The sequence below is a fragment of the Chanodichthys erythropterus genome, chromosome 10 (genome assembly GCF_024489055.1).
Source record: "Chanodichthys erythropterus isolate Z2021 chromosome 10, ASM2448905v1, whole genome shotgun sequence".
NCBI classification, from domain to species: Eukaryota; Metazoa; Chordata; class Actinopteri; order Cypriniformes; family Xenocyprididae; genus Chanodichthys; species Chanodichthys erythropterus.
Window position 1 is genome coordinate 45,523,627 of NC_090230.1, and position 71,838 is coordinate 45,595,464.

Genomic DNA, 71,838 nt, shown 5'->3' on the forward strand with positions numbered 1-71,838 from the left:
AAATGACATACAGTGAGTCTCAAACTCCATTGTTTCCTCCTTCTTATATAAATCTCATTTGTTTAAAAGACCTCCGAAGAACAGTCGAATCTCAACATAACACCGACAAGAGCCATCGCTATTTTCATTTTTAAACACTTGCTGTCTGTATAACGCATAAACACAACTTCATTCTTTATAAATCTCTCCAACAGTGTGTAATGTTAGCTTTAGCCACGGAGCACCATCAAACTCATTCAGAATCAAATGTAAACATCCAAATAAATACCATACTTACGCGATTAGACGTTGCATGACTAACACTTTGTAAAGATCCATTTTGAGGGTTATATTAGCTGTGTGAACTTTGTTTATGCTGTTAAAGGCAAGCTCGAGCTCCGGGGGCAGGGAGCGTGAGCATTTAAAGGGGCCGCAGCCTAAATCGGCTCATATTTAATGATGCCCCAAAATAGGCAGTTAAAAAAAAAAATAAAAAAAAATGTATGGGGTATTTTGAGCTCAAACTTCACAGACACATTCAGGGGACACCATAGACTTATATTACATCTTTTAAAAAGACATTCTACGGCACCTTTAATTGTTTTTGGCTGTCATATACCAAAGAAAAAACAAAACAAAACAAAACAAAAAAAACATGAAAACAATTGTGATTCATTGACTCCAAAGCTATAGGAAAACTCATATGCTCATTCAACCACACAGGATCGTCACTTCAAGAATATATAATGTGCCTCAATAAGCTCCTTGGGTGAATCTGGGATGGTTACATCATCACTGCCCAGGCTAAGGCCATCAAGTCCTTAATATTTCATAACCTGAAATGAATTTTGAATGAACTGGGCTTTCATTCCCAATAAACCCCTTGAGATGGATTATTTGCCCCTGGGAAAGGTACTAAAGACTTTGCATTCATTAACATTCTTATAATTAAATTAGCATTACATGTGGTGCAGAGGATGTGACATCACCTGATTGGTAAGCAGATGGTGCCTGAACGAGAAGCACAAGCTGACTGATATGGAAGAGTGATGTGGGACGGATAGTTGTGTAGATACTGAAGAAAGGAAATGAGATGGAGGAGTAAAGTTATGATGGACAGCTCAGTGCTGATCTGCCGCTTTAAAATCTGATTCCGAGAGCAGCACTCAGGAAATTGTGCTCCGTGCTGCACCAGTAAATGAAAATAATGAATGGAGGGAGACCAGACAATCTGGGCTGAATTGCATGTATGGCCAGGCAGCCCTTGCTTTGTGCAGTCATGCATGGTCACTCTAACTCTGCCACGGTCAACCTGGACTCTATAAAGCAAATGTGTGGCTCGGTGAGCACTGGCTTCTCAGAGGAAGTGAATTTTATTGGCTATACTGTGGGAAATATCAAATTCTACCATGACTTCTTACATAACATCGGCAAAACCTGCAGATACTAGAAAGCATAGTTGCAAGTTTGTGTTTATATTTACAGTACAGCAGAGTGCTGGAGCAGGTTTGAGCGTGAAGTTCCCATCTGTTTTGGTGTGAGTGTGCTGTGAGTACTGTCTCGCAGGCTCTGATATTGATGGAGGGCAGAAGAAAGGTGGGGCTAACAGCCTGTATCATCACTGGTTGCCATGGAATCAGGGAGGACTCTTTAAAAAACCCTTATATAAAGTATATATATATATATATATATATATATATATATATATATATATATATATATATATATATATATATACTGTATATATATGTTTCATAAAAGCATTGAGTCAGGCTATCAGAAGAATCTGGAAGCTTAGGGCTTATAAATGGAGAGAGCAGGTTAAAAATGCATGTAAGCTCTGTAAAAAAAATCAAACCTTATGTTGTTTGTGGGTTTGTTTTATGCATCTTTTAAAAGCTTGGTAATGTACAGCTTCTTGTCTCACACTCTTCCTCTCTCTCTCTCACTCTCTCTCTATCCACTGGGATTTATATATATGCACACATAGAATCATGCAAATATACTGGCAGACGCCTCAATGTAGCCTTGCCCCAAAGAGCGTCACAGTCCTAAAGTGATCAAAGGCTTGCAAAATATAGCTACACATAGACTTTCAGTTCAAATATGACAAGAATATTTTGCGACCATAATTTCATATCTAAACAGTCTGGAATACTCTGTCTAGGTCCATACAGGGTTTAAAGTTGACATGAAACAGGCAAAAACATGAAGGGCAGGCAGGACTTGATTTTGTCCATTAGAAATTGATTAGATCATTGGATGGTTGTTGTTTGCTTTTGCAGTGATCTCATGTGAGTGACTTATTGTCTTGCCCTCGCACCAGTAAACATCAGAGAAGAGTATGCAAGTACTTCTAGCATGCCACAATGAACACAGCGTGAGCCATGCTGTCTGATTCATGAACAAACGATTGAACTGGTTCTTCTTAATGAATCAAAATCAGGGGCATCTTGAAACCATTTTTTAGTAGCGGTGGCATGGCATGGCATCATCATGCACAGAAGCCACTGGCACATGCCGCTTTGTTTAGTGGCACATCTGGTTTTCAGTGGCATATGCCACTAAAATTGTGTCATGCATGAGCCTCAGTGAAATACCACTGTGCCCTAGTAAAATACTTGGCCTACTGATTAATGCTTGTCTGACAATGGAGATTATTGAAAAGTGACTTGATAACTTTCCATGATAATATTTTAGCAATCATATCATGCGATGTGGTGAAGCAGCTCTTTATTGCGTGTGCAGCTTGTGAATGAGCAACACATTCTGTACTGCAGGAAAAGAAAATTTGATCACAATTTAGATTAGGGTCCCATTCTCACTATTAACTAACTATTAACTGTAGACTTTTGCCTCATAATTACTGCTTATTAATAGTAAGGTAGTTGTTAAGTTTAGGCAAAGACTATATAGACTGCTTTGAATGGGAGAAAGTGCAACGCACAATATGGCGGAATAAGTCCCACCTTCTAAATAAGAGTCACTGCAGTGGTCGTTAGAAGCTCCAGTTCCGATAGAAACAGTCAGACGCGTGCCTCCGAAATTAGGAAATGCATTTAGGACTGCACATGCGCAATAGCTTGATCCAGTTTGAAAAATACATTTTTTTTTGTCATGATCAAGTGGCGACCTCCCCCAGTCTCACGTGAAGCCAATATGGAAGTGACTTAAACTGTGATTCATCGACTGGCCGCTAGGGACAGGCTCCAAAAGAGAGCAGAATCTCATTGAGTCCCATGTTAAATTGGCCAAGTTTACAGCAGAAAAAAAAACATGTTTACAAGTTGGTTCAAATTGTGGTTTTGGTATATACTGCTATTTTTGCCCTTCATGACAACTTTTGTATTACGCATCCGTTTAAATTATATTGAGCCTTAAAGTTCTGCATAATTAAGGGCGTGGTCACTTGAGTGACAGGTAGATGCCGCTGCTGTCTGTGAGCCGTCATGTTTCCTCAGCTAATTCCAGCCGCTGAATTTGGCATCTCAGCCGTAGTTGTGCTTTTTTCTCAATTATTTTATACAATTATAAAATATGGCTTGCTGCATAATATTCAAGACTTATGTGTGTCTGTGTAGATGTGCATGCATGCAGAAGAAACAGAACACACGTTGTTGCTGGATCGTGGCATTGGCTGAAAGTTTTGGTTGTGAGATTTACTACAATGACAATGGTGGGAGGATATAAAAATCCGACAGCACTGCTTGGATATTATAACTAAAACTGCTGCACTATTTTGAAAAAATATACTTTGGACACAGGCTCTTTTGTTTGTTAGATATGATCGTATACAGTTTTACAACATAAATGCTGCTCAGATTGCATTATTTCTTGAAGAACGATGACAGAGAGCAGATCATTCAGAAGAAATGTGATGCAAACAATGGATAATATTCATAATCAATATTTCATGGACTGTTTTTTTGTTTTGCAATAGACACACTCATATTTTACCCAAGTGCCAGATTGGATTCATCTCGCGATCTCTATTACATTATAAAGGTATGAAGTCCTATTTGATTTTCCATGTTGTTATTGGAGCATCTATATCTTAAAAAAAAAAAAAAAAAACACTGTAGATTGACAGTAAACCTTTAGAACTTTCTGATGATAAAACTTATCTTCATTAATATTTTAGATTTTGTATCTAAGATCACTAGCTCCTTGGCTTTGCCTGCTAACATGGTCACGTCGAGCTAGCAACCAGTCACATCTGCTCAAACCACGTCCCGCCTCTTTGACCATTTTCAGTTATCCGGGAGTGACGTGCAGTGACGCACAGCTAAGATGGCAGCGGCCTTATTTTCGCTTCAAAACTGCTGTTCACCTCTATGGGTGACGTCACGGACACTACGTCCATATTTTTTTTACAGTCTATGGTCATGATTCAAGCATTTAGAAACAAAATTTATGAGACAGTTGTTGTCAGACTTCACTGGTGATTTCAAATATGAAATTCAATCGAAAGCTTGGGAGACAGCTTTGGAGATTCTGATGTTTCCCCATTCAAAGAGAGGCCTGAGAGGCATTTCAAAGATGGCCACACAGTAAAATGACTTGTCCTAAAGGGACTTTGGTTTAGGTATGAGGTTGGATTAAGGGATGTAGAATGATCATGCAGAATAAGGCATTAATCTGTTCTTTATATGTACTAAACAAACATCCAATATCCAAGTTATATGCATGCATAAGCAACTAGTTAATAGTGAGAATTTGACCCTAAAGTAAAGTGTTACTGAATATTTATATCCATATATCCAAAACAGTATATAAAAAAAAGAGTATTAAAATATGGGGACACTTTCTGATGGGCGGCCTACTTATGAAAGACTAGAAATGCTCCTGGTCAAAATGATTAACGAAACGATCTCAAACTCACTCGTTTATGCGGTTATGTTTGAAACAAAGGGTTTAGAGATTCTTGTTTTAAATAGTAAGATTCAATTGTAACGTGTTGGAGCTGTAATCAACACAACATCTGTAGTCTTAAAAGCAAACCAAACACCCATGCAAGCATAATTCACACATACAACACTTTTTACTGCATAGGTTTGTGTAATATCACCGTATCTTCCATAAATAGAATCCCAGTCATACTGGGTAACCAAGGACACATCCATAAGACTGACAGTGATTTATAGATTTCTAGGACTCTGTGCTCGGCTCATGGTTTGAGCACTTATGCGCGTATGCGCTCGGCTTTGGCACTCCTTTCACATGATCGATCAGTAAACAGTCTGAGTTCAAGGATAAGACAGATCTCTAGAGCAAAAATAACAGCTTGATGATGCCATTTAATTTGATGATGTCATTCTAACGAAATGGGAACAGAGTGAACATGAGGGCAAATGGAAAGCAGTTAAACTGAATACAAAGGGGGAGAAGGCAAAAGCCAACACCTTTTAAAGAAATATAGACAGGAACCTCCTATTCATTAAACCACATGATTGCAGCTTGTAATTATAAGAGGTCATGCATCATCTTTCTGCCAATGCCATGTTTACCACTGTGCTGAGATTGAAATATACTGCCATAGATTATCTGACATGACAGGCCAAATTAATGTCTATTGGTAATCATGCATGTGAACCTTTGCCTTGCCCTGTATAATTAACAACAATGAGATTTGTGACAGGATAATGAAGTCCAGAGATGAATACAGAGGATATGATTTGATATAATACACAAATCACTCACATTACAGATTTAATTATGGCAAATACACTGATTGCTTTGTGATGTATTGAAAGTAGATGTTAGGGAAAAACCTAGGACCACTTAATTTTTCTAAATGAATCCAGCATATATAAATTATTAAAAAAGAATAATAATTATACATATATGTATTTATAATAATAATACAATAATTATATATTTATTTAGCGCATACTTAAGAGTTAAGATTATAATTAGATTGTAATTAGAATACTTATAATGTTTGTAACGTGTAGTTCATTTTAGTCCTTTTTTCACTGTTCTGTTCCTGTTTGTGTTTTGCCTGCCTTGGTTCTCTAGTTACTTTCCCTGGTTGTTAATCAGTTCCCATACCTGTTCCGTTTTATCCTTGATTACACTCATGTATTTAGCCCTGTGTTTTGTTCAGTTCTTAGTACGGTATCGTCAATGCTAATGTGGTTGTATGTTTTTCTCCTACGATCTCCTTAGCGTTCTTTGTGGATTTATTAAAAACTATTTTTGTTACTCATCTCCTTTGTCATATTTCATTACAGCTACTTGTCAAGTCAAGTCAAATCACCTTTATTTATATAGCGCTTTTTACAATGCAGATTGTGTCAAAGCAGCTTTACAGTGATAACTGGTATATAATTTGGCTGCACAGCAGACAGAATACCGGACCTAAAACAAATTTTTGTGGTGTTTTTCTTTCTTTCTTTTCCCCTCTACTCCTCACAAACAGATCTGCCTGCTGTCCAACTACTATGCCTGGAGCAGAAGGACTGTTATGGACCACACAAGATTTTTTGGATTTGCGGTCCATACGGTCCAATGCACGCCTCCCAAGCAATGGTCCTCAAGAGGATTTCGGCACTTTTGTGGAGTGGATGCTAGTGAATAATGGATCTTTCACCATCTGCCCAGTGGAGGACATCACCAGCCCCACTCCAGACCCAGAGTCCAGCCAGCCATCACCCCGCTGCAAGGACATGATGCCAGAGCCCACCACAGACAGAGAGCTAGAGCCTGCCAGGGTACACGAGTCGGCGCCACTAACAAGGACTGAGCATACCATAGCCCTGCAGCCTTAGCCTCATGAAATGTCTAACCAGGTGCATGAGCAACATCATGTGCTGCCATGGGAGTATTAGTGGAGTATGGGGGAATGGAGGAAAACCCCGCCCCCACTCCCACCACTGAGGGTGAGCTGAAGCTGACCTCTGTGATATATTATGAGGATTTTGAAGAGGATGTTTGCATGATCCCCACTGGTCCTGTCCAGCTTAAAGTCTCCTATGCCCCCACTGGTTCCGACCAGCTCAAAGTCTCCTGTGCCTCCAGAGTTCCCACCCAGCCTACCTCTCCCACCTGCTCTTCCAATAACAGCCAGTTCTTTCGCGTGTTTCCTTCAGCCCCTTGGCTTCTCCTCTGAAGGAACTCTACGGTGTGGAATTGGCTCTGGTCTTCCGGTCTACAGCTCCGCCTAGTAAAAAGGATCCCCTAGCTCCGGCCCAAGCCACTGATCCCATCACTACACCTCGGCTTGTCCTATGAGCTACTGAGTGTTCTTTGTAGATTTATTAAAGACTATTTTTGTTACTCATCTCCTTCGCTGTGCACTTCATTACAGCTACTCGTGACAATTTTATTCTCACAATGGCAGTAAATTATTCATAATTCATTTATTCTCCCTACTACTTCTTTTTTTATCTTTAAAATTTTCCTAGCCTCCTGCTTATATATGTTCAGAAGTCTTCCAGGTTTGTGGAATTGCGCACACAGACCAGCCTCTAGCCATGTACCTGAAATCACTGAAAACTGTGACCCCCACAGCATTTGATCATTTGTCAGCATTTGTCAGCTGAACCTCTTTGACCTAATATATTTACTTGAAGTACCCCCTGAGATTTTAAGTTAATAAGTTAGGTCTATATTAAAATTAAAAGTCAATAATAATAATAAATAAAACTAAGTTCACGGTTCTCTGATGTTGGTTAATGGTCGCATGACATGCAGGTATAAAATATTTCATCTTTTTTAGTAAGCATTTTATTTTGTTTTTATTTATTTTCATCTAACATTTTTATGATTTAATTAATAGTTTTCATTAAACACAAAAACCTTGATAACAAAGAATGGGATATAATTTCTTTCTCTTTGTATTTTTATATCAATATATCAAGATTATCCCATTCAAATCAATGTGAAAAAGTAATCAAAAAGTAGTCAGATTATATTAAATTATGTTACTAACTCCAATTTTTGTAATGTAATTTGCAATGAGTAACTGACTACAATTTGTAAGTAATATATATATTAAAATTAACATATATTATTTAATTAACATTATATTAATTAATTAATAATAATAATAATGTACTCATCTGCCCTCTATAATGTAATGCATGGGTTTAACTATTATGATTAATTGCAATTAATTTGATAAACTACACAGCATATCATGTAACTAATTTGATTACATTTTGGTTCGATCTTAAACATAACTTCAGCATACCAAACCTTGTCAACTCAGATTTTTTTTTTCGGATCAACTTGCCATTCTCAGAGCTGAAGATCTTTTCTCATCGGCTGGTTTGCTTGCTCATTAGAGAATGTGATATGCAGCTCTATCTCTGTCAGGTACAAGCCAATTTCAGAGCCAGTCATTCTGTGATGAGAACAAGGAGCACTATTAATGAAAGCCTTCCTCACATATTTCCTGTGAACTTAATCAGCCAAGGCTAATCATAGAACCTGCACCATCTATCCTGATGAGCAGTTAAAAAAGTTTGAACCTTTTGAAATAGTCTCGATTTCTGTCAGCAGGCTCTCAGCATGTGATCTGATAGCTTCCATCTAAGTCAATATTAATTAAATTCTGTCTTTTAACAATATTTTACAGTGCCACAAAAGTTTTATGAGAATATTACATATATTTAGTAAATTTTCTAACCCCAATCGCTGTCATTTGTCCTATAGATGACCTGATGCACAGAAGGTATTTTGGTCCATTCCTCTGCACAAGCTGTTCAGAAATATTTTGGGATATCTTGCATATTTTTGAGATGCCAAAAATGGCCTTGAATAGAAATCATGCCACAGCATTTCAATGAGATTGAGGTCAGGACTCTGACCTGACCATTCTAATATATGGAATTTCCTCTGTTTGGACCATAGACTGTAAAAAAAAATAGGTTTGGACGCACTCTGAGGGTGATTTATTCCTTTGTTTAGGAACAGACATGCCACATGACCCACTTTCTTTAAAGTTTCAGATCACAAACGTCCTGGCAATGTGCTATACAACTGGAACAATTATATTCTAATGCCTGCAGAGCCATGGATTTCTCTCTCTAGGGTACATTGTCATTTAAAGGATCCTTTGACATGTCCTTCCACTGACCTTTTAAAGGGCAGCCAATGTACCACTGGTGCTGAATTTCTTCTATTTGTAATCAATCTGCTTCAATTGGGACTGATGGAGCCCCAAGTCTTCAGAAATCCTCTTGTAACCTTTTCCAGACTAATGAGCCTGTACAATTCTTCCTCTGTGGTTCTCTGAAATTTCCTTAGGTCACGCCACATTGCACTTTAACAAAATTCTGTGGTAAAGAACAGGTAACCAAATCTTTCATTGGGCAGGATGAGCATGTGATTGAAACACCTGACTTGACTGATTTAACCTTTTGTTCAATAATAATAACATGGTATTGCAAAATATTTTTGTCTTGTTTGGTACATAAGAAATAAATGCAAATCATTTTAAAATGTTTCATCAACATTTTTCTCATCATTGTTAATTGAGAGAAAAGACAAGTTCATGAGGCAGATATAAATTGAAAAAACTTGACAAAAACAATATACTCAAAAAAGAGAGACAAAAACAATATATTCAGATATAGTATGACCGAAACATCCTAATACTTCTACACAGGACCACAGCTAGGGTATTTGGAGCCCCAGTGCTGTGGGCCTTTCTCGGTTGAAATCGTGGGGGCCTTCTCAAAAGCTGGGGGCCCCAAGAATCATCACCAACTTTTTCCCCTTTAGCGAAGACCCTGCTTCTATTTTTTCATACCTTTGCACACCATAGGCATGACCTTTGGATGTTGCCAAGCCCAAGTTACATTGTTTAACGTTTGAACAAATACTGACACCTGGTGGCAATACTTTTATGCAACATTTACAACAAATTTAAACAAATTAAATAACATCTACATTGCACTTTGATCCAAAATACTTATATATAGTATCTTTCTTATAAAACACACACTGAGTTAAGTATATGGCAGTAAAAATACGCACAATGTTGTTTCCTGTCTATTCATACATGGTTTTGCATGGATAGTACTTCCATATCCAGGGCTTTCAAGGAGTACAGTGCACCACAAGAACCAATGTCTTATTACCTCTCTGTAGTGAAGCCCTTTGGGTCATTGTGGGGGTCCCAAACTTGTCTGGGCTGTCAGGTGGAGAAGTAGCACCATATGACCCCATAGGGATGCAGTCCTGTTGAGCACCACCTTCTTCTGTGTGCAGAGTGAGATGGGCTGGAGGTTCTGGACTGCATCTTACTAAAGCTATAAAGCACCTGTAGAACTGGCAATAAATTCAGAATTGACAGTAATACAAGTCTATAAGGATAATAAGGAAACAAACACACCTGTAAGAAGCACATACCTGATTATTGAACAGAACATAGATGATGGGATTCAAAACAGTGCTGCTCTTTGCTAGTATGGAGGACACAACGCTGGCTGTGGGGCTGACAATGCCTACGCTGAATGTGCCAAGCAATGCCATGACCCCGTATGGCATCCAACAGAGCAGGTAACAGGACACCATGGAAACCACCATCAGCAGCACGTGCGTCTCTCTCCTCTGTGCAGCTGTCTGATTGATCTTAGCAACCTGTGGGATGAGGAGACACGCTTTGAGGTTTGCTTTGTAAGACAAACAGCATCAAGCCTTACATTCGTGTCTGGTTTAATACGCTACATGTCGTCTATGCAACAGAATGTTTCACTGTATTTTCATTGATGAATTAGGAGAAAATTTAAAGCATTATTTATTTAGTTCTTACATTTTTAGTTTTAATTTACAAAGATTTTTTTGCATTTGTTAAGGTCTACAAAGAATTTGCACATTTACATACTAAAATGCTCAATCTGTTCCAGCTGTGCATGTCATTCACCATAGTCATTTAATGGGATAGTTCACCCAAAAATAAAATTCTGAGATCATTTACTAACCCTCATGTCATATCAAACCGTAAGCCTTTGGTTAATCCTCAAAACACAAATTAAGATTTTTTAATGAAACCTGAGAACAACACAACACAAAAATGCGTTTTCCTGCGACACGACCAGAGCTGAAGTTTTGGTGCAGGTGATTGTTTTGCAACAGCACAAATGTAAATTATGTTCGGATGAGATCGCATTACAGCGGCGAATTCAAATGTCTCAAAAGTGCTGTTCATTCACCTCTGCTTTCGGACACATGAACCGTGTGTATGTTTCCCTCAGCACAGCAGCACATGAGTGTTGTTTGTATTTTGCACGCGATGCGGTCAGAACTGAAGTTTGAATACGAACATATGAAAAATACAATTGTTACACGCGGAGCGCGCATATCATCGGTTTCAGCGATGAGTTTAACAACACTATCCATGTGGCTCATAGCTCATATACAGAATAAAGTATGTGTGTTTAAAGTTTTTATAGACATATTTCACACATTCTCCTGCACCAAACATGAACCAGCATGGTGTATGCACTATGCACACATATTTCATCAAGTCTTCTTCAAATGAAATGTGCAGACACTGTGACAGTGGTGTGAACATGATGACATGATTATTCTAATAGACTAGACTGATTTAGATCAATAAAATGGAGAAAAACTAAACTATGTATCCTTTCTGTGTTAAACTATGTTATTGGTTGTTCTCTCCCCTCTTCCCCTCCTCTACACTCCCACTTTTCCAGAGCTTTACACACCCATTTTCACAGAGTTTTTAAGCTTTGAGGTGTGAACGACCAGGCGAAAACAGCATGGCATGGGCTGTTGTACAGTACACACACTGTCCATGCCATCACAAAAATTGGGCTGCAAGTGGACAGGGAGTGCAGACGTCTGTGAACCCTCCTGATGACCAAAATTTCGCAATGCAGATGGCGTGTTCGGGCGGTGCGGACGGTGTGTGGACACCCGAAGTATACTTTGGTCCCCCCAATCCACCCGGGTCCATATGCACATGCATACCTTGAAGGCCCAGATGCTACGCCACTGAATTTAAGGGTGAACCACTGCAGTCACGTGGACTATATTAACAATGTCTTTAGTACCTTTCTGGACCTTGAAAGTGGTGATTATATTGCTGTCTATGGACGAGTCATATACCTCTCGGATTTCATCAAAAATCTTAATTTGTGTTCTGAAGATGAACGAAGGTCTTACGGGTGTGGAACGACATGAGGGTGAGTAATTAATGACAGAAATTTCTTTTTTTTGGTGAACTAACCCTTTAACTTTTGGTTGCATAGACTTTCATTTGAGGGAGAGAAACCTCTCAGGTTTCATTTAAAAAGTCTTTTGGGTTTGGAATTACATGAGGGTGAGTAAATGATGAAAGAATTTTCATTTTTGGATTAATTAACCCTTTAATAATAATGTCGATGCATGTGAGAAGGACTTTGGCTCTGGACAGCTGCATGAAAAATGCTTAATTTATGGCGAACAAACATTTGGCTAGAAAGATCGATGAGTCTTACTCGAAGAGAGCTCTTTATCAAAATCACTGCTTCCATTCCCACTCTCTCTCTTTCAACCTTTTCCTCTTTCACTCTTCCCTCACCCCATGAATAGCAATGAGGATCTTCCCGTAGCAGAAGACCATGAGAAGAAGAGGCAGCAGCAGGCAGAAGACAAAGAGGCAGATGACGTAAGAACTCGTTTCTGGGGAGTGATGGTTCCACTGGACTGAACAGGTGGTGCCAGGACCTTCAGGACCGTAGCTGCTCCAGCCGAAGAGTGGTGGCACTGTCCACGCGAGAGAGTACAGCCAGCAGCCTGTGATGAAGAGCCAGGCCTTCCTATAGTCGGAAACATCCGCTTTTGAACAGCAGAGGATGGTGCTGTAACGCTCGTATGACAGTACAGCAAGAGATACCAGTGAAACAATACCTGTTGATATTGGATAAAGAGACAAAATCACTTAAGCCAATATGATTATCAACTAAATGTTTTTCTTTATTGTAATAGCAACTTATTTTATTTTATAGCTATTTAAAGGGTTAGTTCACCCAAAAATGAAAATTCTGTCATTTATTACTTACCCTCATGTCGTTCCACACCTTCGTTAATCTTCGGAACACAAATTAAAATATTTTAGTTGAAATCCGATGGCTCCGTGAGGCCTCCATAGGGAGCAATGAAACTTCTTCTGTGAAGATCCATAAAGGTACTAAAACATATTTAAATCGGTTCATGTGAGTACAGTGGTTCAATATTAATATTATAAAGCGACGAGGATATTTTTGTAGCGCCAAAAAAACTAAATAACGACTTATTTAGTGATGGCCGATTTCAAAACAATGCTTCAGGAAGCATCGGAGCACAGATGAATCAGTGTGTCGAATCTGCTGTTCGGAGCGCCAAAGTCACGTGATTTCAGCCGTTGGCAGTTTGACACGCGACCTGAATAATGATTTGACACACTGATTCATTTATGCTCCGATGCTTCCTGAAGCAGTGTTTTGAAATCGGCCATCACTAAATAAGTTGTTATTTTGTTTTTTTGGCGATCCAAAAATATTCTCGTCGCTTTATAATATTAATATTGAACCACTGTACTCACATGAACCGATTTAAATGTGTTTTTAGTACCTTTATGGATCTTGAGAGAGGAAGTGTCATTGCTCCCTATGGAGGCCTCACAGAGCCATCGGATTTCAACTAAAATATCTTAATTTGTGTTCTGAAGATTAACGAAGGTCTTACGGGTGTAAGTGAGGGTATGAGGGTATGAGGGTAAGTAATAAATTACAGAATTTTCATTTTTGGGTGAACTAACCTTTTAACAGGTGGGTGAATTTCACTGAAAGTTCAAAAAGTAACGTTATCTGTACACTAAACTTACACTTAACTGCATTTTAGAATCTAGAAAAACACTGTTTCCTAACAAAACTTTACCTTGATAACCATAGTCTCTGCCTAATTCTCTTTTTGTACATTTATTAAACCATGCACAAATACAAATCTATACATCGCAAAACAAAAAAACGTTTTTGCCAAATTCGGTAGTGATTCAAAATACAGCGCGATCATTGTCAAAATCCCTTTAAGAGTTATTCTATTTCAATTTTCCTCTGTAAATTACGTTTTGTCTGGTCCCAGGACATCGGTACTGAGATTACCGAGGAGACATGGAGGGCAGTCCTAAACAGGGTTTACTCCTCATCTCTCTGCGCACGTCACAGGCTCATACAGTGCAAGGTGGTTCATAGAGCCCACTGGTCTAAGACCAGGTTAGCACGCATTAACCCGTCTATTGACTCGGAATGTGACAGGTGTCATTCTGGTTCAGCCACACTGTAAAACTCAATAAGTTCAGAATACTCAAAACATTTGAGGAAACTTATTACCTCAAAACATTTAAGTTAACTAACTTATTTTTTTTAAGTTAGTAGAACTTAATTTTTTTGTGACAAGTGGGGCGGGGCCGAGAGCCATGGAAGTGGAGCAATGCTAGTGTGGTGCACAGGTGTCTCTCATTAACAATCACATCACTGGCATTCCTTCGCTCCCACAGTTCTCAACCTCGCCCTACTCAAGTACATATAGTTAATTTACATAAACATCACATTCAAATCTTGGTTAAATGTTAGTTAGCAAAAAACACATGCTATTATAATTATCAAAGAGACTGTCAATATATACTTGCATGTATATAATCAAACAACATACAGTATATGTGGTCTTAAAAGTTTTGCTCAACCTAACCACACGGTCTACTCTTCACCAGAATGGTAACCCTACAAAACTAACATAACAGAACCCCCTGTCAATCCCAACATTAAACACTAACTTATGTCTCCCTATGTTAATCTTATGCAAAAACACACAAAATAACACTTTATTTCAACATTTAGACAGTCTGATGCAAAGCATGCTGGGAATTAGAAATCTGCTGCAACTAAAACAGTTTAGTTTACTTGAAATATGTCAGTGCTGTGAACTCAAAAGTAAAAGAAAGTTTTAAATACTCATAACTGTTAATTTAACTGAACTAATTTGTTTAATTTAAGTTTGTCCTACTCAAACGAATTAAGTATTTTGAGCATTAGGGTTTACAGTGCACTTTAATTCACATGTTCTGGTCTTGCCCTGCCCTGTCTTCTTTTTGGACGCAAATTTTTGTCTCATTGTCAGCCATTACATCTGCGGATATTCCACTCTGTCCAGTCACAGCTTTATTTGGGGTTATCCTGTCTGGCCATTATTTGCCTTCTCACTTTTCAGATTTTGTAGCCTTTCTGACTCTTTTAGCTAGGCGTTTAATTCTATTAAATTGGAAAAGCCCTCACCCTCCATCTTACACTCGCTGGATAAGAGATGTTCTTTATTTTATGAAACTAGAGAAAATTAGGTATTCTCTTCACCAACCTAGCACCATTTTCATTAAGCTTTGGCAGCCCCTTCGTGAACATATTAAAACTCTCCAGCTTGACCCTGCACTTTGTGTGTGATCCCCTTTTCTCCCCCCGCATCTATTACCAATCTAGATGTTGATACTAATCTTATATTGCCTGGCCATTACACTGCTGTACTTACTGTATGCATGACTGTACGTTTTATTTTTTTGTTTGTTTGTTTGTTTGTTTTTTCGAGGGGAAAAGAATCCTTGGTGTATGTTCTTACTGTAATGTTTTATTGTGTATTATCCCCTGTTTCTGTTATTTTTCATTATTATTATTATTTTTTGTAAGTTTCTGTAATGCTTAAAATTTATAAATAAATCATAAAAAAAAGAGTTATTCTATTGTCTTTGTCAGTGTACAGAAATCTGATTCCAGAATGAATGACTCAGAGCCGATTCTTTTCAGTGAATCACAATCATATGCAGCGCGAGATGGTCCGCGTCTCAATGTGCATACTATGCATCCTAAATGTAGGCTATGTGACATTAGTAATATTCAATACTATTTAGGGAGGATAGGGTGCATAGTATGCACAGTGGGCATTGTCTGATTCCTGAACAAATGACTCTTATGTAGCCTAGTGATTCTTATTAGTGAATTAAAAACATCCCAATGAAGTTAAGACACCTTAATACAGCTTTATATAATAATACAGTTTCAAAACAATTTCAAAGTAGGCTAATAAACAGGAAAATAAGAATCAATGATGCAAACTTCATCAGTCGAAGCTGGTAATGAACTAATTTGACTTCTGTAGCCTACTGAACCGCATACTTTGAAATGTACCGAAACTAGTAGATGTTGCACATTTTATGATAACGTGCATTTAAAGATAGTCATTATATATATATATATATATATATATATATATATATATATATATATATATATATATATATATATATATATATATATATATTTTTTTTTTTTTTTTTTTTGTAATTACTAGAATATATTAGTTTTTAAATCTTAGGCTTACCAAACAGTGCGTTGGCAAAACCATACCACCTGCAGCCGTGAACTCCCGTCAGCCACCGGCCGTATACAGACGCGGCGAAACTTAAAGGTGTGCCAAAGATACAAACAAGCATGTCGCTTACACTGATGTTCAGCAGTATTAAATTGATCGGAGTCCTCAGGACATGAAAGCGGGCGAAGACCAAAAGAACAAGAAAGTTATTTAGGAAACCGAAAAGAAAGATTATTCCCAAAAACACTGCCACTACAGTGTATCCCGTGCGGCTGAATCCGGGCTGATCTGGAGTCAGTGTGTCCAGCTGGCTGCCGTTCTCTAAGGACTCTCTGAGGAACATTAAATAGCGGACAGTAACCATAGTAGACTGAAAAGAGCACACCTGTATGCTGGAATGGAGAAGCTTGAGATGAGAAAGTTAGTTGCACTCTCAGTCTGTTTAAATACCCTGTAGACCCACAGATGATAGATCCCATTCATTATGCCCCACGAGTGCCCCCCTCCTCAGCAGAACTCGATACCCTTCTTTAATCAGCTCTATCAGCGTAAACGCCACTCAAGCACGTTTATCCTCATAGTATGGCAAGCCATTTAGTCCTTAAAGGGCACCTATTATGCAAAATTCACTTTTACATGATGTTTGACCATAAATGTGTGTTGGCAGTGTGTGAGCAAAACCACCCTAGAATGAGAAAAATCCACCCAGTGTTTTTTTTACAATCTCAATAATTCATAAGCACTGTCTCAGAACGCCCTGTTCTAAGATTGCTCTCACTGTGACGTAGAATTGCGCTAAGCCCCACCCACGTGGTTTGATTGACAATCTGGTTTTGGCATAGACCCCGCCGTCGGTGATCTGTCAACCATCCTCCATTGTTTCAACGACAGCCGGTAATGTCTCCTAAGAAACATAAGTGTTCTGTTGTGGGATGTAATAATGAACATAGTAGTTTTCACTTACTTCTGACATCAGAGCCACTCAAAATTCCAAAATACGTTAATGTTTGCGCAAATCATTTTTTGACTGACTGTTTTGAGAACGAGGGTCAATTCAAAGCAGGTCTTGCTTCAAAGTTAATCCTCAAGTGTGGATCGTTGCCTACTGTTCGCGATCCAACGTCACCTCCAGAAGAAGTAAGTGTATTTAATGTTTTTTGAGCAAATAGTCATTTCAGTCGATGTCAGCCAATTCAATAACAAATGCGTCTAAAGTTGTTGTCGTCGTCGTAGAATGTCTGTGTATATAATTTAAACCTTGTTTGTATAGTGTGTATCTAACGTACTTAGCAAACGTTATCACAGTATTTGTGTTTGTAGTTTCAAAAAATTGTGCGAACATTATCACAGTGTGTGTGTGTGTGTGTGTGTGTGTGTTGCACATCCATAATTGCAAAGGGGACGCGATTAAAACTCTATAAGTACATAAATGTATCAAATAACCTTTCAGAGACGTCCTGCTCCGTTCTCAATTGTGTTTCTTCTGCCGGAGTCTCTTCATCATCTGGGTCTGATTCCGGTTCAAACATGTACGGCTGAATGCCATACAAAACAGCAGGTCTCTCATTCTCAGCCATTCTGCTTCTACCGACTGTTTATTGCCATAGGTATGCAAGTTACGCCCTCATCCAAAGGCAGGGCGGGGATATGCAGCTCATTTATATTTAAGGTGGTACACACCAAAACAGCTCTTTTTAAAACAGGCCCCCAAAATGACATTTTCAAATGGTTATAATAAATTAACTGTGGGGTATTTTGTGCTGAAACTTCACAAATACATTCTGGGGACACCCAAGACCAATATTACATCTTGTAAAAAGGGGCATAATAGGAATAAAAACGAATAAATATTTTTGTCAATAGTATATTTTTTTAGAAAGAAATCTGGAAGTGACCAGGCTTTTTATTGTTGAATTTCAATTTTAAATGTCCATCAACCCTAAAACACAACACAACACAATGCATAATTCAAAATACAGATAAAACTCTTGAAAAAAATACAGAATATTTATACAGTACATGCCCTATTTTTACAATTTTTACAGTGTAGTAAGATGTGCAGTTGAATAATAGGTAGTCATTCTATCAATACATATAACAAGTAAAAAGGCAAATGTAATTAGTGAGATAAGAAATGTTACTACAAATGGGATAGATATTAGCGACATAAATACTTATAGGTAGTTCAATTGATAGCCTAGGCTACTAGTCACCTATAGACTAAACACGTAAATGAACGTCAAGAATGCATTAAAAGTCTTCTGTTTTCAGCTAAAAATGTGTCATTTAAGCGGCCCCTAAGTTAATAATTAGTGAATTTTACAACGGAAGGGATTCAATCAAAAATGTACTTTAACTCGATAATAACTTTTTCCTAGAGCTGCTGTGAAGCCAAAACAATCTCTATCCATTAATTTTCCTACTATCACTGTGAAGCTGCTTCGAAATAATCTGTTTTGTAAAAAGTGCTATATAAATAAAGATGACTCGACTTGACTTGACTTGACTAGTTAAGTTCGAATAGATACTGGTGAGATAGTAACTTTTGGAATTTAGTTTTATAGTGAAACTGAAAAAGACACTATATACTACTGCATTTTATAAAATCATTTAAAAAGTAAATACTAGTAATGTAAAAATATACTAGTTAGTTTAAAGGAATAAAGGTAAAAAAATGGCTTGCCACAATACCCGTATGCATGACCTACACCTATATAGGTCGAGGGTCTTTTGATATCTGTCTAAAAAGGGAACTATTAATAAGGACTGACATATGAGAATGTCTCACATCTCCAAAGGTTTCAGACTTTGTCTAGTCATTGGGATATGTGGTTTCATAGTCCATTAATTAGATTTAAAAAAAAAATGCATATATATTTTAACTGCACTGGACATTTGCTAAATGAAACAAATGCTGATGTTTCCTTCTTGTGTGCCTTTAGTGACAGTCTGTAATTTAGTCAACTGCAACAAAATTAGTCTGCAGTTTTTCTCTTGGTTGTTCCTCAAATGTGTTGAATGTCACATGATAGATTTAGATTTAATATGCCCATGTTGTCCTCTTGGTTGGGCATCAGCCTGATTTATTTACTTCATAAGAGAGCAGGAAAATAGGGCAGATGGGAGAGAACTTAAAATGTGCCAAGGCATCAATAATCGAATAGTGAGCATGCTGAAATTAAAAGTTCCACCATCTGGTCCACTTTAATGTATCCCTTTTTGCTGTGAGATGAGCATTGCATTCCATATTGTTCTGTCAAAATGAAACTCTTTTACTTTCTAAGGGTGTTTTCACAATTGGTCCTTTTCAGGGGTCTGGTTTGGTTCTTTTAAAGAGGACCCAAGTGTGAAAACACTAAATCTAAGTTCCATTGCTCATAATTGCATTCTGGCCTGCACATTGAATTATGTTTAACTTATGGGATAATGTGTTTCTTAGGGATTTTGTTTCATGCTTACTAAAAAAACTGAGCTCAAACAACGGCTTCCTCTAGCATGGTTGAGATTACTACTAACAGTTTAATCAAATGAAAAGATATTTTAATTTGGTGTTCATTTAAATCTTTATTGAACTAGGGTAAATGCTCTTAGAACATCTCAAATTGCATTTTCTCATTCATTAACACTCTAGGGATCTGAGAGGAAGATGGGAAAGAGACATGAAGCAAGAACAGTGCATACACTGTAAAAAAATATTTCCTTGTTTGGTGTGGGGTTATGATCCACTGATTGAACCCAAGAGAGTTAAAAAACGTCTCGGTTACAAAGGTAACCCTCATTCCCTGAAGGAGGGAACGGAGACGTATGTTGGACAGACCTACTGAATGGGAACCTTCAGTTTTAATAACAATTCTCATTCTCAAGCCATATGTTACAGTAGCGAATATTTCTTAATGATTTAATTTCTGTATAGTCACATATCATAAAGTCTTGGTTACAAAATAAGCTATTGAACATTCCCACCATTATTGCCCTGAAAACATTAGGCCTATAAAACTCATTGAACATTATGTGGGGTAAGTTGTCACAACAGAACCTGCCATTAAAAAACCTATTTATTGATTTAATAATTTTTTTTTTTTAAATTAAAGATTTAAAAAATATCAAACTATTATTTTGTCAAACAAATATTGTAAATATTTTATTTATATTGCAAATAATTATAACTATAAATAAAAAGTATATTAAATGTATATGCATTAATAATCATTATTTTTTTTAAATGTATAATATTTATTAATTTCATATTCATTTATAATATATAATATGGAACGCATGTGACAATTTGCCTCTATAGTATCTAGTATTTTCACTAGTATGGGGTAACTTGAGTTACATAATCAGATTACTTTTTCGAGTAACCAGTAAAGTAACACATTACTTTTTCAATTTCTGACAAAATATCTAAGTTACTTTTTCAACTAAGTAACGCAAGTTAATTTTTCACATTTATTGACTGACAGCTCTCCTGTCCTCATGTTGAGGTGTTGTGTGCACTGTGTGAACATGATGGTTATTGTAGATCATGCTAATCTCACTTACACAAAAACATTCAGTATTCCTCAAAATGAATAAAAACAATGATTTACAATCTCAGAATTGTATGCAAACCTGTAATAATTAACTATCTTAAATTACACATATACTTTATGTACACTCTAAAAAATGCTGGGTTAAAAACAACCCAAGTTGGGTTGAAAATGGACAAACCCAGCGGTTGGGTTAAATGTTTGCCCAGCCTGCTGGGTTGTTTTATTTAACCCAAATATTGTTTAAAATTACTGTATTGCTCACTTAAAATGAACCCAAATTATGTTGGAAATTATTAATGTTTAATAAATGAACATTTATTAATAAGTTTATTGAATAATAATTAAACAATAAACATTTATTAAATTGCTTATCAATAAATGTTCACCTTTTGATTATTATTGTTGCCTCTAGTAGCCTAATTATGTGTCTGATTTTTACTAGAGGCAACAATAATAATCAAAAGGTGAACATTTATTGATAAGCAATTTAATAAATGTTTATTGTTTAATTATTATTCAATAAACTTATTAATAAATGTTCATTTATTAAACATTAATAATTTCCAACATAATTTGGGTTCATTTTAAGTCAGCCATATAGTCTTTTTTAAACAATAGTCGAGTTAAATAAAACTACCCAGCACGTTGGGCAAACATTTAACCCAACTGCTGGGTTTGTCCATTTTCAACCCAACATGGGTTGTTTTTAACCCAGCATTTTAATCTCACTGTATTAACAAAAGTCTTTGCTGCTGACTAATGTAATTAGTTACTTTTTAGGGAGTAATGCCTAAAAATGCCTGACTTGCGATAAATTATTGATCATTTTGCTTTAATTTTGGGGAAATTAGCAAAAGTTGCATTTAGTGACTCTCTATGTGTAGTTATGGCCCTTTAAGGTTTGTGGACAGTGAAATGAATGACCCTGTTCTCCTAGAGAGTCTCCCAAGGTGTTATTTGCAGTAATTGCTGTTTTGCTGGGATGTGGGAGTAAGTGAGCGTGAAAAGCCATTCTCACGTGTATGTTCATACCCCACATCCCCTGAATGCATGCAGAGTAGAGAGCACTGCAGCCCTCTTCTGTTGAAGCTGAAAGCATGTAGGAGGACACCTGTGGTGTGGGGGTTTCATATATTTATGAAAAAGCGGGAGACGAATCCCCCATTGGCACCCTTGCTCTGCAGACATTGTCTCCCACTTCAGAACCTTATGAAACAGCAGCACGTGAGTTCATGAAGATGTGTGGGTGGCCTAGACGTAGTTGAGTGAGTCTTTATCCTCAAAGAAATGTATCCTTAAACTGCAAATCAATGCTTTAAACAAGAGAGAATGCAGCTGACTTTGAAAACCAGTAAATTGCCTATAAAAAAGGAAATATAAAGTAAAAGTCTAAATCTGATTTACTCATAAACAACATAATGTCAAAGTGACTAAAAAATTAAATAAAAAACTCTGACCTGCAAAAAGGATGTAAATGTGTAAAGTAAGTACAAAGGACAATATTTATGAGGGATTTATTAAACAATGGGTCACATGTTTAATCTGAAAATAGACTGCATATACAATTCTTGGAAATAATTGAGAAAATTCATCATAAATGTGTAAAGCCTTTAGCTGTTTTGTCATACTCATATATCAAAAGTGAGGGACTGTGACAGAGAAATGCTTCATTGCTTGAGGGAAAAAAAGTGTGAAGCAGGTTTTAAGAAAACAGGTTTGTAAAGATGAAATTCATTTGAACAATTTCGAGGAAATTTATTGTTGGTTTGCTCATGTCAGTTTATTTTTGGAATTGGATGAACTATGCTTTGCCTTCTGTGTAACCTGATCTAAAGAGTCGACACACTGGTAAATGAGGTTTTGAACGGTCCCCCAAGGTATGAGGAACTTTTCAGAAAGAAAGTTTCCTTTAAAAAGTAGCTATATTAAATATATATATATATATTTTTTTTTTTTTTTTTTTTTTTCAAATGACAATATAGTTTTTGCATTGTGGAAATTACAGTCTACAGTTAAAATAAGAACTTTCAAAACAGCATACAATACAAAAAGAAAGTTTAGAACAACAACGATTGTATTACAAATAATATAAATAGACTTTACTTCCTCAATCACCAATTAAACAGCTAAGAGAAGCAAACCGTTTCCAATCAGGTTTTCTCACTTATGTCCTATTATAAGATAGCTTATATACATGTTCACGGCTAAAAGAAGCAATTCATTTCTGAGGAATGTCTGACGCCATGAATATGATGGTTTGAGTTTAAGCTTACATAATAATGTAAACACAGGCAGTCTTGTGCTGAAAATGTATTTTCGTCATACAGTAAAGCCAGAAATCTCTTCTTCAATACCAGTACAAATCCTTATTGATTTCTGAGACAGGCACACCTGAAAAACACAAAATGATCACAAATAAACAATCTATCACCACATAATCAGAGTGAACAAATGCACTGCATGTTAAGCTGCATCCGAATATGCATATTTCCCTACTATATAGTTGTGGTGAAAAAAACAGTATGTGAAAAGAGTAGAATGTCCAAATTCACTGTACGTATACATAAAATAGATGACTTTATGCTATAACAGTCGTGAAGTAATTACTTATTCAAAGAAGCTCCTACTCAGAGGCCACATACACAATGTAAAGTTTCAGAAGTGACAATCGTATTTAAAGCAACTGTACATTTTTTTTACGTTGATAAATCAGTTTCAAAATCATTCTCACATAGCTGACACTGACAAAATTCAGTGAAAAGGGTGGATTGATTTACAGCAGTACCTTATAAAATATGTCACACCAACATATCAATACAGACATCACGGCAGAGGCTAAGGGTATGTTTACGCGACAAAATTTTTTGCGTACAGACGACAACACTGTCAAAAAGACTTTTCACACAGATCCGCGAAAACGACTAAAATTGCTGTATTATGCATGCCAGGCCAGTAGTTGGCGATGACACTTTGTAAAGAAACACTAGACGTAATACGCATGCGCATGACATCACCGTTTTCACAAATTTGCTTTTTTGTAGTTTACATGGAGATGATAACTGCATAGTTTTTGAAAACTTGCACTTTGAAACCCATTTTGAGACGTTTTGGCGCTGTTTACGTGACATTTTTTGTTCATTTTGGCAGTTTATTCACATGACAACAGGGTTTTGGGTCCTGAAAATGCAAACTTTTGAAAATGGGTTTCAAAGTGCATGTTTTTGAAAATGATAGGGTTATTGTCTCCGTGTAAACTTCAAAAATAAGTGAGAGGAAGTTAATTTGATTAAAGGTTATAAGGACAAAAAAAATTATGTGCACAGATAAATAATTTATAATACTGCAAAAATCCATTAAAAAAAATAAGAAAGTTCAATCATTTCGTGGTGACTTTAATATCACTCTACTGTTGCAGTGTTTTTAAGCTCAAACTGAATGAATTTATTTATTTTTGGTGAGTAGCCATTTAATACTAAATAATGTACAATAATGTATTAATACACATTAATCACAAAAATGATAAAGGCTGACCTAATCCCCTGTCTTTGTTTATTTTGCGATAAAGACCGGCTGACTGTTCATTATCCCTTACTTAAAAATGAATAGCCTACTTGCATTAGATGCATCTGTGAATGAACAGTTAGCAATGGCATAAGTTACAGTACCTGAATCTAGGCCGATCCTGCTTCCAGATACATCTTTAAAGGCCATCCCAGAATTCCACTCTGGTCTGGTATCTGATTTTGAGAAGGGAGAGATCATGATGCCCCCTGTTGGGCGATCCATTTGTAACAGATTTAGGTAAGAGTTGGCACTGCTCTCAGCAGCCACGGGCTGTTGGTAGAGTATTTGAGGCAGTTCAAAGGCTGTGCCTTGTCTGGGTGGACAGGGCCAGAAGGAGGATGATGATGATGATGATAGTCCTGAGGGATTCACGATAACTCCCTGGGATGGAGCTGAGGCTTCCATGGATGTCAGTTGGGTCAACTTTGAGGAGCCAGAAGAGTGTGTGGACTTAGACCATGTTAGACCCCATGGTGATGATGATGGAGGGACATCTGGGATAAGAAAAACAAATATTTAGAAAGAAAGAAAGAAAGAAATAGATTTACTGCATCAATAGATTTACTGGCATTAACACACCAGATTTTGGAGTCCTGTTGCTGTCCTTGGCTTTGGTGCTGAGGTCTTTTGGTATGGTGGCTTTGTTCAGGGCACGGAAGAAGTGCTCATCCACGGCAGTGTTGATGTCACCTTGATAGTATGTAAACAGCTGAGGAGGATCTTTACACTCCTCTGAGCGCTCTAACAGTCTGCCCTCCATCATCCTGACTTAGGGATACAACATATATTATGTTACAAAACAGGTTTCATTTGTGTCCCCCATTTAAATATGTCTAAACAGTACTTAACATTGAAATAAATCTAGTATTTTCTCTTATATATTTAGATTTATTTATCAGAACATTTTATTAAAAACAATGAAGTTGTGCATCAATTTTATGACTGCTGCAGATTCATTTCAGTGCTGTTGATGCTGTTGACATGGAAACACATAGGCCAAGTCTGAGGGCGTGAACAGCTCCGGTTAGAACGTCACGGGTTGCCCTCTCTTAAAGGGTTAGTTCACCCAAAAATAATGTCATTAATTACTCACCCTCATGTCGTTCCACACCCGTAAGACTTTTGTTAATCTTCGGAATGCAAATTAAGATATTTTTGTTGAAATCCGATGGCTGAGTGAGGCCTGCATAGCCAGCAATGATATTTCCTCTGTCAAGATCCATTAATGTACTAAAACATATTTAAATCAGTTCATGTGAGTACAGTGGCTCAATATTAATATTATAAAGTGACGAGAATATTTTTGTTGTGCCAAAAAAACAAAATAACAACTTATATAGTGATGGCCGATTTCAAAACACTGCTTCATGAAGCTTCGGAGCATTATGAATCAGCAGTTTGGAGCACCAAAGTCACGTGATTTCAGAAGTTTGGTGGTTTGACACGCAATCCGAATCATGATTTGACAGAGTAGAATCATAACGCTCTGAAGCTTCGTGAAGCAGTGTTTTGAAATCGGCCATCACTATATACATTAATGGATCTTGAGAGAGGAAATGTCATTGCTGGCTATGCAGGCCACACAGAGCCATTGGATTTCAACAAAAATATCTTAATTTGTGTTCCAAAGAAGAACGAAGGTCCTACGGGTGTGGAACGACATGAGGGTGAGTAATAAATTACATTATTTTCATTTTTTGGTGAACCCTTTAACTACGCTGGTAGTTATGGTGAACACAGCATAAGCTCGTTGTTTTGATTCGGTAGGAAATGTAAAAGGTGGCTGCTGTTTGTTTGTGCTGCTGACCGACAGAATGAAAATGCATGAAATGCACTGATAACATGTGTGATGTCTACGTGAACGGGGTGCGCGAGGGTAAAAACTTATGTTGACAGGCAGGTAGGACCAATTATTTAATTCGGACCAAATATTATGATATATGGATGAACATTTTATGGTCCTACGCCTTTCACAGATGATATATATTTATAAAAATACATTTAGACTGTTTAACATAGTAGGATATGAGGAGAATTTCTGCCAGTATAACAAAAAATATTTCTGTAGAGAATCACCTATGACACCTTTAATGGATATTATATTAAGATTTAACTTTTTTTCACTACCTTGAGCACAAGGCTTGCACTGTTAAATTCAATTGTAAAATGGTACCTTTATAAAGGCACATGATTTTGTTCTGTCAGTTTACAGTCAGTAAGATTTTATTTTAATCATCAAAAGTTTTAATCATCCTGAAAAAATGTATCATAGTTTTGCACAAAAAAATATTAAGCAGCACAATAGTTTTAAATTTTGATAAGAAATGTTAATGTTAATAACAAAATCAGCATATTAGAATGATTTCAGGAGGATCATGTGACTGAAAACTGGAGTAATGCCATGGCCAGAATAAATTACATTTATGTTAATGTTAATAAACAATACTTTCAAATAAAAAACAAAAAGATTCACACTCACTTTTCTTCTTAATGAATTATTAATTATTTATTATGCAACAAAGCACATATAGATCAAGATTAATCAAACGTTTCGGCAATCAGCATTCTTCAGTGAATTAGTTTGATTCACTGAAAAAGGCTGATTGCAATTTCCACTGCTCTAGGCAACCCTAATATGCTGATTTAGCTTTTTTTTTTTTTTTTTTTTTAATAAAAAGCAAATCAGCATACTAGAATGATTGCTGAAGGATCATGTGACATTGAAGACTGGAGTAATGGGTGTTGAAAATTCAACATTGCCGGAATAAATTACATTTTAAAATATAAAAATCAAAGTTATTTTAAATTGGAACATTTCACAATATTACCATTTTTACTGTACATTTAATCAAATAAATGCAGTCTTGGTGAGCATAAGAAACATTGAAAATTCTTACCAACCCCAAACTTCTGAAAAGTAGCCTACTATATATTAAAATGTATGAATGCAGCTTGAGATGGAAAACTACAGTTTATTAATATTTAAACATTACTTATTTGATAGAAAACTGGATAGTGCAATAAAATTACCTATTTCATATAAATAAGCTCTTATTTAGTCTAACAATAAATTGTTAAAAGTAAAAAAAGACAAAACCACATTTCTAAATGGGAACAGGCTGTGCATTTACTATTTATCCTCTAAAGAACTCCTTCCTCAGACTGAAACAGGACTTCAACTGCATTTCCAAAAAAAAAAAAAAAAATCCAAACAATTTAACATTTAACACGCTGCTTACCGAAGTGAATCCAGCACACATCCAGCCACCTATCGCGCTAAAACAAAATGAATGTGATACTTTGTGCGGGAGGTTGTGCACTGAGAAATGTACCCGAGCGAGTTGAACAAGGTCATCTCAAACAGATAACATAACAGCTGTCATTAAGCTTACACGGAATTACACTTCTTAAGGAAACAGCTTTTTTGTTCACATATAAACCAAAGATCTTGTTTGTGAGGCTAAGTTTCTAAGAAATGTTTTTTCATGAAAGCAAGAAACAAAGATGAGGTCACAAAATTTTTTACTATAAAACTATTAACAGAAGTTGAAACAGATTTGCACAGTGACACACATTAGCATAAGGGAAAGTAATAATCACACAAATGATTTTTTGCAGTTAAATTTCCATCATTGTTCCCTGAATTTTGAAATGCGGGGAAATGCACTGGCATGTCATGGGAATAATAAAAAGGAAATCACTGTATATTGGTGTGGAGATGTTTGAGCAAGAGACATTAAACAAGTTCTGTTTTCTCTCCACATTTACGCATCCTCCTCATCACTTCCCGCTAAACTACTATCGGTCGACTGCATTCCTCCTTCTCCTTCCTCCTCGTCCTCCTCTTCATCTTTTCCCTCCTGTGGTTTTGTGGTGCTTTCGCTTTTACCCTCCTCCTGTCGAGTCGGTTCTGCTGCTTCTTGTGTGCTGTTATTCTGTTGCTCTGCTGCTTTTGAAGGGTCCGCTTTAGAAGGGTCCTCTTTAGTTCCGTCAACCAGGAAAGTGGACCAGGCTTTCAGTCGCTCTTCTCGTTCTCGTGAGGTTTCCTCAACCTGCGTGACCACAACCAAAAAGTGAGGCAAAGAAAAATCAGCAGAAGAAAACAAAAAATGATTTAACCCAATTGTTGTTCTTTTGCAACCATTTAGCACATTATTTGTACATCTTAAAGACAATATGAAATCAAACTGACCAGATAATGTTGTTTTATTAACGTTTTGAAGGTTTTTTTTTTTTAATTTTATTGCTTTTAGTTTTCATTTTAAATTTTAGTAGTTTTGTGTTTTTCATTTTTATTATTTTTTTTTTTAATTACTTAATAGTTTATAATTATTTTTATTTCAATTTTAGTTTTAGTAATTTTAGTACATACTGTTTATTACGAACAAACTAAATATTAGTACAAACTAAATGACAATTAAATTTCATTTAATGTTTATTTTATCTCAAGTAACTTTTTTATTGTTCTAGTTTTCATTTTTATTAATTCATATTTTGACAGTTTCATTTTACTAAAGTTTTAGTAATTTATTATCTTTATAGCTTTTTTAGTAATTTTAGCACATTTAAAATGAATGACAATTAAAAATGTTGCATTGGCAACTAGCTGAAATAAAATAAGTGTATGATTTTTATTTTAGTTTAATATTTATCTTATTTCAAGTAACTTTTTTATGGTTTTAGTTTTCATTATTATTATTACTATTATTATTGTTATTATTTATTATTATTATTAGTTTTTATTTTAATTTTAGTTGAAGTTTTAGTCATTTTGTTGTGCGTTTTTTATTTGTATTCTTTTTTTTTAAGTTTTTAATAACTTATTTCAGTTTTAGTTATTCTAATGCATGCAGTTAAAATGTCAATTAAAAATGTATATATGTATGAATAAATATATTATATTATAATATAATATTAATTTATTTTATGGTTTTAGTCAACTATCCTAACCCTGAAATTGACCCTATTAACTTAATACACATTTCTGGTCTAATTGTGCATGTGATTCTAAAGGAATTAAAAAAAAAAAAAAGAAAAAAAAAGTTTGTGCTGGTTTAGTCAATGTAATTCCTTTTCCGATGACATCATTTAGGCTGTTCAGACGTTTGGATAATGTTAATCAACAGCCAAATAGCTATTTAGAGACTGTTTTAGCAAACCCACATTCAGTTTGTATGTAACACCCACTTTTCATGATTCAGCAAATTCCTGATGGATAAACTAATGTCCCTCCCTAAATTTCTCTCTCTTCAAAAATCATGTTTCATTCAGAAAAAACATCAGATCAAGGAAGTAAACTCAGATGCAAATTACAATTTAGAATGACTTCAAAAAGTATTTTACCTGGTAATCAGTTACACCATCCCACAGCTGTGCTGATAGTTTCCTCCCACCAAACCAGCGTCCATCCAGAGCCGCCTGACACGTGTCTGCCTCCTCAGGTTCCTTAAAAGCCACAGATGCCACTCCATCGGGGTGCCTCTGTTTCCAATGGAAGAAAGTTGAGTGTAGAAAAAAACAACAACAACAAAAATTTAACACTGACTTGTATAAACACAATTAAGTTATCATAATAATTGTGGACAGAAGTAAAAGAGGACTTACATCAAAGATGATGACCTTCTTCACTTGCCCGAATTTCTCACATTCTGTCCGCAGATCATCTCTGTACTCATTCAGAACCAAAGGATCCTCCTGCATGAGACATATGGTGCAGCTCTTCAACACATTATCAGTTAAAAGTTTGGACACATATGATTAAATTTATATCCTTCATTATCTTAAACAGACCTTTTGATCTAAAGGCTTATGGTTAAAAGATTGAAATGGGCTTTGTAAAAAAATTTATTAATTAAAAATATCCTCAAATGGATGAGATTTGACCGAATAATGAAGGCAAAGCAGCTAAACAAGTGTCTAGAATACATGTGAACACTTTTTAAATGTTTAAGGATGCCCTTCATGATGTTTGTTGAAGATTTTTATGTCCAGAGTGCGAAGAGCTGAAATCTAGTACACTTTAGAAGAAGCTACAATATAACGTGGTTTTGGTTTAACAAGTTTTGTTGTCGATTCCCATTACTTCCATTAGTGTTACTTTAAAGGTTTTGATAATTTGCTCTTATTCTAAAAATGCAGAATAATAGCAACAATAAAGAGTGTCTAAATATTTTAATTTGCAGTATACACTACTGTTCAAAAGGGTTCCGTTCAGGGTTGGTAAGATTTTAAAGGACACCTATAATGCCCCCTTTACAAGATGTAATATAAGTCTCTGGTGTCCCTAGAAGGTTTCTGTGAAGTTTCAGCTCAAACCCACAGATCATTTATTATAGCTTGTCAATTTTACCCCTATTTGGGTGTGAGCAAAAACATGCCATTTTTGTGTGTGTCCCTTTAAATGCAAATGAGCTGCTGCACCTAGAATGCTTTCCAAAAGCGACTGGAGCTTTAACAGCTTGTGCTTTGGTTGCTCAACAACAACAAAGCTGGAGAATCTCACGCAGCCAAAATGACGATTGACAGTAACGGTGTTCAGACTAACATTGTTCAAACCGGAGTCGTACACTGATGGAGAGACTCAGGAAGAAGTTACAACTTTTAGAATGCAACTGGACGTTTCTGAATGGTTAGTGGAAAAATGTATGTAGTTGCTGTGGAGTTGATTCAATTCATCGACTATCATGTGCCATCATGTTTATCTTTTGTGCAAATCCAGCATTGAATTGACCCTTGTTTGTGAAGCAGTATGGCATAAAATGATTGATGGCATGGCAACAACACTCTACTACTACAACTTTTCCTCTTCTCTAAAGCAGCCTAAAGCCGGGCACACATTTAACGACTAGCTAAAACATTGTAAGACTGAGCTCAACATACAGCGATTGTTTCCTGCGACTGAAACAGATTTCAAAACTTACACGTGGAATTTGAACACCGACTGTAATCGCAGACTGAATGCAATTGACTCTGACTGGACGCGTTTGAGCGAAGTATCAATTTACATTCATAATCGTCCTTACAATCGTTAAGTGTGTGCGCAGCTTAACATGGCCTCGCCCCCTTTGTTGCGTGTTCCCGGTGGCAGGGTTTATATAAATTTTAGGGTTAGTGATGTCACTAAAACGGGAAAACGGTTAGTCCCGACCAGCCATTTGTTGTATTCATTAAACAGCGAATTCTTTAAAAGAAAATATCTCTTGTTTGCATTGAACTTTGAGCGTTGTAACATTGCAGATGTTGTTTGTGTTCAAACAGCAACATTACACACTAACTAAAGTTCAAAAAGTGAAATCATAACCTCACCTTTAATGTTTTTTAAGGAAGTATATTGCTCTTGCTTACTAGGGCTGCATGTTTTTGATAAAATACAGTAGTAGTGAAATAATATTTCAATTTAAAATAATTATTAATTTAAATTAAATTCATATAAAATGTCATTTATTCATGTGATGGCAAATAATTAGTCTTCATTCTCACATGATACTTCAGAAATCATTCTTATATGCTGTTTTGGTGCTCAAGAAACATTTATTATTATCAATGCTGAGTCTTTGATGAACAGAAATGGCATTTATTTGAAATACAAATCTTTTGTAACAATGTACAAGTATTTACTGACACTTTTGATCAGTTTAATTGCTGAATAAAACTACTAATTTCTTTAATAATTAAACTTACTCATCCCAAACTGAATGGTAGTTAGTTAAATTAGCCATATATAGTATTTATAATTAGGCCTATATTATTTATAGTTTATGACAAACAGCTTTAGTTTGATCTTAGTATCAATTTCATTCATTAAACACAATTACAAGATGTAGAAAGCATGAGGACTTTTGAAGTGCAGATCCACCCCTGCATTCCTGCTCTCCTCTGAGCCTTTAAGCTGCACCTACTTCAGGAATGCAGACAGACCTGCCTTGAGCTCTGACGCAGAGAGGTTTATCGCGGTCACAGAGAAACTCAACAATGCCATAGCTCTAAACTGTTACTAATCAAAACTATTTCTGTAATTAACTTTACACATCTTGAATACCAGTGCAGGGCTGTACTTATTCTGAGCTGTAAAAAGAAATTCTGTACATCAGCTGAAGAAAAGAGCTCTGTCAGAAAACAGGATGTACTTTTTCATGCAGATGGCATGTTCTTCTATTCAATAACATCTACAGTATGTTCAAGTGTTTCTTCTGGGTGTGTCAGTGTGTCCTGAGATTGACCCTTACCTCAAAGTCACTGGGATGAAACATGTTTTGGATGATGAGAACTTTTTCATGCCTTTTGCGAGCTTCCCCGGCCTTCTCCGGCCTCCAGTCCAGCTGCCTGAAGTCATAAATGACAAAAGTGTCAGTCATATTTACAGCAACACACAACATATATTGATTAAGCAGAGCATTGTTGCACCATGTGTCAGAATTGACTAAATAGAGCAGCAGGATTCAACTTGAAAATGTTCTTACTTTTGTTGCTGCTGGAGCTTTTTGCGGTACTCTTTGTTCTTTTTCTTCTTCTTGCTGGCGTCATACTGTCCTTTGAGCTCGAATCGTGCTTCCTCCACGTGCAGTCGGTAGCCCCGAATCTCAGAATCATCCAAAAGCCGCTCGGCAAGAGCTACAGACTCTTTCTGCAGGGAATAATCAAACAAAAATTATTTATAAAAACTTAAAAATTAGAAATGTTGCCTTGGCAACTAACTAAAAAAATATAAGTTGACGTTGACGAAGTTAAATTATTACAACTACAAATATATAAAATATATAATTAAATATTATAATTAAAAATATATATAATTAAAGCTAAATCAAAATAAACTAATAAAAATAACAAAAGCTCATAACAGAATTATTAAAACTTCAATTAAAATAAAACTGAAAATATAATAAAGGCTAATTCAAAATATTATATATATATATATATATATATATATATATATATATATATATATATATATATATATATATATATTATATATATAAAAAAATGTCCTACATTATTTTCCTTAATTTTTTTTTTTAAAGATAAGGCAGGTATTTATTTAGTAGGTTATTCATTTGTGTTCCGATTTCAGAAAAGTGAATGCAATGCTTGCCGGTTTCACTTCCAAGCTTTATGCATGCGTGCGGTTGAGCACTTAATTTATATTTTAAATGCTCATTATGGTTTGGTATTTCTACCAACTAACTGACTAATGGCTTAAATGAACAAGTAGGAAATTTTTTTAAGGAAGCCCTAGAAATATACAGTACTGTGCAAAAGTCTTAGACCACCACCAGCTTTGTTGTTTTAGCAATGTTTTAATGACCGTCAATATTTATTTTTTTGTCTTTTTATGAAGATACAAACAGAAAATAAAGGAAATTTGTATGCAAAATGTAATAAAAAAAATAAAAATAAAAAATCTGTATTTTTAAGAAACTATGAGAAACTTCACATCATATTTTGAAAGTCTTGGCCTACCAGTCCTTTTTCATTCCATTTAGGTTTAAGAGAGCCAGGTTCCTGCTATTCCTTAAGTGTAAGGGGAGGTCACTAAATACTTCACTTTAGCCTATAAAAGCTGTTTTGTTCTGTTTTTTTTTTTAATACTGCATACAAATTTCCTGTATTTTCTGGTTATAATCTAATAAAGAGACTGAGAAATAATGATATAAAGTCATTATACCATTGGTGGCCTTAGACTTTTGCACAGTACTGAATATAGAATATTTACATAATACATGATCATAATAGTATAATGACCAACCTTCAAGTAGCAGCAAAGTCCATCTCCTTTTTGGTTCCCATCCTTGTCCTTGTAGAGCTTGATTTTATATTCTTCTGTGATAGGATCACGCATGATAATTCCACATTTGGACATGATCTCCACAAACTCATCAGGAGTTATATCTGGAGGAAGACCTAGCAGAAAGACGCATGTGAATTAGGGCTGGACAATAATTCAATATCAATATATATCGCGATATAATTTTTTTTCGATAACGGTGATATGATTTTTAAACACATTTCCGGTATTTCGATATATACATTACAACATTTCTCACTGACTTGAGGCGCAGCCGTTAGAAAGAGCAGAACGCGATTGGCCATTGGCGTGATGACGTACACCACAGAGACACGCAGCCATCAGCCAGTGCTCAGCGTTAATATGGTTTGTTTAAAATAGCAACATGGAAAACAGACAGACAGAGTTCAGACAAAACAGTCACTCTTTGTAAACTGTTAACAGCGAGTGCCGTGTGCTCTAATGTCCAGTCATTTACGCCGTCATCACCCGGGTGTTGATAGCGCGCGAGCGCAGGTGAGACCTGAACAGCACACGATGCTATCTGTTTAAACTAAACTCATTTAAGCTTTGCTGATTTAAACCTTCAAGAACAAGACGCGAAAGAGAACTTGCACGCGCTGTGAGAAGATTTGTGTGCGCTCATCCCACGCGCGCACACGCTTATTTCAGACAGCGCAAATACTGACTTCTCTTTCAAGTCTTGCGCTTTGGCGGACAAATTCATGCAAAAATTAAGTCAACATGCCCGTCTTGGCGAGTATCCTAGCAAACATAGTCGGTTATGTCTTAAGTGAACGTATATTAGTCGAGAAAGACATCGCATGTGTAACAGTATATGTAGCTACTGGATCGTGCATGTCTTAAAGGGGAAAAAAAAACTATTCCTGCTGCCTGTTTTTAATGTTAAATCAAATAACAAAGAAATCACTCACTGCTCTTGACTGAATAGTTTTTGTAACTTCAATAATGATTCATCTTTATTCATTTTATACAGTAAAAATAATATGCAGTGTTATTTTATATTTGATTACTTTATCCATTCTGTACCTGAAAACTGCAGTTAGATACCTGAAAAGCACTGTTTATTCTATTTGAATATTTGCTTTATTGTACTTATTTGTGATGTACTTATTTGCTCATTCTTATTTTCTTTATTTTTATTTGACAGTAGTCTTATTTTTAGGGTCACGGTTTCGGTACGGTTCGGTATGTGCTAATAGCACGTACCGAAACCGTGACCCTAAAACCATGATACGAACCGAACCATGAGCAATTTGAACCATTGCACCCCTAGTGTCATCAACACTCAACAATGTTCCTGCCCCAGCAATGTGTTTTTGTTGTTTCTCACTGTTTTTTTCAGTTTTTACTGTTCACAATCTTTATCTTGGCTGAAGCACTTTTGATTTAATCTATATTAAGGATAATAAAATTAGCCTACATTATAGTTTAATGTTAAAGATATTAATATTACAAAAGTGAGTGAGTCTTATGTTTATTTTTTATGTTTGTATGAAGGCTAAATACAAATAAAAGCTGAACATACATTTATTTGTACTGTTTTTATTTCTTAAATATTATATAGTTTTATAGGAAGAAATTTCATAGATTTGGCAAATTCATTTTTCAGACGTTGTGGCCGTTCTTGGCAGTTTTTCTGAGGCTATTATATAGTTCATATCGATATCGGAATTATATTGTATCGACCGAAATTAAGAATTATATTGTGATATAAATTTTGGCCATATCGTCCAGCCCTAATGTGAATTGTTGATGATCAGTTCTTATTTAAACCTGCCAACTGATTTAAACAGCAGATCTGGCCACTAGAGGGAGTCAAACCAGTAATTACAACATGATACTAACTTGATATCAATATTAAAGACATAAACCCCTGGTTTTAAGTCTAGTCCCAGACTAAAATGCATGTTTGAGCTGTTGAAACTGCAAGTAACATGCACTGACATGTCTTAAAATAAGCCAGTGCCATTGTTTTGTCTTAAGATGCATGTTTATAAAAGCTACTTAAATGTCGTAATTAAACTATGGCCTAATCCTGGCTTAATCTAAACCCTGTCTGTGAATCCAGGACATAGTAATCTAATAATGGGGAAATTATTTACCTGTCACATAAACATTTGTGTTTTTTTCATTTTCAATTTCAAACCAGCCTGTAAAACACAAGACACAATATTTTCTTTGTTAATATAATTAGAATACTTATTCATAATTATTTAGCTTATAATTTTTGTATATCTTCTAACCTGGATCTGCTTTCCGTTTCTCTCCTTTCTGAGCGCCCTCCTTAGTTTTGCCCTCATCTGAGTTCTCCTCTGTCTTCTTGGGTTCTTCTGGTTTCTTGGGCTCCTCTGGTTGGGCCGGGAGAGAGTCAGCAGGAGGGGCCGCAACAAATGGGTCAGGAGCCCCTTCCTCATTGAATCCATAGTTTGCTTGATATGCTGCGATGAAATCATCATTTATCTATACAAAAACAAAACAAATAACATGACCTTTAATGCAAAATTTATAGCGCATCAGCTCTGATGGGGTTATTAAAACAGATATTGTGCAAATGTAGTATTTCGTTTGGTAATGGAAGACCTTTGGAAACCATGCTCTCTTTTCATGGTCCCAGTCATACGCAGTGCCATCTTCTGGGTCGACGTATGTGAATGGATCATCTCCACCCTCTTTCTTCTGTTCATACAGCTGCTGCAAACGGAGCTGCTCGTGAAACTCTTTATTACCGTCTGAGTCCCGGCTCATCTATAGAAACAAAGATAAGACAGAGATAGCCTACTTCAAGCAAATCAAGAGCTCTGCAGACACAAACATATTAAACAGATGTAGTATTAGGTCAGATATCTGGAATCTGACAACAAAAACTTGTAAATTCTATGAACTATAAAAATTCACTAACATGTAGAGAGCAAATTTAGATAGAAGATATAAGATTGAGAAAAAAAGAAAAAAAAAAAAACTAATAAGAAACTGATAGATCACACTGGAAGTAAAAGACTTTTGATAATTCAGTATGAATTGCCACTTCATTTGGGGCCAGGATTACCACTAGGGTTGCAAAGGGGCAGAAAGTTTCCGGTAAATTTCTGAAAACTTTCCACGGGAACTTGACCTGGGTAATTTTGGAAATATTCCAGTTTGGAAACTTAACAGGAATTTATGGGAATTAATTGGAAATTTTTGGAAATGTATACAGATTTATAATATTTATATAAAATGTATCATATAAAACAAATATAAACATTTTGTTTGGTCATAACTTGAAATAACAGTCATTTATTTTTCGCATTCAATTAATTCTAATTTAGTAAATATGTAAATTCAGTCTAATTTTGCTGATTTGACATTTCAAATGTATTATTTGTTTTTATCATTGTTGGAAACAGTTGTGTTAACATATTAGAATGATTTCTGAAGGATCATGTGACATTGAAGACTGGAGAAATGATGCTGAAAATTCAGCTTTGATCACAGGAGTAAATTATATTTTTTATGTATATCAATTATTATACCATTATTTTAAATTGTAGTTATGTTTCACAATATTAGTTTTTTTTCTGTTTTTTTTTTTATTAAATGTACATGTTATGGACTGGGGGAATGCACAGTGCATGCAGGGGGTGTGTCCTCCATTGCCCTGCAGTAAGTAGTGTGCTGTGTGAGGAATGTGAAAAATTAAACTAAAATCGCATTAGATATGGTTGTTTTAACCAAAATTATGTTTTTTTTTTTTTTAACTACATTTAAGTACCCTGTTACAGGCTAACCTGCAATTTTGCAAATTCCCGTTTATTCCCATGGAAAGTTTCCAGCTTTGAAAATTCCCGGAATTTTGCAACCCTAGTTACTACACATCTAAATCACATTATGAATAAATATTAAAATATTTATATAATGTAGCCAACACATCTCATAGGTTATGAGTTCAAGAGTTTTCAGCAACATGATAAGAGTGAGGCAGACTGATGTGAACTAACCCACATAAATTAGCTTTTGCCGATCTGACAGGTGACTATCTTTTTAGAAAACTCTGTAACTTACAAGTAATTATGAATCATATTTTTGTTGTCTGCCCTAGCTCCCTCCTTGCCTATACTATAATTCGATGCGAATATCTCTCTGTTAAATTACTAATAACGTGTGACTATAGTAATGGAGTGCTACTGTTAACTTTTGCTAGTAGTTTAATACTTAACGCTAGCCATGTTAAGGAAGACAAAACAACAGAAGCCCATTTACAGATAAAAAAAAACAGGGCAGCAGGCCAAATCAGTCGCGGGAATTCTCCCGGTGCCCCCGGTGGCCAGTCCGGGCCTGGATAAGACAGACTGATGCGAACTAAACCACATAAATCCGCTTATGCCGATCTGACTGGTGAACACACCTGCTCATCAGATTATTCAGAGAAACCGCAAGGTCCACATTTAATATAATAAAGAGGCGAACAGCAAAAATTACACTGCTTTAATATTTTAAATAAAGAAAATATAAAAGACAACCTACCTTTTCCAATGCTGAGCCTCCAAAACGTATAAATGTTGCACTTCCGAGGGCAACGCGCAAGTCCCGCGCTGTGTGTCTCCCGGAGTGCAACTGTCGCGCTTACATAGTTCCGCCCTAATGTTTCTTCAATACTAGGAAGCCTATGATTTTCATTAAAATCCACTTTTAGACTTTATTGCAGATTTATTACGGAAACATATAGGTAATTTCACATTTTTACAGATAAATCATACTGTTACATCATTGTTGTATAGGGTACAACATACTTTTTCTTGATATAATCTAATTGACATTTTAATTTACATACATTTTTATTTGTATATTTATTTTTCTGAGGAGGCAAATGTCATTCTAAAACTGAAAGTTTCCAGAAGAACATGTGCTTTAGTACAGAGCAACAAATAGTCACATTTATTTGGGATAAATATCTGTGTCGAATCCATTCTTCCATGGCTTTGAAGGAAACTCAATCCCACTTGCTGTGGCAGGAGATGCATCACGAGGAAGAAAGGACAGTCCTGTCCTGGCTCTTGGTATTACCAAACTGTTTTCATATAGAAATCCTACCACAGCAAAAGTTCAAACAAGAAATTGTAAAAGATTTGAACATTGTAGCATTAACAATATATCATATCAGTAACGTCTTACCCAGGTCCGGTCTTGTGATAGTCACTTGACGTTGGCTGGATTCTGAGGAAACAGTTGAGCTCTGAGTTGAATTCGATTTGATGGATCTCACAGATGCCATGAAGGGTAATGTATTTGGTGGATTGGGTTTGTGTTTGGGAACCACAGTTGCAGTTTGGCTCCATTCTGCAAACAATCAGGAAGTAAGTGCATGTGTTTTTCAACACTATTAATATTGCGAGGAAGAAATTTGTGCTTTACCAGAGAATTCCTGCAGCTTGAAAGCTCCACAACATAAATGTATTCTCCATTGCTTACGTACGTTTTCCTTCATGAGACAGTGAAACACAAAAATGAAGAATCCTGGAACAAATCACAACATAGAATATTAATAGATTGGCTTGTAAAGCTAAATCTTACTTCGTTTTATGTGCTCTTTTTCACCTTGAAGGCTGTTAAGTATGGAGAACAAGTAGAGGAGGAACACTTTGACAGGACCCCAAGTGAGAAAAGCCACAGACCAGGTGAGACCCAGTAAGAAGGTAAGGCTCGCCACAGCCCGCAGGTCTTTCAAGATCCCACTTCGGGTGCCAGCAGGTTGATTGACTTGCATGTTTCTGATCTGGATCAGAACCACTAAGAAGATGGAGCCATTGCACAGTAGTATAAAGGCTATGTAGCTCACCACAGTCACATAGAATACCACATAATTTTGTACCCAGCAGCTGAAAAAGAAAGGCATGAAAATTCTTCACTTGCATTTGACACCACAGTAATGTGAGGTTTGTTATTTGTAATGCTGTTCTTATACGGTTTTCATGCTAAAAATCATTCAGCTTCACTAACAACATTTCAGAATCATCCAGGGTCATTTGGGAATCACTCATGATGTTCATGCCATACGCATCCATGTTTATAGCCAGCACCAAGCCACATATAACAAGTGGAATCCCTGTGCAAAGACATAATGGATGTTAAAGGATTAGTCCACTTTCAGATAAAATTTTCCTGATAATTTACTCATCCCCATGTCATCCAAGATGTCCTTTTTTCTTCAGTCGAAAAGAAATTAAGGTTTTTGATGAAAACATTCCAGGATTATTCTCCTCATAGTGGACTTCAAAGGCCTCCAGATGGTTGAAGTTCAAAATTACAGTTTCGTTGCAGCTTCAGAGGGCTTTAAACGATACCAGACGAGGATCAAAAACAAATGATAAACAAATGATCACCAGCGGCAGTTCCATTTTTTTCCGTAAGTACAGTAGGGAAGGCGTAGGACATACAGCGTAAGCTTTTAGAAGAATACAAAAATGTGGTTTTAGCAGAAGCACTTGGAAGGCCATCATTTATTTATATAAAGCATATACATTTACATTTTTTTTTCCGAAAATGACTGATCGTTTCACTAGATAAGGCCATTATTCCTCGTCTGGTATTGTTTAAAGCCCTTTGAAGCTCACTGAAACTGTAATTTTGACCTTTTTGAACTTCAAACTGTTTGGAGGCCATTGAAGTCCACTATAAGGAGAATAATCCTGGAATTATTTAATCAAAAACCTTAATTTCTTTTCGACTGAAGAAAGAAAGACATGAACATCTTGGATGACATGGGGGTGAGTAAATTATCAGGAAATTTTTATTTAAAAGTGAACTAATCCTTTAAAAAGAGGTAAATTAATGAATTAAAGACATAAATCTGTTACTGAATGTTTTAATGAGCTTAAATCTCTCACCCCAGCCAAGCAGGCAGAATTTCAAGATGTATGAGGGCACATACACATTGAAAACTTTGACCAAAGCAAAGTACATATTCACAGCCCCCAAGCCCATCCAGGTAAAGGAAGTCAGTAAGAAATAGTGTAAGGTCACAGCCACAGCAATGCATAGGCCATAGATGTCAAAAGAAGAAATCCAGGAGTTCAGTAGAAACACCAGGTTCAGTCCCAGTAATGCGATGGACAGGTTCAACAGAATTTTGGAGGGGTAGTCTCTTCGTAACTTCCTGTATTAAGATGCAATACATTCAAAGTTAAGGACAAAGCAATGCATCGTGAAAAAATGACTTTTAAAATATAAATTGTATTGTAAAACTGTTTGAATAGACATGAAAGTATTGCATATACATTGTGGCAAGTACCATAGCAATGCAAGTATGCTGCATTGTCATCAAATATAAAAGCATCTTACTCTAAGAGGGTGTATGTTAGCACTGTGATCCCAAGAAAGCATGAAGACACACCACAGCCCATGTATGTAATAAGAGTAAGGATTCTCTCATTCTTTTCATCAATGGGAGTTCTAGACACATCCTTAAATAATAATATAAACAATATAACATATTTTTTTTATAAAATAATATAAATATAACACTATACAACAAATATAATATAAAATTATATAGTATTGTATTACTATTATTGTATTTATATACTATATTTTAAATTAATAAAGTTATTGTAATTGTGTCATACCAGCAGCACTCCAAAGTGGGTCATGTGGTCACACAGACAGGTTGTGTAATCTTTGCTGATGTTATACGTCCAGCACCCCTTTGGACTCCATCCTCCATATCCATCTAAAACAGTACATGCATAAACACTTATGAGACACAGCACTTAATGTGAGAAGAATTATAATGTATTCATTTAGTCCAAGTGACTTGCCATTCTTATTGAAATCCCAGTAGACACACTGGACATTCTGGTCCTTCTGTCGAAAGTAAAGATAATTTAATTATTTCTGCCAGTGTTTTTTAATTGCTGGACATTTTTAAGAACTCCACTTACTCTCTTAGCTTTTAGATGGTGCAGAGTGACTGCAACATATTCATTTAGGTTTTCAATGTTTCCTGTGGCATTAGTCACACTTGCAGACACCACGTAAGTGTTCAGTTTTTTCATATCTGGGTTATTCTGAGGCAAGTTTACAAAAGTAGTGTGTCAAAATAGTCACCAAAAAGACAAACAAACTGTAAAATGAACATCTGCCTTAGTAACTTGAACTCACGTTTGTTTGAAAAAGAGTTGGAACACCATAAAACTGAAACTGAATACGGGGTCTGGTGTTGTTTACAATTGGGAATCTGTCTTGTATTTCAGAGGGAAGAGAAATAAAGGCCACTGTACCATCAAAAGGCTCCTGGTTGATATAAATCTATAGAAGAAAAGCATAAGATTTGATCATTGTGTGACTTTTAAAGGGTTAGTTTACCACAAAATGAAAATTCTGTCATAAATGACTCACCCTCATGTCATTCCAAACCCATAAGTTCATCTTCGGAACACAAATCAAGATCTTTTTGATGAAATCTGAGAGCTTTCTGTCGCTCCATAGACAGCTACGCATCTGAAACTTGGACTCTTCCAGAAAGTTCATAAAGAGATCGTAAAACGAATTCATATGAATTGAGTATTTTAGTCCAAATTTTCTGAAGAGACACAATCGCTTTATATGATGAACAGATTGAATTTAGTGAACATCAGCGAACATAAACAGAAGCTCAACCGAACCTGCATAACGTGCAAGAACAAACCTCTTCCTGAAGCTCAAACATGCTGCGTAACACATGAGAACGAACCTCATTGGTTGTCACACGTCAAGCAAACATGCTTTACCACAACTGCTATGTGATTTGAATGTTTATATGTGAATATAAGCTTAAATTCAATCTGTTCATCATATAAAGTGATCGAGTCTCTTCAGAAAATTTGGACTAAACTGCTCAGTTCATATGGATTAGTTTTACAATCTCTTCATGAATTTTTTGAAAGAGTCCAAGTTTTAGTTGTGTAGCTGTAGACAGAAAGCTCTCAGATTTCATCAAAAATATCAAAAAAAGTCTTAAGGATTTGGAACGACATGAGGGCGAGTAAATGATGACAAAATTTTTGGGTGAACTAACCCAACTAAATTTAAGATGGGTTAAGTATATGATTCATTATATTTTAATAGTACAAAATAGAAACATTCAAAGCTTGTGATGATTATATTATATTATATTATATTATAACTTAAATTTGTTTTATATTTTAATATATTTTACAATGTAATTTATTCCTGTGATGGCAAAGCTGAATTTTCAGCACTCATTATTCTTAGTCTTCAGTGTCACATGATCCTTCAGAAATCATTCTAATATGATGATTTGGTACTCGTGTTAAAAACAGTTGTGCTGCTTAATAATTTGGGGGAGATTTCAAAAGATTTATTTAAAATAGAAATCTTTTGTAACATTATAAATGTCTTTACTGTCACTTTTGATCAATTTACTACACCCTTGTTAAATAAAAGTATTAATATCTTAATACTATATATATATATATATATATATATATATATATAGTAAAAAAGTAAAAAAAAAAAAAAATATATATATATATATATATTTTTTTTTTTTTTTTTTTTTTTTTTTTACTGACCCAAAACTTTTAAACAGTAGCAAAATAAAAGCAAAGTTCATCTAGTTTCATGAAAGTGCTGTGCAGGTGTGCTCACCTCAGGGTTAAAGCCTTTGTTAGTGGATGAGACTCCAAAGGTGAGGTTATGAAAATTGTCTTGGTCAATATTGACTACTGATATTGCCATGGCAGAAGCTGTTAAACTGACTAAGTCTCCAGTGAACCCTAACATCTGGTCTCCAACAGCCTCTGTGATGTTCAGAATACTACACAAATACAAGAAGGACTTTTTGTTTACATGGAAAGTATAAAATCTGCCTGTAAAACCCTCACTTACAACATCAGACATAATTTATTATATAGTTACACATTGTATTACACTATAAACCACGTCAATTAAATAATTTACTATATTTGTTTTATTACTTTTATTGTTTAATAAAAATCCAGCAAATATATTAATTGAATGTCACAAACACACACCTGTTGGTGAAAGGCTGCAGGTTGCTTTTAGACTCCAGGATGTCAGACGTGATGCTGATGATGACCTCTCCCAGTGGAGGTGTGATCACGCTAACGTTAATCACATCGGATAGTTTATTCAGTACAGTTAAGAGCTCATTCTCACCCAGATCTTTGTTCTCATGCATCAAATCCTTAATCATCATCAGAATATCTTCTGCATTGTCTAATAGGGAAAAGCATAAGGAAGTGTTTTGAAGATATGTTTGGATGATATAAAGGCTAATGTGTTAAAAAAGATTTCCACACTCTCAAAAAAAGTCTTTAAATTTATTAAAATATACTTCACACTAAGAAAAATTTGTTCTTTTAAAAACTGGGGAACCCAAAATGGCATAACTGGAAAAAAACTTTTGGAAATTTTATTTGTGTTTTATATGTGTTTTCTGTAAATAACATCATGATGCTTTTTTTGTTTAATTCAGTTCACTTCTGTTTACTTTAAAAGGGAAGCTTGTGTATCTAATGCAAATTCTAAGAAGGGTTTACCAGTAGTGACTATAATGCCCTCCAGATCTGACAATTTGTTGACCACAACCTGGCAATCGCCCAAGTCTGAAGACTTCCAAAGAGCAGCGTTAGAGTTTGCATCCAGAAAACTGGAGAGAAGGGTGAGACAGTCACAATCAATAAACATATCAAATCATAAATTATTTGGATTAAATACTTCTATTAATTAGTTCTTGACTCCAAGATACACATTATATACTGCTCTTCAGGTTCAGGGATAGAACCTTTTTATGGCTGCACTAAACCAGAAACGACTGGAACATTGTTGAAACGCAAGAGATTGTTTAACCTCTGCAATGAAATCGATCATACAAACAGTTCTGACATTAATGATACCACCATATGGAACATGCATGTGATTAATTGGTTTACAGCAGCCCCTTCAAATATTAAATCAAATGGCTTCCTCTTTTTAGAGTTGGTGATGAGGAGCAACAAACCTGACAGTGGAGTGGTGAAAGATTTATAATATTCTATTACCAAGGTATTAAGCAGAACAAAAGGCATCTTTGAACTGGAAATGTTCAAATGATCTAATGCAATTATTGCAACATGATCAAAAATCAAGTATGCGATTTGCTCAAATGAAACTGCATTCGGTTGTTTGAAACGTTGGCTCGACCGTTCCTGGAAGAACATTGTCAGAAAATATAATGTTCTATTAAAGTTTTTTTTAAACTTAATTGGAATGTTGGGAAAACATTATTAGAATATTAATTAGCTGGGAATGGAGTTAATCATTTGTGCAATTAAATTACAAACTTTGCAATTAAGCTTCAGAGAGGCTCTTACCATTCCCTAAATGCTGTCTTTTCAGGGTTTCCTTCACAGGAAAGCGAGGCGATGCGCTGAACATCAGTTTGGGGCCATTTGAAAAGCCCCTGTCTGGTGTGATGGTTGTGTTCAGGACATGGCTCTGTTTTTGGAGTTGAAAAGAAATGCATTCAGAAACTCTATAGAACTATAGAATTAAATGTAATTCATCCAATTGATTATACTCCTCAGTTTCTGTCGATATTACAATGAGAGAATAGCATGCAATACTGAGAATGTATTATGATCTTATTCCCCCATCATCTTCAGATGTAGCCCGTACCAATATAAGAAATTAAAATGTCGTCAGGCTGAGCATCCAAGCATACTGATCCACTGGTGTATGTTTTCTCCAGAAGAAAATGAATTTGTTTTTGTGTCTCTGCGATGTTTGAGGAAGTTGTTACCCGAGCATGAAAGACACAGCTATGGCTGGGAACAAGCCATATCAGATTAAATCATGTTGTACATTCATAACAATTATTATTCACTATTGTTTACTTTTCTACAGTTGCTGTATCTTGTAATGAAGAACTCACCTTGTTACTGAGAGCAGGGAATGCTGCAAAACAAATGAACAAAGTAATAGGAAATATTACCTATTTTGATTGTCTAAGAGAAACATTTTGAATTTCATTTTCCATTTATATATATATATATATATATATATATATATATATATATATATATATATATATATATATATATATATATATATATATATATATATATATATATATATATATATATATATATATATATATATATATATATATATATATATATATATATATATATATATATATATATATATATAATCTCATGTACCTTTCTAACCACTTTGGATGATTTTGTTTCCACACTGCAAACACAAATCAGACATGCATGTTTAAAACAAATTCTATAGTGTCTTGGGGTTTGGTCTGTTCTCTGCAATATAACAGCAAGACTGACTAACCTTCGTTTTCGTGCATGTGTTGAGGAGGTCAAGAGTTTAAAGTGGAACACAGATATTCCTTTACTAGAAAGAGTTTCATTAAGCTGTAATAATGATAAAACACAACTGAGATGTGATACTTGTTTCCAGTTTGACATGCAACACATAATTTAAGGATTTCTTTGTTGAGATCTTACCCAGGTTTTAATTATATTCTTAGGGTCACCAGAGCCGTTTATAGTCACATTGACGTTGACATTGAAATAGCTATCTATTTTCAGGACAAAGACATTATTAAATACACCACACTTCACAAGAGCAGTAATTGTGCATGGATTTTTTTTTTTTTTTTTTTGTCACAGTAAAAATGCAATTCTTTACCTGATATTATTCCTTCAGGTGGATGCATGTAGCTTGTAGTTGTATTTAATGTAAGACATGTTGTGGAGGATAAAACTGTTGTGTGTTTAATTGTCGAGGAACTTTCTGCCAGGGTTGTTGTCATGAATGGTGTGGAGATAGTGACTGTTGAAGACACAAAGAGAAAAAAAGTCAGAGTATCGCATACATGCATATTACTGTTCATAAGAGGTAAACCGATACATATAGTTTCTGTACAGACTTGTTGTTTCAGTAGAGGATGAGACAACTGCTGTTGTTGTTTCCATTTGTATATGTGTTGTGCCTATTTTTTTTGCAGTAGTCATGATTTCAGTAGTCGGCTGAGAAGTTGTGGTTGTTAGTGTTTCAGTTGTACGAGGCAAAGACGTTGTCGCTGTTATTGGTGGGGTTGTGTCTGGGTCTGGTAAGAGGTCCTCTAAAGAGTGTAAGGTGAAAAAAAAGGACAATCAGATCATTGAAAACATGCATACCTGCACTGGTACTTAATAGCTACACCAGAAACATGCTTGACTATGGACAATTGTTGATTTGCATGGAGATAATGCTTTATTGTCTGTAAGTACTATCTGATTTACCAAGAGGGTATATGAAGATGAAATCAGGATCTGTATTTATTTTGTAGTGGTCTATTTTGTGTCCCTTGGCGAGGATCTCAGAGAGTTCTACCTGCATTTTCCCTACATCAGCACTAGGAATCGCATTCAGGTGAGCCAAGCAGTCAAACCTATAAAGAAACACAAGGATGACATTATCAGTAGTCAGTCTGCTTGTGCACATTTTGCACATTTTTCAAAATATCTTATTAAAAAATGCATGTTATACTTAAAAATTGTATTTAAAAAGCTCTTGCAGATTGTGAAAAATCATTTAGAGATGAAAAAGATATGAAATTTAGAAAAGATCCTCACTGGCTGACTCCAGGAATTGTTGCCCGCAATTTCATGGTTCCCTCCTGAAGAGAGAAATCTTGTTAATTTGATGAGCATGTGGATGTGGATATTTATTTTGTACAGATAGTCTTAATGCGACTGACGCACCTCTGCATTACTGCTGGAAAGTGTATGTAAGCTGTAGAAAGACAACAAGGGTAAATTTGGATTCTGGCCTGAGAACATTTGTACTGTGTTTAGAGAGATATTACAAGATCTTACCCTGCTAAAGGATACACTCTGACTTTGTGCAAATGTATGTCTGCCGGCCCCAATTTTAACTCTCCTGTTGCTTGAGTCAACTTGGAGAGAAAGAGAGGATAATATACAAATATTATTGACATTCTGTCTTGTACTAATAGCAGTAAAAATTCAATATGCATTTTTTTTTTGTATCTCACCCACTGATGTACAACTTCTCGAGCGTCATAAATGTTTGTTTTGTATCCGTCTTCACGAAAGATGATGATCACTAATTTTACTTCATAATAAGGCCAGTCTGGAACAAGAGGAAATTGTGTGAGGTATAAAAAGACCAATAAAGGGGGCATGGTATATATGCTGTACTTACTGAATTGGACACAATTTAGCAAACATAATTTAATTTTGTTTAAATAGTCATAATGTAAATAGACATAATTTAATTACTAAAGCCAATACACACTATCACTTTTCGTGAACATGTAACTCTGTTGTACTCCATTACTTTTGAAAACATTTGAAGCAAAAATCCTGTTATATTTCGATAATCTATTGCCGAACATAAAACGAACCTATAATGAGAAGTAGGCTAGTGGAGAGACAATTAAATAATATTAATCCATTTTCTCATTTTACACAAAACTGGACTGTCAATTTCGTAAAACACGAGCATTCAACCTGTTATACTGTAAAACAAACAAACAAAAAAACAATAACCAAATGCTCCACATCAGCGACCTCATTAGCCTGCCATTATACTCACTCAAACAATTAAATAATTAAATATACATGGACATTAAAAAACTATGTAACCGTTGGCCCTCTAGCGGCAAAAGAATAAAACTGCATGAGTCTTGCGGAAGAACATTGTTTTGGTGCTTAAAGGCTGATTTATACTTCTGCGTCGAGTGTACTGTACGCCGTAGCAACAGCGTAGGCTGTGCGTAGTGTTAACCGTTCCTGCTATGTCCCTGATCGTGGTCGGGGATGACAGGGGAGACTTTCACTGCTCCAGGGCCGAAGTAGCTTTCCTATTTAAACTTCGGGGTTAACTCCCTTTCCCTTTGTTCAGCGGCTATAGTGAGTAAACAAATTACAACTTGATTTGGTCCGAAGATTTTATTGTTTTCAAAGTTGAACGGCGATCAACAATACAGCCTCAACATGACAGCGCTCCGGTCGCAACAACACGTTCTTTTTTCCCCTTTCCCTCTTCTCTCCAAAACAAAACCGAAAACTGCTATTAAAGGGCCCGCACCATTTTACAACACTACCCCCACTCTGGATGGCAATTGTTTAACTTAATGCCACTCCAGCATTTGTTTTAACATGCACATTTTACATTAAAAGTCCATGCATGGGGTTAAGGCAGTCCCTCTTGTACAGTCCAAGTCTCTAGTCAGTCATTTACACCACCTAGGCGACCGGAGCCTATAAGAACAATTCAAAACAAAATATCCATGTTTACAGAAACTTTTTTTTTCTATGAAATAACTCTTTAACTTCAATCACTAACATAAACAGTGTACTATAAGCATTTCTGACAACCTTTATCTCTGGAACGGTCTATAAACCTGATCAACTCAGTGAGCTACCCATTCACCAAACCTGTCAGGAGGTCTCAGTCTGCGTTTCGGCCTATGATGCCGTTGGGGAAGTGGTTCTGTTGTACCACCCCCACTGTCCTGAGCATCCTCGGTGGAAGAAGAGTCCATGTCGAGAGAAAATTCGTTGGCAGTAGCGCTCCCTGCTGGATCTAGAGTGTTGCTGGATGATCTTTCCTCTTCTGCGTTGGAAAATAGGCCAGACAGCTCCAGGTCTGCAGTATCCATGTCAATGACTGGGGGTGGCACCTCCACCGGTGCCCAGGTCCCGGCCAGCTCCATCGCCCAAGTGTTGTCCAGTGGTTCGCGACTATGATAGGGTTTCAATTGATCATGATGAACTACCTTTGCTTTAGTGTTTGGCCCCTTTTGTATGCGATACACCAGATCATCCAGCTGACCCAGGATGAAGAATGGCCCCTCGTATGATGGAAGGAATTTTCTGACTTTGTTCTTGGCCCTCCGTGTGCCCTTAATGAGGTACCACACAGCATCTCCGACTTCAAACCGTGTGCGGCAGCAACTCTTGTCATACTGTCTCTTTGCACGTTCCACTGACTCACCAAGCACATCTCTGGCAACCTGATGTGCCAGCTCAAGGCGTTGTCGGAGGTGTAGGACATACTCAGGGGCAGTAGAAACTACGTCAGAGTGAGGGGGTAAACCGGCTACCAGGTCCACTGGTTCACTCACCTCCCGTCCGAAAATCATATAATTAGGGGTGAGGTGAGTAGCACTGTGCTTTGTTGCTCTGTAGGCCATAACTGCATAAGGAATCATAAGGTCCCAATCCCAGTGGCAGCGTTCAGCTGTTGTTGCCAAGATCTGTTTTAGAGTGGAATTGAATCGTTCCACCTGGCCATCTGACTGTGGCCGAAATGGTGCGGTGTGTGTCTTTTCAATGCCAAACAGCGAGCACATTTTCTGGAACACTTCAGACTCAAAATTTCGCCCTTGGTCGCTGTGCAATACCTGTGGCGCCCCATAACGACACACCCACTCTGAAGCAAGAACTTCAGCCACGGTTTCAGCTTTATCATTAGCCAGGGGAAAGGCTTCCACCCATTTCGTGAAGTAGTCCTGTATCACTAGTACATAAGACTTCTGTCGCTCCGTCTCATTCAGTGGCCCCATAATGTCCAGTGCAACACGTTCCATAGGGGCTCCTACTCTGACGCTTCCCATAGGAGCCTGTGGTGTCTTACGGGGCCTAGCCATGGACGAACAACTTAAACAGGTTTGACACCAGAGGGCGACATCCTCTCTCATCCGATACCAGCAGTATCGAGTCTGGAGCCGTGCCACTGTGCGCTCGACTCCAAAATGTCCGCCAATCGGTCCGTCATGCATCTGCTTCATGACTGCAGGCTGGTAAACACGGGGTAACACTATTTGTGGGTAAAACTGGACATCATCCAAGCAATAGAACCGCCTGACCAAAACGCCATCTCGGATGTAGAGCCGCCTCCACTGGCTCCAATATGTTTTTGTGGCTGGACTGTAAGGCGCGATAGTAGCCCATGTTGGCCGCTCTCCACTAGTCTCTATCCATGCCCTGATAGGCGCAATGTCTGGATCAGTCTTTTGAGCCTCCTGTAACTCCTCTGGGGACCAGCCACAAAAGAATATGTCCTCATTAGTCTTAGTCACACAGATTTTTTCACAGGTTACCCCCACTGGACTCTTCATTATTGGGGCTAGTTGCCCCTCTACCTCCACTGGACTCTGCAGCTCCTTGCTGACAACAGAGTCCAAACTGCACTGCACAGCGTGGTGACAAAAGCGCTTGGGTTGAGAAGCGAGGCCTGGAAACTTACAAGGGCAGAACTGACGGCACGACTGTCTAGAGAGGCTATCTGCATTACTGTGGAACCGACCAGGGCGGTGAATGATCTCAAAATCATACTCCCCAAGCCTTTCCAACCACCTGGCAAGCTGACCTTCAGGTTCCCTCATCTTGGTGAGCCAACGAAGACTGCTGTGATCAGAACGTACAGTAAAATGACGTCCCAGGAGGTACTGTCGGAAATGTGAGACGAATTCCACCACAGCCAGTAGCTCCCGTCGTGTAGTACAATAATTCTGTTCGGTTTTGGACAACTTACGGCTTCCGTATGCCAATACACACTCCCTCCCTTGCTGTACTTGTGATAGGACGGCGCCAATGCCGACATTGCTGGCATCAGTGTCCAGCATCATTTCTCCCTCATCCAATGGGTAACTCAGGACTGGTGTGGTAGTTAGTAGTTGTTTAAGCTTATCAAAAGCCTTTTGACATTCTTCAGTCCACTGGAAACGGGCATATTTCCTGGTCAGGGCATGGAGTGGCTCCGCTATCGTGGCGAAATCTTTCACAAATCTTCGATAATAGGACGCTAGACCAAGGAATTGACGAACCTCCTGGACAGATGTGGGTGTAGGCCACTCCTGTACTTTTTGTATTTTAGCAGGGTCTGTAGTTACTCCCTGTTCAGAGACAATGTGACCCAGGTAAGCTACCTGGCGGCGAAAGAGACAGCATTTTGCAGGCTTCAGTTTTAAATTAGCATACTGCAACCTATCAAAAACTTGACCCAGACGATGCAGCATCTCCGGCACATCACGACCCAGCACAATTATGTCATCCAAGTACACGAGGCATGTCTCCCACTGAAGGCCAGCTAACACCCGGTCCATTAGCCTCTGGAAGGTTGCAGGAGCGTTACACAATCCAAAAGGCATGACGTTCCATTCAAACAGCCCATTCCTGGTACAGAAGGCTGCAGCTCGACGGGCGCGTGGTGTCAGCTCAACCTGCCAATAACCTGAGGCGAGATCTAATGTACTAAACCATTTAGCAGTGGAGAGGGTGTCAAGTGTGTCCTGGATCCGGGGCAATGGGTACGCATCCTTGATGGTACAGTCATTTAAAGCACGATAATCCACACAGAGACGGTAAGTGCCATCCTTTTTACGTACCATCACTATGGGTGAGGCCCAGCTGCTATGGCTGCGACGGGCCAAACCAACCTCCAGGCTCTGCTTTACTTGTTTGTCAGCATCCTGCTGCTTTTATCGTGCCATCCGACGTGGAGGTTGCTTGACAGCAGCTCCTGACTGAGTCATGATATCATGTTGCACCAGGCTTGTTCGGCCCAAATCACCGGGTCCAGTCGAAAATAGACTGCCATAGGAGCGCAACAATTGGGACAGCTGGAGCTGTTCTCCTGGGTTAAGTTCAATTGCACTCTGTTCATACAGCTCTTGCAAATGCTGGGGAATGGTAGGTTGGCCCGACATTTGGGCACTGGCTGTGGTATTGGCAGGTTCCAAGGCCTCAGCCGGTTGGAGGAAACCCACGATAGCTCCCCTCCTAATAGTTACAGCTGTATTTCCAGGATTAAAAATGCGAAGAGGAACACCTTTGAAGGGCTGGGCTTCCACCAGCACACGAGCAACCAGTACCTTATATTTTTCCACGAAGCCCCTAGTAGGGCTCAACATCACTTCTCCTCTTATGTGGTCCTTAAGATGGGTGTTGCCTCTGACTACATATTCCAATCCAGCCTCAACCACTACCGTCCTGGCCACTCTCACTGCCCGTGTCTTTGATGTGCCCATAACTTGGAAGTAGGGTACTTCCTCTCCAAAGAGTGTGATACAGTTATTTCCGAAATCAAGACGAGCTTGAGCTTGAACGAGAAACGGATGACCCAAGAGTGCCTCTTCACTCGCAACGTCAGCCACCAAAAAGTGTACATTTACTTGCCGGTTGTTTATCTGGACTGGAACATAAACTTCACCGATTACTGGAATATCACCAGGTCCAACACCTAGTAGTGTCTTCACTACTGATGGCTGAAGTGGGGTCCTTGCGTCGGGGTGGATGGCATCGTAAAGTTGTAAGGGCAACACACTTTTTCGTGCTCCGCTGTCTAAAACGGCACAGATATCTAGTCCATGGATGGTCAGATGAATACTCATTTCCTGACTGTGAGTTTTAAAATGAATCGCAGTGGGCTCTGAGCTGTTGTGGGCAACAGCCGAAGATTGACCCCTGGTTGCTTTCCTAGGTGAAGGGCAATTTCTCTTCATATGGCCGATCCCTGTACAGTTATGACAACGAATTTCTTCCCACCTAATGTCCTTATAGCCTCTCCGTGAGGCTAACATGCGCTGGCGTTCAGGTACAGTTGGTTTAAAACCCACTGCTGGGGTGGTCCCTACAACCTCTGCTTCCCCTCTTTCAACTCCTTCTCTCACCACAGCAGTACGGGGCTTCCGTTCAGACAGGCCATGTACACCTGCATGCGTGAGGCTGGTGACGTGTGACGCTGCTCGCTTGGTGGTTTCATAACGGCGGGCAATGTCATAGGCTTGGGCTAGTGTGAGTGGTCGCTTCTCTAATAACTTCTGTACGATCTCCGTATCCCCAATAGCATGAGTGAAAACTTCTACACCTATGCCGTCTTGCTCTCTTTCAGTCCTATCACTATAGGCCACTGACACCTTCTCATATATGTCATCCCTTAATAAATGGAGAGATTCCCCTGGTTTACGAACACGTTGTCTCAACTCAATGGCTACTGCAGCAGCATGCTCTGAAGAGGGACCATAGGCAATTTCGACTTCCTCTACCAAACGGCTGTAGTTCCACTGAGCCGACCGTGGATTCCTATGGACTATTGCCCCAGGTGCACCCATCAAGCAGAACTTTAACTGAATGGCCTTGGTCTCTTCAGTCCAATGGTTCGCCTTGGCACAGCTCTCAAACCGGTGAAGGAACTCCCTCCACGGGGTGGTACCATCGTATTGGCCAGGGCGCAGAGTGGGGACTCTCTCTCTAGAGTCATAGTCATCCTCACTCTCAGAGGAAGCCTGATAGTATATGGAACGTGGTCGCCGCACGTGTGATTTATGTGGCTCATAAATGGGGAGAGAATGTTCTACTGGCTTGGTGGCACTATCACATCGCTGCAATGGATGAGCATATTTAATATGCTTAAGTGAATTACAGCACGGGGTGTGCAACTGTGAGCTGGGCATAGGAGTGCTATGAATGAAATCCCCTACATAAGCAGAAGTAAAGGGGTTTGTACTTGGAGTTGACACAGTGGCAGTAAATGGCTTTGCCAACGTGCAGCTGCCAGGATGATATATGTGGGAGCATGGTTCTTTACATCGCACATCTGCCCAACAGCCTCTTTCAACATCAACTTTAAATGGATTAGTGTCTGATAATTTCAATGGCTGAATGGGTATGTAACAGGTTTCACTTGCATTTGCATCCATCTGTCCATCACACGAAAAAGGGTTATAATGCCCCTCATTTTCGTTTCTTATTTGCAAACAGTCAGTTTTTATTTCAGTTTCATTTACTGCAGTGAATGACATTGGATGGATAGAACGGCTGGTAACTTTTTCGAGCAAATTTTCTTTACATTCAGTGACGAGATGCGAACGGGAGGCCGCCATTTTGGCTAGCTCTTTAGCGCTGTATAGTACAGCGCTGCTATGGTTACTGCTCACGCTCCGTCTTAATCCACCGGTTATTCCGCTGTGCGTTCACCACTGCCGCTGCTACCGTTGTATCTGCGTCAGGGTCCCTTCGTGGTCGCCAGTGTTAACCGTTCCTGCTATGTCCCTGATCGTGGTCGGGGATGACAGGGGAGACTTTCACTGCTCCAGGGCCGAAGTAGCTTTCCTATTTAAACTTCGGGGTTAACTCCCTTTCCCTTTGTTCAGCGGCTATAGTGAGTAAACAAATTACAACTTGATTTGGTCCGAAGATTTTATTGTTTTCAAAGTTGAACGGCGATCAACAATACAGCCTCAACATGACAGCGCTCCGGTCGCAACAACACGTTCTTTTTTCCCCTTTCCCTCTTCTCTCCAAAACAAAACCGAAAACTGCTATTAAAGGGCCCGCACCATTTTACAACAGTAGCATACGACGTAGCCTGACCTATGAGCCTGACGTGCACCTCTTCAAAACTGTAACAACGCGTCAATTCTACGCGGACCGCAAGCGCTGTGATTGGTCTGCTAGAACCCCTCCCTCAGGTCAAAAAACTGGCGCACTCGGAGAAGAGCGAGCACTTTCAGCTTCACTATGAATGAAAAAACACTGTTTCAGGGGACACATACAGTCAAACTGCAAGAAAAGTCATTACCTATTTGCCGTTTCTATTTGTAAGCTTCTCTGACAACGTACATGACGAGTTGCTTCTTCGGCTTTTGTGTTGATACTCAACATGAACGCGGACACTACCCCCTAGTGGTCTGCATGCACGTCGAAGCGGACAACGACGCAGAAGTATAAATGAAAACAGACGGCGCAGAGGCTCCGGCGTAGGTCCGACGTAGAAGTATAAGGTTCTGCGTGGATGAATGTGGCTCAAGGCACCAACGTACACAGATACTGGAGATCTTATCAGAGCAAATGGATAAATAAATTACGTTTTCTTTGTTAAACATTTTAACAAAAAATCATTTTGTTAAACATTGTCACGCTACTGCCATGCTGCAGTGACTACTTTTCTTTGTGTACGGATATAACGTGACACGCACGGGCACGTCGTAGGCTACGCGTGATACAAACAGCCTACGTCGTAGCTACGGCGTACACTAGACACAGAAGTGTAAATCAGCCTTAAATGACGCATGTATGCAATTTTCCCCCGCGAAATCCGGCCCGACCAGTTTAAAATATAAATCACTATTTTAGGTTTTAATAATAATAATAATAATAATAATAATAATAATAATAGGCTATATAGGTTAAATTAAAACAATTTTGGGAAGATGGTTTTTGCACAAGGAAAAATAGTACTCTGGAAAATGTTCGTTCACCCCATATCGCAATACGTAATTACGAGATTTAAATTTGTAAAAAGCATTCATGTCACCTGAGAGTTCAGTTTTCAAAGCGCTCCGTCTTGTACCATGTTACCGCTGCAGTAACAGTAGCGCCGTTTCAGAAAAGAGCAGTCATTGAATTTTCTTTTTTTTATATACTTATCTTTACTTTTGGTGTTGTTTCATTGCCAAGTGAAACCCTTTCATACATTAATTATTGAAAACATTATCTGTTTTTAAAGATTATTTTTATTACTTTAATATGATGCCAAAATTGAAATCCATTTTAATTTTTACAAAATTCAGTTTTATTTAAAAATTAGTTAACTGTCCACATATGTGGACGCCATGTAACAAAGGCATAAAATGGGACATAAAGCCATCAGCTGACCATATGGAATATTGTGTTTTTTATGGCATGTTATGCTATGTATATCAGCTTAGTTATTAAAAACAATAACATTTCAATATAATAACAATAAAATCTCTCGAATCACGCTCTGCTTCACTGTCTGTCTCAGAGCAGCGCTTTGCTGGCACATACTCCTCACCACTGCTGTCACTTCCACTGTCCTCTGGGCTATTCTCAATTATTCTGTCCTCAAAAATATAGCCTACAGAAATGAATAATTAATAATTATTTGTTTTATAAAAGAGATTTTAAGGACTTTTTGTACACTGTAAAACATAAAAAATGGTAATTTTCTGCCGTGACATTATCCAGTAATTTTACAGAAATTTCCATTAACCCTAAAATACAACACAAAGCAATGCATAATTCAAAATACAGGTAAAACACCTGTAAAAAAAAACAAAACAAAACCAAAATATATATTTTATATTTACACCTTATGCCTTATTTTTATGGATTTTTTTTTTTTTTTTACAGTGTACCCTATTTGTGAAAAGCTACAGTCATATCAATAACAAATTTTTGCCCCTTACCACACTGTTGCGTATTGTCATCTATAGGCTGACAGTCTTTGATTTCTTTCCAGATTCTTTCATCCCAATGCAGAACATCCCCATCAGTACAGGTCTTCCCTGAAATGTCCTCAGCGCTACGTACATGTTTCCACACCCTGAACTGACTTAAACTGCCCTTTAGTTCGGTTCCTGTTTCAATGTTAATCTTGTCCTTTACAAAATTGTGGGCCACAGCTAAAGTCAAAGTGCCACCACCGGCCACAATATGGTAGTGAGGGTGCAGAGCCATTCCTTCAAACTGTGCTTTTAAGACCACCTTGGATCCATTAACATAGACTTTTGGCTCAGTCATAGACTTGGACCACGTCATGCAAACTGAATGCCAGTTTTCCAAGGATACCACAGAAGAAATGGTCCAAACTCTCCCAAACATTATGATATAGAGGTCTTTTCCGTGACCCTTCATCCCTAGCTCTATGTGTGTCTTATCAGGGTGCAGGTACGTGAACACGGTCCAGTGCGAATTGCTGATCTTCCTCTTTATGTTGACGCACACACTGAGCTCTTCCAGGTCAGGGATTTCCTGACCATCTTCCAGCAGCCAGAATTGACAGTCCTTCTGCATGAAATTCACCTCCTTCCCCCACAGACTGACATCATTTACTGAACCTCAGGTATAAAGTGAAATTATGTAAAACATAACAAAACAACAAAACATAACAAATTGTGAATGTTAAAATATTTTGCACAACAATACCTCCATTCTTCGATGTTATTATACATAGAACGAGGATGATGAAAGCCTTAACCTGTTTGTGTTTTTCCATTCTTCACCTGACAAAAGGCAAGAAATGAAATTACTCGTAAAGATAAAAAAAAAAAAAAGAGGCAGAATATTGATTTTGGTTTATTTTATATATTCTGCAGTATCAAGCTCCACAGCAAACATAGGGCTAAAAGATGTTTCTCAGCATTTTCTGTACAAAACCATTTATCATTTATTGAGCATATTATAGATAGATAGATAGTAGATAGATAGATAACTGCATTGTAAGTAATTTTGGTAAATATGTCAGTTAAAAATAAAAGCTCATATCAATTATCATTTTTTGTTATTTTTTGAAGGTAAACAAAATTTAGATGTAACATGAATGCAAGCGAAATGAAACAATAGTTACTCACCGCATTCAGCATGTGCTAGTGACAAATTTCCATGTCATTTCTTCATTCAAGAGAGTAACTGTCAACATATATGTTGATAGATGTGAAAGGTATGACCATGAGAGATCTTATGTTCATCTTTACAAGTTCCCCTGTTGTCGTGTTGAGTTATTCATTAAGCTCATCAATCATTGACTTATTCAGATTAGCCATGACATATTGTCTACCAGTGATTCTGTACATGCACTGTACACCATCTTCATAAAGCCAAGTGCAGCTATCAGTCAGTATAGGTGTTATGATTAGCAAACAACAGCTTTGAGGTTACAAACCTAATTTTACAATTTCTCTCTCATTGCACAGCATCACATGGAGACATCCCAGGTGGAAAAAAAGTACACTTCTATAATGTACTTAAAGTGCTCTATTTTCTCGCACTAATTTAGTACTTAATATACTAACAATTCTTCTTTAGTACTTCTTAAGATAATCTTAAGAACATCTAAGTGTACTCAACTGTGCTATTTTGAGACACCATGAAATATGAATGAAAATGTGCTTTTAATATACTATCTCTGTATTTAAAAAACGTATTCAGATACCCCTGATAGTACATTTGAACCCATAGTGTACTAAAAGTGGTAACTAAATGTATTTTTTTTAATACAGAGACTTTAAAAGCACATTTTAGTTCATATTTCATGGTGTCTCAAAATAGCACAGTTGAGTACACTTAGATGTTCTTAAGATTATCTTATGAAGTACTAAAGAAGAATTTTTAGTATATTAAATATAAAATTAGTGCGTGAAAATAGAGCACTTTAAGTACATTATAGAAGTGTACTTTTTTTCACCTGGGATATGCAATAAACCTAGAGGCACTTGTTTTTGCTGGCCAGCAAAATTCAGACAACTTTATTTACGGTGCTGAAATGTCTTTACTACTTATTTAAATCACCTTTCATATTGATCAAATCTATTAGCATGGTAATACCAATGCTCTTAATCTCACCACTGTATACATTGGTGAGTTTGGACATTTATGGTGTAAAGTGTAAATGTCATTAGTTACTTAAGTATTTGTTTGAAGATACATAAAATATACTTAAGTAACTAATGACATTAAAGATATAAAGATATTAGCAACTTTTACTCTCTACTTGAGTCTATTTTTGAATAAGAATATGTACTCTTTACTCCATTACATTTGTGATGATGAGTAATGCAAAAGAACACAAAATAAGCGATATCGCCATCTACAGGACATTGAAGGTACTATATCTTGTGCATTTTGCCCTTACTCGGCTACTCTGCTCGAAAGTGAGTGCAATAGCAGATATACAGGTGCTGGTCATATAATTAGAATATCATCAAAAAGTTGATTTATTTAACTAATTCCATTCAAAAAGTGAACTTGTACACTCATTGAATTACATTCATTCATTACACACAGACTGATATATTTCAAATGTTTCTTTTAATTTTGATGAATCCTGACAACTAAGGAAAATCCCAAATTCAGTATCTCAGAAAATTAGAATATTACTTAAGACCAATACAAAGAAAGGATTTTTAGAAATTTTGGCCAACTGAAAAGTATGAACATGAAAAGTATGAACATGTGCAGCACTCAATACCTAGTTGGGGCTCCTTTTGCCTGAATTACTGCAGCAATGCGGCGTGGCATGGAGTTGATCAGTCTGTGGCACTGCTCAGGTGTTATGAGAGTCCAGGTTGCTCTGATAGTGGCCTTCAGCTCTTCTGCATTGTTGGGTCTGGCATATCACATCTTCCTCTTCACAATACCCCATAGATTTTCTATGGGGTTAAGGTCAGGCGAGTTTGCTGGCCAATTAAGAACAGGGATACCATGGTCCTTAAACCAGGTACTGGTAGCTTTGGCACTGTGTACAGGTGCAAGTCCTGTTGGAAAATGAAATCTGCATCTCCATAAAGTTGGTCAGCAGCAGGAAGCATGACCTGCATTGACCTTGGACCACAGTGGACCAACACCAGCAGATGACATGGCACCCCAAACCATCACTGACTGTGGAAACTTTACACTGGACCTCAAGCAACGTGGATTGTGTGCCTTTCCTCTCTTCCTCCAGACTCTGGGACCCTGATTTCCAAAAGAAATGCAAAATTTACTTTCATCAGAGAACATAATTTTGGACCACTCAGCAGCAGTCCAGTCCTTTTTGTCTTTAGACACTTCTGACGCTGTCTGTTGTTCAAGAGTGGCTTGACACAAGCAATGCGACAGCTGAAACCCATGTCTTGCATACGTCTGTGCGTAGTGGTTCTTGAAGCACTGACTCCAGCTGCAGTCCACTCTGTTAATCTCCCCCACATTTTTGAATGGGTTTTGTTTCAAAATCCTCTCCAGGGTGCGGTTATCCCTATTGCTTGTACACTTTTTTTTCTACCACATCTTTTCCTTCCTTTCGCCTCTTTATTAATGTGCTTGGACATAGAGCTCTGTGAACAGCCAGCCTCTTTTGCAATGACCTTTTGTGTCTTGCCCTCCTTGTGCAAGGTGTCAATGGTCGTCTTTTGGACAACTGTCAAGTCAGCAGTCTTCCCCATGATTGTGTAGCCTACAGAACTAGACTGAGAGACCATTTAAGGCCTTTGCAGATGTTTTAAGTTTTAAATGAGCTGATTAGAGTGTGGCACCAGGTGTCTTCAATATTGAACTTTTTCACAATATTCTAATTTTCTGAGATACTGAATTTAGGATTTTCCTTAGTTGTCAGTTATAAACATCAAAATTAAAAGAAATAAACATTTGAAATATATCAGTCTGTGTGTAATGAATGAATATAATAAACAAGTTTCACTTTTTGAATGGAATTAGTGAAATAAATCAACTTTTTGATGATATTCTAATTATATGACCAGCACCTGTAGCTAGTTGCTGAATCGCAGGTGCTTCACATATTAGATGAGGACATGCGCTGCAGCCGACGATGAGGCTGAAACCAGCACGTCGTCCAGTGCAAGTAGGCTTTGACTATTTAATTTGATTTATTGAAGAGACTTTTGAATGATATTGGTTTACTTATGCACTTTTTGAGCAGTTGAGCTTAACTGAGACTTGACTCTAGACATTTAAGAGGCTGTTGTGTTGACCTTGATTTATGACAATTTTGAGGTGTTCAGTTTTATTTCGACATCAGAAACAAACAAAACAAAAAACGTGATTGCTTTCCTCAAAAATCAACTGTTTCTTGTTTTTCACTGGCATGTTTCTTTGGTATTGAGTACTAGTGCATCTACTAGGCTTAAATTATCCCATAATTTACTCACCCTCAAACCATCCTAGATTTATGACTTTCTTCTACCAGCCAATCTATCAATGGTGCTGAAACCATCATGTTATATTTGACAGAGTTATGCTTACCAAACACTTTGAAATTTTGACACCATTAATATAACATAATTAATTTTGCTAAGCTGGTAACATATTTGTGTTCTATTGTAATACAAAATATTTAATACACATTTTATTTTATAGAATGTTTAAAAAGCACAATTAAATTAACAAGAGATTGTCATTTAAAAATAAAGGATTTTTTTTTAGAGTTTTAAAAGGTTAGTTCAAAAATTAAATTTCTGTCATTAAGTACTCACCCTCATGTCATCCCAAACCCATAAGACCAGTGCTTACATCCGAATACCGGCTCATATTGGCCGACACTGTTCACATGGGCAGCACGCCGCATGCGTGTGAAGCTGATGCAGGAGCTGGCCAATAATGAGTCGACGTTCTGACGTAGAACACAGAAGCCTGCACTGCGTTCACTACGTCAACTGCGTAGGAAACTGACAGGGGAGAGAAGTTGTTTAATAAAGTCGTTATTTTTTATCTTTCATTATGGTTGAACCACTGTAGTCACATGGACTATTTTAAGAATGTCTTTAATACCTTTCTGGACCTCAAAATGTGCAATGATGTTGCTGCCTATGTGTGGTTAAAAAAAACAAAAACCTCGGATTTCATCAAAAATATTTTAATTTGTGTTCCGAAGACGAACGAAGGTCTTACTGGTTTGCAACGACATGAGGGTGAGTAATTAATGACAGAAATGACATTTTTGGGTGAACTAATACTGGTTTGAAGTGATTAAACATTTACTGATTCTGTGCTACATTGTGGCACTAGATGTCGCTGTTGTATGAAAAAAGAGACGGCAGACAGCACATGGCAAATATAAATGACATAAGCAGTTTTCTCAGAATCTCAACTTTATGTTTCTCAGATCATACAATGGTAAAATAACATAGTTTTCATTTGAATTACAGCAAGGAGAATGTGTAAGTAAAAATAGACAAAAGCTGCACATTTTAATTTTTTCCAGAATGGGTTTTTATATTGTCACTGACAAAAAAAGGAACAATTAGTATTTCAAATCACAAAGAAGCAAAAGTATCTAAAAGATACTGAAGACACATAGTACTGTAAAGTTCAGCGGCCACGATTACAAGCTGTTACAGATTTAAACGTTATAAACACAAAGCTAGATTAGATACAATGAAATGAGTCTTTCTGAAACACAGATGTACCGGCAATAAACAACCTCTCAAATTCTTCTCACCTCTCGTCATTATCCATCTTTCATCCTTTCACACTATCTTTCCTGAGACAAATGGGCCATTGGAAAGAGAGAGGAAAAGTTTTCCTATTAAAGCCTCTAGGTAAACGTAAAATTTCTCACAGGAAATATCAAACTCCCCTCATAAAGAAGCCAGAACCAACATAACAGAAGCCTTTGTCAATACTTCAACATATTTATGTGGGATTTCTGTATAAATTGAAATGAATGCTGATATTTTTTTCTGAATTAATCTCACTTTTCTGCATCTCCGTGGTGAGCGGGCGCTTACAGTTTCTTGGAGCAGTCAGAGCAGTAAATGTCTCCATTGCGAGCTACAAAGCGCTTGTCTGCCAGGTTGAGGGAGCATTTCTTACAGTTAAAGCAGTAATCGTGCCAAGAGCCACCCTCATAGTTCACTACGTTCGTAGCCTTGCCAAATCCTGTGGGATGAGAAAAAGTAGATTTATTTGTCACTTTAGTTCAAGTTAAATACACAACGTTCAAGAAGAATGCATAAAGTCGAGAATTGTGCATAATGTATGTGTGTGGATTCAGACCTGTAATGGGATTCTGGCAGCCGCTGCATTTTTTGGCCACAGTGCTTTTGTAGCAGTCCACACAGTAGACCTTTTCCTCATGGGAGGTGAAGCTGGTGCCAGCCAGAGGCTTTCGGCAGGAGGAGCACACAAAGCACTCTGAATGCCACGGCTGGTCCTGGTAATTCACACCTCCTGTGGTAATGGGCTGGAGGAATGGGCCAAAACATGTGGAAACAATACAGTGAGGCATCTCTTGACAGTCATTATTATCATAAAATGCCTTTATTTTATAAAAGAACATGTTTGTATTTACAGAATATTAAGAAATCTTAAGTAATAAAAAAATCCATTAATTTCTCTATACCTTCTTACAGCAAGCACATTGTTTGGCAAATTTCTTCTCGTGGCAAGGGCTGCAGTAGATGTTGTTGTTCTTTGTTATGAAACTTTTGGAGCCGATTGGCTTTTGACACTGGTAGCAGATGAAACACTCATCATGCCATGAGTTGCCTTTGTATTCCACATTCTCAGTGCCTGTATCAAACACAGTAGAAGGTAAAAATGGAAAATACAGTCTGTTACACATGAAGATATTATATATACAAAGGAAATGAATTAAACAAGAAATATAATGTCAGATTATGTCTTTATTTTGTGTTTCAGTTTAATGGTTGCTTTATTTCAATTAATTTAAGCCGTCTTAAAGGGATAGTTCACCCAAAAATGAAAATTATCCCATGATTTACTCACCCTCAAGCCATCCTACGTGACCATCTTCTTTCAGATGAACACAATTAGAGTTACATTTAAAAATATCCTTAGTCCTCCAAGGTTCCTAATGGTTGTGAATGGTAGCCCAAATTCAGAAGACAAAAAAAAAAAAAAGAAAGAATCCATATGACAGTGGGGGTTAAAAGTGAATCGATGTGTTTGTGTATCCTTATTTAAAACTTTACAAAGTAAAATAATGAGCTTCCGGCGCGACAGCCATAAGCATTCAACGTTAGTCCAAAAAGCGTTAACTTCCATGACTTAGAACACAATGCCATGATGTACTACGCGTTGTATGTCATGGCGTAGTGCAGAAGGCCTTTATTAACCCCCTGGAATCTGAGGGTTTTTTTTTTTTCTTTTTTAATGGATGGATGCATTTTTTTTTTTTTTTTCAGAATTTGGGCCATTCACAACCATTATAAACCTTGGAGGAATAAGGATATTTTTAAATATATCTCCGATTGTGTTCGTCTGAAAGAAGATAGTCATATACACCTGGGATGGCTTGAGGGTGAGTAAATCATGGGATTTTTGGGTGAACTATCCCTTAAAACCCTCTTAAATGTTAAATATATGCTGAGGAGGCCCTGTCTTTCAATTTGCTACAGTGAAGATATATATTTGATAATGAATTATAATTAATTTATATAAAAATACATATACATTTATATTCATACCTGCCAGTATGGGCTTGTAGCAGCCATGGCAGCGAGGGGCATCCACACGTGAGCTACACGTCCCACACAGGATCTTGTCATCCTTGGAGGTGAAAGACTCCTTGGCCAGGTTCTTATAGCATTTTGCACATCGGAAACAATCTGAGTGCCAGTACCGCCCTTTATGGTGAAGCTCCTACACAGACAGGAACCAAGACTGAGAGATGTACACACTTGATATATAATATAATCTAATATAATATAACATAATTTGTGAAAGTAATATATTCATAAATATACACTACCATTCAAAAGGGGTCAGTAAGATTTTTTTTTCAGCAAGGATGCATTAAATTAATCAAAAAGTGACAGTAAATACATTTATAATGTTACAAAATATCGATTTCAAATAAATGCTTGTCTTATTGTCAAAGAATCCAGAAAAAATTTATCAGTTTCCAAAACAATATTAAGCAGCACAACTGTTTCCAATATTGAGAATAAGAAATGTTTCTCAAGCACCAAATCATCATATTAGAATGACTTCTGAAGGATCATGTGACACTGAAGACTGAAGCAATGATGCTGAAAATTCAGCTATGACATTACAGGAATAAATTACATTTTAAAATATGCTAAAATAGAAAATGTATTTTTAAATTGTAAGAATATTTCACAATATCACCGTTTTACTGTATTTTTTTTATCAAATAAATGCAGCCAAAACATTCAAGCATCTTATCTCATCTCATCAAGATTTCATTCTAGGTTTTGTGGCATTTTACCAACCATGGGAAAAAAACACAAACATACCGATCCAGATATCACGTGTTACCTTAGACTCGGTGCTGATTGGGCGCCGACACTCTGTGCAGGTGTTGGCGCAGAACTTGTCAAAGCATCGCACGCAGACTTGCTTCTCGTCTTTCCTCACGAACTTCTTTCCACTGAGGTCCTCGCGACAGTAAAAACAGTTGGAACGGTCTGCCATTGTTCCCCAATAAACCCAGGAATAGCTGTGAGAAATAATAACAGCGATTACCTCATCGTGATCATAAAAATTAGGTCATAAAATTGCATCATGATGTATAAATGTAGAAAAAAAAAATGCATCTTTTGAAAAAAAAAGAAAAAGTTTAACACGTCCCACACCCCCTCATGTAACTAACAGTGTTCAGAGTTTCCCCAGGAAGCGGTGTAGGGTAATTTATTGATAAGAGAGTGTTTGTTCCGTTTTCCCTTAGGCGGAGGGGCAAAATTGCTTTGAGCTGTTATGTAACCATAGAAACAACACACAGCACATGTTTTTTTATTGTCCTCAGGTCTTATCTTGATCTGATAGCGCGTTCAGTTCAGCTATAAAGCAGGTTAGCAGACTGGCAGGAAGGGATGGAAGTAAGACAGATCCTTCGTTCAGTAAGATGATAAATCTATTCAGTAATAATGAAACGGCGCATTCATTACACACATTCATGCCTAAATCAAATGATGTCGTGAACCAGTCAAGGAAATACAAAGAACATTGAATTTGTTATGAGATATTCGATTATAAACGAATGCCTGGTTGGTTTGGTTTCACTCGCCAAAACAAACGTCACTGGGAACTTTCCCATGTAGTCATTAAAAATGAGGGCACGTTACCAAACACTTCACGAGAAATATGAACTTTTGTGCAAATGCTTCAAACGAATATGTGCATGTGCATTTGATCGCCTTGGTTTATACGTGCAGAAGTATGTCTGGAATGCATGTGGTGAGATGAGGAATGTTAACAGTTCTTTAACAAAGTTTAAAGAGGGAAGCTCTCATTCACTTTGCAGCGAGCATACATGTCTGCTTAATTATTTAGCATGCATCAGATCTGAATAACTTCCTGGTGGGCTGTCTGTCAAGTAAATAATGGCTGTGGTGTGACATATTTTACTGATCTACACTGAAGTCCCAAAAGCTGAGGAAGAAGTAATACGTTTACTTTCCTGTCTCCTTTTCAAATGTAAACTCTAAACTAACATCCTTTATGGATGGGGAGCTCGAGGATCTCAAAGCTTCAAATGAAACTGGGCAAACTGTACCGCACAGTGCATAAATGTGTTTTGCTCAAGTTCTAACATCACTGCCAAAACCAGAATAAACTCTACCTTCAATTTCTCACAAATGTATTTTTCTAGTGTAGGTCTCCTACTGACCCAGTGGTCCTATTAACGCATCTAAACCCAAATCTCCAGTCCATGTCTGTTTTAGCATTTTTTTTTTTTTTTAAATGGACACAGGAGAAGTTTCTGAATTGTAATGAGGCTTAAATATGTTGGATACTGTTACAGGGCTTGGCAAAAGTGGACTTGTTTTTTCCAGAAAGTTCGAAGACTTCCGAAATGTGCTGTTCTTTATGATACCTTTTCCAGTTCTGTGTTTCCTGGTCAGTTAACTTTAATGACAGACCAGATAGACATTTGGAGATCACATTTTCGCTCAGTTCTAACAGCCGCTCACCAAAGCTCAAAGATCACTGGCTCATACTTTTTAAAATTGGATTTATGGTGTTTTTATGGGAGTCAAGTGAGGACAGAAATTGAGGAGAACAACGTGAACCAGGGGCTAGATTCACAAAACATTTTTGAGGATAATATTTCTTAACTATTTTCATTGTATTTTCTAGCTTAAAATTAAGAACATTTGTTTTTCTGAAAAGACTTAATAACAATGTAAGCATATTTTTATTATGCGTCATCATTTATCCGAATTTTTCCATCAGATTTGTATGAAACCCACCCCAGATTCAAACTCACATCGCCCACATGTGCTAACCGCAAGGCCACAGCTTCATTCACATGGTTATAATTAATAGCAAACAGCTCAATTAAAACAAATCATGAGCAATAAGGGAACCCTCTAAATGGGTCACAGATAAGTGTGAAAGGGGGCATTTTTATAGACGCTGATGTAATGGCGAACTGACAGACCCTTGTTTTAGTCAAATATTTAATGTGATCTCCAGGGAGATGGCAGACTGTTGAGACTGGAATCTGGTTTCAGGATGACCTCATGCACCAGCATCTGGAACACAGTCGAGCGAGCGTAGCAGCCAAAGCAAACGAAGGGAAGCACTGGAACAGTCAGGCTGCTCGCGACCCATTGGTTGATGCGATATGAGGAAACTTGAGAGCCTGTGAGACCTCAGTTGAAGAGAAAAATAATATGGTGATACTGACCATGTTTTTTCCTCTTTTATGTTGCTTTTGCGTGCATTTAACAACTTATTTTTCTTTGTAGGCCCACAATAGGGTGTGGTGCATATGATGAAGGCGACCAATTTAGAAGTTGGGCAATGACATCACCTGCTGGTTAGCTCAAAACATCACTTTTACAGTAATTACTGCATTCGAAAACCACACACATGAATGCACTTGTGCATATGCTCTAACCCAAACAGAGAAACATATGTTGAATAAATGTTTCTTTTTCTATTTTAAATGCATTTTAAGGTACAAATGGTCCTGATTAGCCAAGGTGGGTCATCTGAAATTTGGTAATGGAATCAACCCTGTTATACAGCTGGGAAAATTGAGGGGGTCTTGGCAGAGTGTTGTTGTGTTGGCATGATGTATTTGCTGAAGAATGTGGCAAACGCTTGGAAACAGGAAGCCTGTGAAGCAGCGGTAAGAAGAACAGGCGAGACGGCTGGCCAGCGGTGTAACCCTAGTCCTCTTGATCTGCACTCCTAAATACACTTTCACAAAGAGGAAACTCAAACAAGACTACTGTCTCTCTCTCTCTAGGGTTAATCTGGGGCCACATTTAAACCATCATATAATTACACTGATGCATTCATGAATTCATTATGATTTATAATGTATCTCTTAAAGGGACCTGGCTCTAACAATAGGCTTCTTATTACATGGCGTTCTGGAATACTTCATTCTGATTGCTCATTCTGCAGTCAAAAGAGCAATATAGTGCAACAGTCAGGTTCCGGAAATAAAAATCCCATTAATTTTCTCCATTGGGGAATTGATTTTTAACAATAGCTTATAAACCGTTAAAGACGCAAATGCAAATGAGCTGGTGCTCCCGGTCCCCTTTCAAGAATAGGTTGGAGCTTCAAGAGCTCATGCTCTGACATATCAGTTTAAGACAGATTGCCAGAACCAGTGTTGCCAAGTCTGTGGTTTTCCCACGGGTTGATTTCCAACCCCGTAAGTACGATTTCGGCACTCCAGCACCCCCAAAACACCCCCCCAGACGTACAAATTCCGATGGAGAAAATCGCATTGGGCTATTTTTGGGCTACGTTTGACTGGGCATTGGGCTACTTTTGTTGCACAGAGCTGGCAACCCTGGCCAGAAAACCAGCAACAACAAAGCAGGACAATCTCGAGTCATTGAAAAGACCCTCGTTTGTAAAGCAGTCCGTCGCAAAATGATTGGCGCAAACGTATAAGACTTTACCGATTTTCTTTAGGACATTTCCTTGTCGGGAGTCTATGGAGACTCTTATGTGCATTGGTACACCCCAAAACACTTGTAATGCCTCTTTGGCACAGACATTGTACAACTCCAACTGCTACAGCGAGGATACAGAAGTGGCGGACTCTGTGCTTCTGACTCAGGGCTGTGTCTATGCTAACAGGGTAGATTGAGTGAGTGGATTTTTACCGTTATAGGCTGGTTGTTCTCACACATCAATGTTCAAACAACCGTATAAAAGTGAATTTTGCATAATAGGTCCCCTTTAAATATTTGTATATATACAGTATATAAGCATATTTTGCTATAGACGTAAAATATATGCTTATACAGGATTTAATCATCATTTTAATTCAATAGTTTCTCCATTGTTTTTAGTTAGATTGTCATTTGCAATGCTTGCTTAATTGTAGTTCTCTCCCTCATTTAGGCTAAGTAGACAGTCTTGAACCTTTGTCTGATTTTCAAATACTTTTGCTCCAAAACAAATGGGATTCACCTTATAGGTGGTTGGTTTGGTTCTTGGTTTGTAACTCTATAATGAAGATATTTTAAAATCCCTATGGGAGAAATACTTCAAAAAAGACTGCTGTGTGGGAGGGCAATTAGGAAATATCTGAATGTTGAGATTGACCAATCAGAAAATTCCAGAGAATAATAATCAAAGCTGTTTCTTATCAACTTTATAATCAGCCATATGGTGTAAATATCAGCCTTTACACCCTAAGCAAACAGTTTGTAATATTTGTTGAAGCACTCACTGATATTCATCTGCTGTCATGTATAGTCAAATACACAGAACAGAGTGATTTGAAAAACAGAGTATCAATCCACTGAGTTCTTACCTAAATGTTTCCGCATATGCTTTTAAAAAGGCCCCAGTAAGCAAAAATGGAAATGAAATGAATCACTTTTCATCTGACATTAAGGGAATTCCAAATGCTTTACAGGTCCCCACTGTGTTCTTGGTAGCAGGAGAACACAAGATCATTTCATGGATGTAAAACTGGATCTGCATGGATCTGACATAAATGAGCAACAGATATCTGTTGTTGGTCCATGTCAAATGTTTTTAAGGATCATTGTGTACTCCTTAAGAAAACCTGTTATAAAATAGTTTCAAAGTTTGTCTTACATTTTTAGGAAGTTTGTTGCAACTGGCTCCTGATTCATAATCAGTCCTGAGACAGTGACTCATACACATGAGATTGTCTATGTGCCCTTGATACAATACAATACTTGTCTTGGGGTATGAACAGGGAGTTTGGTTCCAATTTTAAAGGTGCATTATAATACTCATTGTTATTCATTTATGGACTAAGGTGTGCAGAAACACATTTGTATATTAATAACACACTTAATTCAGTGTCTGTAAAGACAAATAATATTCAGCCAGCAAAAAAAGTGTCCAAATGGGAAAATGGATCTAACGAATGCCAGACATGGTATGATAGCATAATAATTTTTCTGTACATTTTACTTCCTCTGAATGTGCAACAGATAATGACAGAATTATGGACATCAAAGACAGATATCTGATATTTATCACCCTCATGGGTAAATTCCTTTCTGCACACAATTTAGACACAAACTGTCCAGCGAGTCTCTCAGCCCATCAGTCCATGTTTTCGACATGTGGCTAGATCTCTGGAGTGAAAATCTTTAATCAGAAACAGATTTCAGAGGCTGAAAGAACATGCAGAAAATCCCTGCAGCCAACGCCCCATTACTGTACTTACATTAGTGCACTTCATATTCAGACTCACTCACTGGTAGATCATAGAGGTTAATCAAAATGGCATACTGCACATGTAAAGGTAGATTTTTGTCTTGGTCAGATTAAATATTAAACAGCGAAACCATTTTGAAAATGTGAACTTTTTTCAAGAGTAGAGTGAAGGATGTTTGTAATAATTCTTGCTGGCAGGTGAAATAAATTCCAGTTGAACACTAAACTGATTATAATATTTTCTGAAATCATTTTAAATATATTTTTAAATATATTATTACTTATTTACTCAAATATGAAAACATTACTTTGCCAAATTTTCTGCCTCTATTATTTGATGTTTTTCTCGGTACAGGTCTTTACATGTATTCAGAATAGCACGTTCCTGTGACTGTGTCCTAATAAGAAAACGTGAATTTCTCTGCCTTGTTATCCTGTTATTTAACGTTGAGAAAGTTGAACTTACCTCTTTCTG

General features: G+C 37.2%; 5 protein-coding genes across 5 annotated transcripts in view; all 5 read right to left on the reverse strand.

The window, feature by feature from the left end:
* Positions 1-10,026: 10,026 nt before the first annotated feature.
* On the reverse strand, positions 10,027-16,693 carry tmtops3b (teleost multiple tissue opsin 3b). Its single transcript, XM_067399312.1, has 4 exons — positions 16,339-16,693; positions 12,515-12,843; positions 10,339-10,569; positions 10,027-10,257 (listed from the first exon to the last, which is right to left on the reverse strand). The coding sequence occupies exons 1-4, from the start codon at positions 16,691-16,693 to the stop codon at positions 10,027-10,029; spliced, it is 1,146 nt and encodes a 381-aa protein (XP_067255413.1).
* Positions 16,694-23,038: 6,345 nt separating this feature from the next.
* On the reverse strand, positions 23,039-25,508 carry si:ch73-52f15.5 (uncharacterized protein LOC100150557 homolog). Its single transcript, XM_067399313.1, has 3 exons — positions 25,005-25,508; positions 24,527-24,919; positions 23,039-23,252 (listed from the first exon to the last, which is right to left on the reverse strand). The coding sequence occupies exons 1-3, from the start codon at positions 25,186-25,188 to the stop codon at positions 23,209-23,211; spliced, it is 621 nt and encodes a 206-aa protein (XP_067255414.1). The 5' UTR covers positions 25,189-25,508; the 3' UTR covers positions 23,039-23,208.
* Positions 25,509-27,098: 1,590 nt separating this feature from the next.
* On the reverse strand, positions 27,099-38,802 carry htatsf1 (HIV-1 Tat specific factor 1). The gene is made up of 10 exons (XM_067397905.1): positions 38,734-38,802; positions 36,811-36,975; positions 36,474-36,690; positions 36,333-36,380; positions 34,168-34,322; positions 32,885-33,048; positions 32,651-32,747; positions 30,030-30,119; positions 29,769-29,906; positions 27,099-28,477 (listed from the first exon to the last, which is right to left on the reverse strand). Exons 2-10 carry the CDS (start codon positions 36,973-36,975, stop codon positions 28,190-28,192), a joined length of 1,362 nt encoding a protein of 453 aa, XP_067254006.1. The 5' UTR covers positions 38,734-38,802; the 3' UTR covers positions 27,099-28,189.
* A 165-nt stretch (positions 38,803-38,967) lies between these two features.
* On the reverse strand, positions 38,968-58,747 carry LOC137028730 (adhesion G-protein coupled receptor G6). The gene is made up of 30 exons (XM_067397904.1): positions 58,622-58,747; positions 58,197-58,273; positions 57,458-58,108; positions 48,272-48,369; positions 48,093-48,172; positions 47,979-48,009; positions 47,850-47,893; positions 47,517-47,665; positions 47,162-47,356; positions 46,921-47,064; positions 46,737-46,810; positions 46,561-46,643; positions 46,431-46,464; positions 46,142-46,164; positions 45,886-46,034; positions 45,582-45,705; positions 44,769-44,878; positions 44,241-44,445; positions 43,855-44,023; positions 42,367-42,513; positions 42,147-42,272; positions 42,024-42,069; positions 41,832-41,935; positions 41,548-41,669; positions 41,094-41,362; positions 40,207-40,312; positions 39,805-40,085; positions 39,622-39,723; positions 39,382-39,546; positions 38,968-39,296 (listed from the first exon to the last, which is right to left on the reverse strand). The coding sequence occupies exons 2-30, from the start codon at positions 58,264-58,266 to the stop codon at positions 39,145-39,147; spliced, it is 4,053 nt and encodes a 1,350-aa protein (XP_067254005.1). The 5' UTR covers positions 58,267-58,273; positions 58,622-58,747; the 3' UTR covers positions 38,968-39,144.
* Positions 58,748-62,818: 4,071 nt separating this feature from the next.
* The window catches only part of fhl1b (four and a half LIM domains 1b), a 9,171-nt gene continuing 151 nt past the window's right edge, over positions 62,819-71,838 (reverse strand). The window contains exons 1-6 of the mRNA XM_067399314.1: positions 71,830-71,838; positions 66,006-66,186; positions 65,192-65,366; positions 64,105-64,274; positions 63,759-63,945; positions 62,819-63,641 (exon numbers count right to left, since the gene is read on the reverse strand). The exon at positions 71,830-71,838 is cut by the window's right edge and continues 151 nt beyond it. Of these exons, the coding sequence (XP_067255415.1) occupies positions 63,487-63,641; positions 63,759-63,945; positions 64,105-64,274; positions 65,192-65,366; positions 66,006-66,161 (843 nt within the window). The 5' untranslated portion in view covers positions 66,162-66,186; positions 71,830-71,838 and the 3' untranslated portion in view covers positions 62,819-63,486. The remainder of the gene's footprint in view (positions 63,642-63,758; positions 63,946-64,104; positions 64,275-65,191; positions 65,367-66,005; positions 66,187-71,829) is intronic.

Excerpts from the sequence above, each read along its gene's own strand:
- tmtops3b (XM_067399312.1), bottom strand. The coding sequence starts at position 16,693 with ATGGTTACTGTCCGCTATTTAATGTTCCTCAGAGAGTCCTTAGAGAAC. Across the intron at positions 12,844-16,338 it reads TTTTGCCAACGCACTGTTTG|GTATTGTTTCACTGGTATCT; the intron begins GTAAGCCTAAGA and ends CAATATCAACAG. Across the intron at positions 10,258-10,338 it reads ATGTTCTGTTCAATAATCAG|TTCTACAGGTGCTTTATAGC; the intron begins GTATGTGCTTCT and ends ATTTATTGCCAG.
- LOC137028730 (XM_067397904.1), bottom strand. The coding sequence starts at position 58,266 with ATGGAAAAACACAAACAGGTTAAGGCTTTCATCATCCTCGTTCTATGT. Across the intron at positions 47,894-47,978 it reads TTTCCAGCAGTAATGCAGAG|GAGGGAACCATGAAATTGCG; the intron begins GTGCGTCAGTCG and ends TTCTCTCTTCAG. Across the intron at positions 46,465-46,560 it reads ACACATGCACGAAAACGAAG|TGTGGAAACAAAATCATCCA; the intron begins GTTAGTCAGTCT and ends TTGTGTTTGCAG.
- htatsf1 (XM_067397905.1), bottom strand. The coding sequence starts at position 36,975 with ATGAGCCGGGACTCAGACGGTAATAAAGAGTTTCACGAGCAGCTCCGT. Across the intron at positions 32,748-32,884 it reads AAGCTCCAGCAGCAACAAAA|GCAGCTGGACTGGAGGCCGG; the intron begins GTAAGAACATTT and ends TTATGACTTCAG. Across the intron at positions 28,478-29,768 it reads ATGGTGTAACTGATTACCAG|GTTGAGGAAACCTCACGAGA; the intron begins GTAAAATACTTT and ends GTGGTCACGCAG.
- si:ch73-52f15.5 (XM_067399313.1), bottom strand. The coding sequence starts at position 25,188 with ATGATGGAGGGCAGACTGTTAGAGCGCTCAGAGGAGTGTAAAGATCCT. Across the intron at positions 24,920-25,004 it reads CAACAGGACTCCAAAATCTG|ATGTCCCTCCATCATCATCA; the intron begins GTGTGTTAATGC and ends TTCTTATCCCAG. Across the intron at positions 23,253-24,526 it reads CAGGATCGGCCTAGATTCAG|GTGTGCCTGTCTCAGAAATC; the intron begins GTACTGTAACTT and ends TGTGTTTTTCAG.